This window comes from Staurois parvus, unplaced genomic scaffold (genome assembly GCF_062004578.1).
Source record: "Staurois parvus isolate SC_StPar_1 unplaced genomic scaffold, SC_StPar_1.0 ptg000282l, whole genome shotgun sequence".
NCBI lineage: Eukaryota > Metazoa > Chordata > Amphibia > Anura > Ranidae > Staurois > Staurois parvus.
In genome coordinates, this window is record NW_028318078.1 from 12,511,309 (window position 1) to 12,583,397 (window position 72,089).

At 40.2% G+C, this 72,089-nt stretch overlaps 1 protein-coding gene across 1 annotated transcript; it reads left to right on the forward strand.

The window, feature by feature from the left end:
* Positions 1-1,335: 1,335 nt before the first annotated feature.
* On the forward strand, positions 1,336-57,089 carry PVALB (parvalbumin). Its single transcript, XM_089681951.1, has 5 exons — positions 1,336-1,483; positions 32,189-32,262; positions 38,964-39,096; positions 46,501-46,610; positions 56,900-57,089. The coding sequence occupies exons 2-5, from the start codon at positions 32,202-32,204 to the stop codon at positions 56,926-56,928; spliced, it is 333 nt and encodes a 110-aa protein (XP_089538077.1). The 5' UTR covers positions 1,336-1,483; positions 32,189-32,201; the 3' UTR covers positions 56,929-57,089.
* The last annotated feature ends 15,000 nt before the right edge of the window (positions 57,090-72,089 follow it).

Sequence of the window (72,089 nt, forward strand, 5' to 3'; positions counted from 1 at the left end):
TCTAAACTATGAACACCCATCTATTATATATCACTTTGTCCAAATTCTATTAGCATACCAAAGAACGAGAAAGAGAGATGTCCCATTAACCCAACTTTATGTAAAATCTATCCTTTAGCACAGTTATTATCTCACCTCTACCCAGCACAGAAGAAGAGCACGGATTAATCACTGAATGACTCATTCCACAAGATTCTTCAATTATAATTAAATTATTGACCTATAATTGTCACATTCTACTAGACGTGCCCAAGGGCAGGTTTGAGAACCTCTGTAGATCTTGCTGCCTTCTTGTAGCTAATATGAATGGCAAGTTCCTATTTGTATCTCAGTGTTTAGTAACCTCTAGCTGAGTTCATGTGTACAAAAGACATATACAGGATTCCATAGACTGTTGGCTGTGTATTTCATACCTGCAGCTACAACAAGTTATGTGCCTGTGTCCAAGCTTATTCATTCAGTAGTCCTGGCACACTGAAAATACCAGGAGGGGGATGGAATGACTGGTGGCTAATCCATGGCATTTCCATTCCAAGAGTTCTTCATCATCTACAGCCACAGGCTTGCTTCAAACTGCAGTACAGATAGCAACGAATTCTTGGAGCACAACCCACCGATAACACAGACTGAGACAAGGACGTTCCATAGATAAAGTCTGCAAAAACCTCCAGTTTCAAAATTAGCAACTTCATTCTGCACTCTGATTTCTTGATTTGCTGTTGATGGCTAAATATGACAAATATCAGAGCACATGAATCCATCTCCTGTTTGTCAAGGTAGAAAATCACCAAACAATTCATGGTGTGCCTGTTTCTTCATTCCTCCTTTCAGAGCCCATTGATATTGTACAGTAAATTCAGAACATAATCATCCAGAACAACTCTTAAAAAAAACAAATCCAATAACTTTGTGCTTATACATTCCACAGCCCTTTTTCCAGGCCCAGTTCTTTTTCTCCACTTGTGTTGGATCCTGTAGACTTGTGACCTATTCTCTGGCACACTCACCAGCCATCTAGATTTTACTTGGATAGGAGCCCGCAGTCCTCTGACTTTTTAAAGACTAGAAGATCAGACGTGTAAATGTAGATGACGTCGCAGTAGCAGGATGCCAGCTTATGCGTTCAGTCTTGGGGTGCACATACGCAGCTAGTTGGGTCTCCCCACCCCCACCCTTTACATTTCAGGCAGATTGCCTCTTTACCCGTTCTCCTTCCTCCTTTGGCTTCAGAGCCCAAGTCTAGGATCTGAGCTCCTGCCAGACATATTAATAGAGTTTCTTGATGAGTTACTTGTCAATAAACCTGATCCCTTTCCTGCTGTCTCAGGGTATCTGACACCAAGGGACCTTGATGCTGAGGAGGATGGGATGAACCTTCTCAAAATAGAACAGATGGAGAAAGTATTTAAGAGGGAATTCCTTCTTGGGCCACCTCACCGTTGCCTTGTCTCAGCCCTTCCCACGGATCCTGATCCATCCCCAAGTGAGTACAAGGGGAGGAGGGTATTACTCTGCACGTACAGAGGAAGACAATATGCAGAAACATTTGAAGAAGTGAAATGATGCTGCTGGGTGAAAGTTGGGTAGTACACAGGGACAATCTTAGAGAAAACATGTTAAGGGAAGTAATTGGAATGTAGAAACAAGGGAGCTGAATAGAGGGATGGTTTCTGGGATTTTTTACTTTTAGAATACTGTAGCATGCTTGATGTTTGCTATAAGTAGTTGGAAATGTAAAATTATATAATATTTGAAATTTAGGTATTGAGGAGATGCTTTATTTCAAATTAATCTGTCACATGTCAGGAAAGATCAGGGTGTTGTATAGAAAACTGTAACAAGCATTATTTTATAATAACTCCAGCACTGGCAAACTACAAAAACACATTGGGGTTGATTTACTAACGGCAATTAGACTCTGAGCACTTTGCAAAGTGCAATTGAGCTCTGTAAGAGCAGTTGCTCCAGAGTTTAGTAATTGAGCAGAAGTTCTGCTGATTTCCATCATCCAATCATGTGCTTCTTTTTTTTATTTTCCTTGCATTTGATTGGGTATTCTTGTCAAAGGGAAGCTTTACCTCATTTACTAAGCTCTGGAACAACTGCACTTGCAGAGTGCAATTGCACTTTGCAAAGTACAGTCTAATTGCCTTTAGTAAGTTAGCCCCATTAAGTTATGCAAGTAGAAAAAAATGGTACAACACTCTTTTATTGATTAATGGTTCCTTTTCATAACAATATACATGTAACAATATCACATGAGAAATTCTATAAGAGATTTTATATCAAGAAAATACTTTAACCATTGGTTGCTTGACATATCAGGTTTTAACAGCTTTTACGTACAATAAGTGGGTTGTCAATTTTATGTAGTTTGTAAGTAATTGTACAAATACAGGGAATTTGCAGCCTGATAAAATAATACATCTGATGTATGCTCTTTTTCTCTTTGTAATAAACACAAGGTAAAAAGTAAAACATTCCAATCAACTCAAAATTTTCCAAATGCATAGATTTAAAAATGTACCTGATATTCTGTGGATAATTTGTTGCATAACGTTAACATTCAGGAGAATGCAGTCTTTTGTTACTGCCAAACAACTCAACAATTACAAAATGATTACAATTCAGCTAAATGTCACTCATACAGTTTCAGTGATCTTCAGTGCTGAAGGATGTTGGTGCTTAAGAGTATTTGTTTCCAGTAGATTGAGAAGTAGATTGTCCTACCATGTAATCAATCAATGTCAAAAGTCTGGAGATTAAGGGATATGCCTTTTTGGCTATGTTTAGTTCATAAAGATGCTAATTTTCAGTGCACTCATTTTATTTGCCAAACATTATACCACATTTCAAATCCATTTTTAATAAATTAAGTTGGCCAATAAAGGGTATATCTCATAAGACAGAAAAAAAGTGTTTGTAGGCTTGTAATTTGTATTTGATGTGCCTCATCTGCAGAGGACCTTCACAATTTGTATCTACAGGCCTGCCATGCAATAAAGTGCATGTAAAGGTATATGTGAATACTGCTGATGAATAATGAATATATATATATATATATATATATATATATATATATATATATATATATATATACTGTGTGTGTGTGTGTGTGTGTGTGTGTATATATATATATATATATATACAGGGCTTTTTTAAATCAGATAATAGGTGCAGGTACTCTCCCCTTCTGAGCTGCCCATTGTCTCTGCCCCCTACCCACCTTTGAACACCTTTCTTTGTTTTCCCCAACCCTCACCTCACAGTACTGCCCCTTTTACAGAACCAAGTATCATTTTTTAGTGCTAATTAATTTGCATGGAATTTGTTAATGATAAGAAGGAAAGCAATAAAGCAGAAATCAAAATCCCCTGCAAACAGCAACAATAGACCCTCTCCAGCAACAATAGCTCTCCCAGCAGCCTGCAACAATAAACACTCCAGCAACCAGCAGCAATAGATTCCCCCAGCAACATATTACCCCCTCCCCAGCAACAATAGATTTTTATCAGCAACTATAGACCCCCCAGTGACAATAGATCCCTACCAGCAACAATAGAGCACCGCCATCAACCATAGACCCTGCAGTGACAATAGATCCACCAGCAGCCAGCATGAACAGACCCTCAAGCACACCACAGAACCCCTTGGCATTACATTCAGTACTGGAGGTATGTTTCTCCACTTTCCTGCTGAATAAAGCTATATATATATATATATATATATATATATATATGACTGCATATAGAATAATGAGCGCATGGATGAGCTGAAACAGTGTATTTCACACATACAGCCTCGTTCAAACTCTAGCAGAGGCAATTGCAACCATTTCACAGCTTTATGACCTGTTTTTCTAGCTCCCCCACCTATATCATGCTGAGATCAGTTTAGGCTTATGTTATTTTAAGAGTTGGTCAACCAAAAATTGGTATTTAATTTGTTATTGAATATTGGTTAGTAACAAGACCAGTAGAGATGGAATATCTGTGCTTATGTTCCCAAGTCATTAGCAGAATTTTACTCAACATGTTGAATGTTTGAGTTACTTTGTAGAACTGAGAATGCAGCAAGAGGAGTTAAACTACCATTCTATTAGCAGTATAAGAATTACTCCATCAAGGTACTCTGCACATTACATAAGATAATGTAGTATGTATCATTACATGTTCCTATACCCAATCAAAATTAGAGTGGTACCACATCCCAAAACCTACTAGAATCTCAGAAGGAAAAGGGGGAACATGGAACTTTAAGGTACCCAACGATGAAAATATTAAACCTATATTAAATATAATAAAAAATTACAAGTTTTTTATTTTACATCAAAACACTAAAACATATGCCAATGAGGCTATATCAGTTATATAAATACACTTGCAATTACATCTTAAAATCCTAGAAAATTGCTCATAATTCAAAGATGAAAACATGTAGTCAATGTTTCACAAAGAAACTATCAGATATACAGATATGGAATCCCAGACTGTCTTCATCAGGGAGTTTAATCTCAAGGATGATTTATGAAACAGTTGTTGAATCCAAGGTGCAGATTTTCTGGCAAACAAAAGCCAATTGGCTCATGCCAAAGAGAGATGAATGCACGAAAATCCAAAATCCACATACACAGGGAAGGCTTCCTCCCAGGGAAGGCTCCCTCTCAGGCTGGTGAGTGACAGGCACTCCAACCACTCTGAAATCCCCTCTGGAGACACCCAATCTCATACGCTTCTACTTTGATGTACAATATTTCATAAATCATCATTGAGATTAAACTCCCTGTGCAAGCTGAAAGACGTTGGAGTTCCATATCTGTACATCGGATAGTCTCTCTGTGAAAATTTACTATATATTTTCATCTTTGAACTATGAGCAATTTTTTAGGCTTTTATGATGTCATTGCAGTTGTATGCATATAGCTAATACAGCCTCATTGGATTATTTGTTAGTGTTTTGATGCAAAATAAAATGTGTAACTTATTATTATATTTAAAATAGATTTATTACTTTTGTCTTTGGGTACCTTGAAGTCCCATGTTCCCCCTTTTCCTTCTGAGAATCCAATGTAATATATTTAAAAAAAAAAAAAAAATATATATATATATATATATATATATATATATATATATATATACACACAGCAAGAAAAGAAAGAGAGAGGACATTCATGTTCAGTTTAATAAATGTCAACATTTTATTCCAGTTTGTAATGGTCAGTTTATTAGTTCTCTATGGGGGCAGAAATATAGACAATCAGCAATTGTGTTACAATTAATGACTGCAAGCTCTAACTAGCTTTCACAAATCGTTCATAATAAGATTATGTCTCCAACAGTTTTGCTTGAGTCAAAATGATAACAAGGACAGACTGAGATGATCAGTGATAACATGATAACAGGGGGTTTATGAAGTTATGACAATTACAGATATGGATGAGTGAAGGCTCAGTGTCAACACGGACCAAAAAAAGACTTGATCCAAAAGCCTGGCCTAAGTAGGGGAAAAATAAATTGGGCCTCACAGCTGGCAACTTAGGAGTTTTTGAAATTCAAGAAGATTTGGGACAGTCTATAAGGGGTACAGCTGAAGACAACTGACAGAAGAGGGGAGGGCAGCTAGATTGGATTTCCTTTTAACATAGTCAGCTGGCACCCAGTGAAAGATCTGAAGAGTAGCAGGCTTTTAACTCAAACCCACAGAATTAGATCAGGAGGCGAAAATTATACATTTTGCAAGATGCAGGCTTAATCAGCCCACTATTGGGACTGCTTTATACAAACTGTAGGTTAGAAAAATAGAAGTATTATCTATAGCAGCCAATCAGGCCTCATAAGGCCTGCTAGTTTTAATTCCTTTAAGGAATTAAAACTAACACCTGATTGAGTACTATAGGCATCAGCCATCCTTTACTTTACCCTAGTTCTTAAAAAGCATCCATCCAGCTTTGATGATAGGGTAGCTTTGCACATGATTTCTTTCAGCTTATAAGGATTATGACCATTCAACTTGAAAGGGGGTTTGAAAATGCTACCTCATCCGGAGGCTCAGATATGAGATATTTTATTGCTACACTGGTAGTATGTATGACAGTGAACCACTTGCCATTTATGCTCCTAAAAACTGATTTCTATGTACTAACAGAATCAGAATGCTTTATGCAGTAATTATACTGGCTGGCTACCCATTTGCATTTTGTTTCTTTTTTTAAATATTTATTTTAGTTACATAGCTAGTCAGGATGAAAAAAGACACAAGTCCATGAATTCAAACAATGGAAAAAAAATTAATAAATAAGGAGATTGAAAACCTCCAGATATATGGAACCTTATATCCACAATTGAACCAGAGGAAAAACAACCTTAAAGCATATTTCCACTTTTGCAGTCAAATTTGAGAAAACCTTACTATGTTTGTTATGTGTTCCCATTCACACAGCATACCTAAAAAAAAAAATGTAAACATTTCTTATGTTTTTGATATTTCTCAGGAGGAGGTATCATGGCTGACTGCAAATTTTTTTTTAACACTGTTAGACTGGCCATATACTATACAATTCTCTTGAGATTTTTGCTTTAGATTTACCAAAAACCATATAATATGAGGTCCAACCCCAACAACACTTTCAGTTATATCCCATTAGGCAGGCCCTTGCATTACACAGTTGAAGGTAAATCTAAAGGAAATTGGGCAGAAATTGGACAGAAAATTTTATAGTGTATGGCCAGCCTTAGAGTGAGCCTGCCCTAAGTTTGTCCTAGTTAACATACAATGCCCAGCCTCTTCACCTTTAAATCTTTTGTTACTCAGACAGTGCTCAAATCTAGTTACAACTAATAACAGAGATCTGCCTGAATATAACAGACAGTGTTAATTATGGCAAAAACAGCTGCCCAGCTCCTTCATAAATGAAGAGAAGTACCTTGATTTTTCCTTGCTGGAGGGTCCAGAATAGAGCATCTAATAAAAGTAAGTTGCAATTTTTAAATATCTTTTTAAGTTATGCTATGTGAATGGGCACATGTTACAAATATAAAGTAGGTGTTTTCCCAATTTGTCTGCAAAATAAAGCATAGTCTAATTTGCTCCACTAGGGAAAAAAAAATCCTTCCTGATCCCCTAAGGCAATTGGATATTCCCCGGAATATTTCTAGTAGCCCCAGAAAGCAGCTTATACATAATTGGTCAATATGTAGAGGGAATTAAGTTGGATTTATTTTTCATACCAGATGTCAGTCATATAAATCAGTTGCAGAGCTACAGTTGTTGCAGGCTGCAGAGAGTGGATGGGACATTCTGCAACTCCTGCCCCCACCTCTCATGATGTACATACATAGAGAAGTGCGACGTCCATGTAGACATGATCTGACTGCTCTAGATCACCTGTAAGACCCAAGCACCACAGGAACTCTGATTTACAATGGAGACAGTGGATAACATTGAAGTGTATGTAATGCCAAAACATTTTTCCTTAGTTTTGGACACAGTAGAGAATGGTTAAGTTCCATGTTTTTGTTTTCTGTCTGTGTCCCTTCCCTTCACTTAGAGTCACAAAGACACATCAGGAAGTAAGATTTCTCCAAAGCGAAGGGTTATCCCCTATTATACACTTGTCATCAGAATAGGTTTCCCCATTGAAAGACTTTCTCTAATCTCCTGTCCCTGTGACAGCTCCCAAATGTTGGATTTCCCAATACTTTCTGTAGTGGAGACAATGGTTACCTGGAAATCTGGCCAATGTGTTTTGGGGGGGGGGGGGGCCACACAGTTTGTTGGGGATAAACCAACTTCTGAACATGAGTCCCCCGTAGCATCTTAGTACTCTTTTATCAACATTCCTAAAGCACTGATGAAGGGGGAGCTGCGTGGCCCCTGAAATGTGTTGGTCCATTTATTCAACATTTGGAATAAAATCCCTCTTTTTGGACTTCTGTTTTTTGGACACCTATAATTTTAGGTGGCACTTCGGAAGTAAATGCAATGTTTAAGGTCTACAAAATCAGAGGTTTCTGTATAAGTTCTTCAGTATATGGAAGCAGCCCACATACCACTTGGTTGCCCAGGTGGCTCACCACCAGTACAGCTATGATGAAATCAAATTCTCATACATAAGTTCTCCTTAGCCTAAGGTTCCACAACTTTTAACCACTCCATGTTTTTATAGAAAGGGACTGAGTTATCTATTCCTTAAAATGTTTGGCTCTTGTAGTTCATCTGCCCAGGGGCAAAGGCTATGCATTGCATTATAGGTTTTTCCCATTTTTGATTATTATTATTATTATTATACAGGATTTATATAGTGCCAACAGTTTGCTCAGAGCTTTACAATATAAATTGTGAACCTGCAAAGTTTTCAGCCAAATATTTGCTATTTGTTAACCTCGCAAATCCTAGAGGTTTGACGTGAACCAATGGCAGCTTCAAACCAGAACCTCATGCCTAATTATAACTCTTCCCAAAGGTATCCAAATATGTGCCTTTACATACTCTTCACTTTAATGAAAATGCAGAGAGCAAGGAGAGAAGATCAATGACGATGGCGACAATGTATCACATAGGCTTGAACAATAGCAATTGGGGCAGGCCAGCTTTCTAAACTATCTGGTTGATTGTTCTCTCAGTGTGCATATAGTGAACAGGGTTGGCATCTACTATGGACATAAAATGGTTGGCAAACCTTGATAAAAATGTAAAGCCTGGTACACATATACCAAAAGTTCACCGGTTCATCAGGAATTGGCCGACCTTTGGTCTGTGTGTACTGCTGTCTGTTCAACAGATTCGGGTCTAATAACTGGCTTCTGTCAAACAGTCATGCTGGAAAACTGGCATTCGATATGCACTTGCAGCAAATGGCTGCAAGCAATGACCTGTGTATTCTGCAGGGTGGAAGGGGGGTAGTCCCTCCTGCCAAAATGCAATAGCTAAGCGGAAGAGATCCCAGCATCAACATCTTGTGTTGTCACAGGGATCGCTTGTGTTTTTTTTTTTTCTTTCAATCTGCTGGTTGAACAAAAAAACTATACATGTATACTCAGCTTTACTGTTATCTCATATAGATGGCTTCAAGCATGGGAGAGGAAGAGCAGATTGTTGCTCTTTTTCAGGGATTTCTGATGCAACCCTCCACCCTAGACACAAACACATCTTTCCTCCTTATGAGTTGTCACAGAGAGTCTTCCAATGCTCATAAAGCTTTGCAGAGGCTCTGATGTGCATGAATGGTGATGTCTGCCTCGTCAGCATGAGGATTAAATCACACTGTGCCCTCAATTACCCAAAGTAAAAGAACATAAAGGTTAAAACTCAAATAAGATGCCTTGTAATAATCAATTACGTAACAAGGGTACGATTCTAGTACTAAAATTAACAGATGGGATAAAGGGGTTAATAAGTAACTGTCTACCATAAACATAGTGATGCTATTTCATTCAATTACCAGATAATGTTTGTCCTTCTGCTGCTATTATTCATGTATAGTCAAGAATCAGTCATGAGAATACACTATAGTAAAAAGCTGCTATCTCAATAAAGCTGCAATAAAGCCAGTCTGGGGATACATAATGCACAGTAATTCCAGTTACCAGCTACAAAGACCCCCTTTGATGGGTGCTGTTTTAGTAATTGGAGCATCTTGAAAAATTCTAACACTAAGAGATTTATGTGACTCTTACCCCCTTTTTTTCCTGGATACTAAAAAAGAAAAAACCTTTTAAATACATGAACTACTCCAGTACAGCAAAAATGCCGGGATATGTTACATCATGGTTTACCTTATTCAGTTAACAGTGATTGAAACAAAATGCTTATTGCACAATTAAGCCGTTAAGGACCTTAGGAGGTCAAAAGTACTTAGGAGCCAAAACAAGCTTATGCCTCTGGGGACTGTATTAAAGGTGCTCCTGCTCCTCATGGGAGCCCAAAACCACAATAAATGATGTCAGAATTATGAGCAGGATGCAAGTTGTCAGGGCAGCACAGTGGCTAAATGGTTAGCACTTCCGCCTGCCAGTACTAGGGTCGTTGGTTCAAATCCCAACCACAGCTCCACCTGCCTGGAATTTTTATGGTCGCCCTGTGACTGCGTGGAGTTCCTCTGGTTTCCACCCACACTCCAAAGACATGCCAGTAGGATAATTGGAACCTGTCTAAATGAGCCCTAGTATGTATGAATGTAAGTTAGGGACCCTAGACTGTGTCCCCCTTGAGGGTTAGGGACTGGTGTGATGTACTATATATATATATATATATATATATATATATATATATATATATATACAGTGGGGATCAAAAGTTTGGGCACCCCAGCTAAAAATTTGTATTAATGTGCATAAAGAAGCCAAGGAAAGATGGAAAAATCTCCAAAAGGCATCAAATTACAGATTAGACATTCTTACAATATGTCAACAAAAGTTAGATTTTATTTCCATCATTTACACTTTCAAAATAACAGAAAACAAAAAAATGGCGTCTGCAAAAGTTTGGGCACCCTGCAGAGTTAATATCTTGTACTGCCCCCTTTGGCAAGTATCACAGCTTGTAAACGCTTTTCGTAGCCAGCCAAGAGTCTTCAATTCTTGTTTGAGGTATCTTTGCCCATTCTTCCTTATAAAAGTCTTCCAGTTCTTTGAGATTTCTCGGCTGTCTGTCACGCACTGCTCTTTTAAGGTCTATCCATAGATTTTCAATTATGTTGAGGGCAGGAGATTGTGAAGGCCATGGCAAAACCTTCAGTTTACGCCTCTTGATGTAATCCCCCGTGGATTTTGAGGTGTGTTTAGGATCATTATCCATTTGTAGAAGCCATCCTCTCTTTAACTTCAGCTTTTTCACAGATGGCATCAAGTTACCATCCAAAATTTGCTGAAATTTTATTGAATCCATTTTTCCTTCTACTCGTGAGATGTTCCCTGTGCCACTGGCTGCAACACAACCCCAAAGCATGATTGATCCAACCCCATGCTTAACAGTTGGACAGAGGTTCTTTTCATTAAATTCTGTGCCCCTTCTTCTCCAAACGTACCTTTGCTCATTCCGGCCATAAAGTTCAATTTTAACCTCATCGGTTCACAGAACTTGTTTCCAAAATGCATCAGGCTTGTCTATATGTTCATTTGCAAGGTTCAAATGATGATTTTTGTGGTGAGGACGTAGGAGAGGTTTTCTTCTGATGACTCTTCCATGAAGACCATATTTGTACAAGTATCTCTTTATAGTGGAATAGTGTACCACAACTCCAGTGTCTGCCAGATCTTTCTGGAGGGATCGTGCAGTCAAACGTGGGTTTTGAATTGTTTTCTTACAATCCTGTGAGCTGTTCTATCTGATATTTTTCTTGGTCTTCCAGATCTTGCTTTAACTTCCACTGTTCCTCATGACTGCCATTTCTTAATTACATTCCGAACAGAGGATATTGACATCTGAAAACGCTTTGCTATCTTCTTATAGCCTTCTCCAGCTTTGTGAGCGTTAACTATTTTCAGTTTCAGTTTTCTAGACAACTGCTTAGAAGAACCCATGGTGGTGATTGTTGGGGCAAGGTCAGATGAGTCTGGGCATTTAAAACCTTTGAGATTGACATCACCTGGTCTTCCCAGACGATGATTGAGAACAATCCATGACACTGGCAGGTCCCAGCTTGGCAAAGGGGGCAGTGCATGCTATAAATTCTGCAGGGTGCCCAAACTTTTGCAGACGCCATTTGTTTGTTTTCTGTTATTTTGAAAGTGTAAATGATGGAAATAAAATCTAACTTTTGTTGACATATTATAAGAATGTCTAATCTGTAATTTGATGCCTTTTGGAGATTTTTCCATCTTTCTTTGGCTTCTTTATACACATTAATACAAATTTTTAGCTGGGGTGCCCAAACTTTCGATCCCCACTGTGTGTATATATGTATATATATATATATATATATATATATATATATATACATACAGTTGTGTTCAAAATAGCAGTCAGACATCACTAACCTGATCAATCACTGTTTTTGGTAGAAATGATATTTCTACATGGCAAATATACTATCAGGTGTAGTAGAGTAATAGAAATCCAACAGACCCAACAGTCATGACATGCATGCTGCTGATTCTGTGTAATTGAATCACTAATTGAAAGGGGCATGTTCAAGATAATAGCAGTGTGGAGTTCTATTAGTGAGGTCATTCATTCTTTGAAAAACAGGTGGCAATTATTGCCCTTATTTAAGGAAGGAAGGCAGCAAATGTTGTACATGCTGGCTACAGTGCATTTCTCTCTGAAATTCTGAGGAAAATGGGTCGTTCCAGACATTGTTCAGAAGAACAGCGTACCTTGGCTAAAAAGTTGATTGGAGAGGGGAAAACATATAAAGAAGTGCAGAAAAGCCTATGAAAAAGGTACCAGGGGCATCTTATGGGGCCCCCTACTGACCCCAGGCCCTCTGGTAGTGCCCGAGTTTCCAAATGGTCAGTCCGCCCCTGTACTGTGTTAGTATTGCACTTGAACATTAATCTGTAGATGGTCAACTTGAAGAAAGACTGCATCATTAACAAACTAGGAACTGGAACTGGAACTAAACCTTCCTAATCCTTTACTTCAAAAAAGGCGCCATCTTAGCCTCTGTTTAATCTGCAGTTGCCATGGCTTGGCACATATGATCAATTATAACACCAGTCATTTGATGACTTGACATTTCGGTTGAGAGGACAAGCAACTGTGACAATTATCATTCATGACATTTTTTTTTAGGAAACAGTTAGATCAATGGGTTTAGTTCTGCTTTAATGGAATCTCTATATGTCCATGGGTTATCTTTTGTAGCAGAATATCTTTACATATGCTTAACACAACACAAAAAACCAAGCACAGGATAAGAAGAACATTGGCCCACAATGGGACTGCAATTGAAAGATAGACAGCTGCTAAAGTGCCATAACTGTCAAAGAAGCCTATTCATCTATAGAATTGATGACTGTCATATTGCACATGATATTTCAGTGCTCGCTCCTGCCAAATGCTTGAACAGATACAAACCCTGGAGCCAACAAATAATGTGACATATACATCTATGTGAGTGATTTGATGTAATTAAAAAGCAGCTGCAAAAGAAAGAATAAGGCTGAAACACAAACTAAGGGGAATAAGTAAATCAGGTGACTAAGAAAAAAGCATTGGAAAAGAAAGCATTAAAATAAAAATTGAAAAATAACCAAGCTTGAAAAAAATCAAATAACCATGGTGAGGTTCATATCAGTTTACCTGTTCATGTCAGTGGTACAGTATACAAAAACACAATCATGCTCACTTTTTACTTCTCAAAGTATACCTGTTACAAACCAGGACAATTCCAAATGAGTGGATGATCATAATACACAGGCAAAGGTTACATTCTTTGAAATAATCAGCAGATCCAGAGATACAAGGGACTGAAATCATATGCAAATCTTGACTTTTCCTGTAAAAGTCAAACTTAAAGCCTTAGATTGTATGCCCCTAGAGGGTTAAGGACTGATGTGAATGTACAATATACAGTTGTGGCCAAAATTATTCAACCCCCAATGCTGTAAAGGGGTTTAGGGACTATAGTGTACATTTGGAATTGTATTCAGAATCAAATCCTACAAGGACGTTGTAACTACCCAAATGCAACTAAAATGACATCAATTGTTTATGTAATACAGTAGTAAATGGTTCTTATGTGGTTTCTTCATTGCCACAATTATTCAACCCCTTAAAGACTACCACTCTGAAGAACAGAGGTTCATACAGGTGCTTTCCATCAGGTATTGAAAACACCTGTGGATGTCACCGAGCAGCAATCAAGCATAATAAGCACCAATTAGGCAGCTTTAAAATGACTGTGATACTCAGCTCCTTCTAGACATTTACTGGTGTGGTTACAAACATGGTGAAGGCAAGAGAATGGTCCAGGAAGACAAGAGAAGAGGTGATTTCTCTTCACAGGAAGGGCAATGGCTATAAGAAGATTGCAAAGATGTTAAACATACCAAGAGACACCTTAGGAAGCATCATTCGCAAATTCAAGGCAAAGGGCACTGTTGAAACGCTACCTGGTCGTGGCAGAAAGAAGATGCTGACTTCGACTGCTGTGCGCTACCTGAAGCGTAGAGTGGAGAGAAGTCCCCGTGTGACTGCTGAGGAACTGAGAAAAGATTTGTCAGATGTGGGTACAGAAGTTTCAGCCCAGACAATAAGACGCACACTGCGTAATGAAGGCCTCCGTGCCAGAACTCCCAGGCGTACCCCCTTGCTGTCTCCAAAGAATAAGAAGAGTCGACTGCAGTATGCCAAAAGCCATGTGGACAAACCACAAAAGTTGTGGGATAGTGTTCTGTGGACTGATGAAACAAAATTAGAACTGTTTGGGCCCATGGATCAACGCTATGTTTGGAGGAGGAAGAACAAGGCCTATGATGAAAAGAACACCTTGCCTACTGTGAAGCATGGTGGAGGGTCAATCATGCTTTGGGGCTGTTTTGCTTCTGCAGGTACAGGGAAGCTTCAGCGTGTGCAAGGTACCATGAATTCTCTTCAGTACCAGGAGATATTGGATGGAAACGTGATGCAGTCCGTCACACACCTGAGGCTTGGGAGACGTTGGACCTTTCAACAGGACAATGATCCCAAGCATACCTCCAAGTCCACTAGAGCATGGTTGCAGAGGAAAGGCTGGAACATTTTGGAGTGGCCATCGCAGTCACCAGACTTAAATCCGATTGAGAACCTCTGGTGGGACTTAAAGAAAGCAGTTGCAGTGCGCAAGCCTAAGAATGTGACTGAACTGGAGGCCTTTGCCCATGAAGAATGGGCGAAGATACCCGTAGATCGCTGCAAGACACTTGTGTCAAGCTATGCTTCACGTTTAAAAGCTGTTATAACTGTAAAAGGATGCTGTACTAAGTACTAAGATTGAATGTCACTTGGGGGTTGAATAAAACTGATAATGCTGTGAGCACAGAAAAGACATTTGTGGTTATTTCATTATAACTGTTATGTTATATTTGTCTGACCTACAAGTGCCTCTTTAATGTAAATGTAAGCAAGATGACTGAATGATCAAAAGCAATGTCAAACTGGCCAAAACACTCAATTTCAGTGGGGGTTGAATAATTTTGGCCACAACTGTATATGTAAAGCGCTGCGTAAAACTGACAGCGCTATATAAGTACCTGAAATAAAAATAAATAAAATAAAGCAGAACTAAACCCATCGATTTAACTTTTCCAAAACAGTTACAGTACTTTCAAGACATGCTGTGAATGATGACTGCTTTTGCTCTCAACTGAGCTGTCAATCTATCAAATGACTGGGGTCACAATCGATCAAATGTGCAGCACCTGCAGAAACAAAGGCTAAAAAGGCAGCACCTTTGGCTGTACAGAATAGAAGAGCTTAGTTTCACTTCAACTCCTTCCATCTTCAGTTTGGCCAATGAGGCCTCCTATTATTTGAAAACTTGAACTTGATTTGATCTGTATGTGGGGGAACACTTTTCATAATGTGCAGGTATGCTTAAAGGAGAACTAGGGGCAAAACTTTTCTGGAAATCACAGGAGTGCACATAGTTTTGCACTCCGTTAACCAATTTTTAGCTGACATCGGGATAAATCTACTGTTAGCTGACGTCATTGAGCCAGTCCAGGCTGTGGAGAGATCCTGACTTTAAAGGATAAATTCGCCTTTCATAACATGTTACATGTTACACCCATATTCATGGTGTAACATGTTATGAATGCGCTGGTCCCTGCTCCCCTGCTTTGACAGCTAGGATGGGATCTTCTCCCCCCTTCGTTAGCTGTCAAATCTTTTAAAAACTGTGCTCTGTGAATGAGAAACTACAAGTCCCGACAGCCTTTGTTGCTGTCGGCTTTTAGTTTTTAATGAACTACCATGGAGCTGTGGAGTGTCGTGGTAGTTCATTGAGTCTTCTTGTCAGCGTATCTGCTATCCCATACATCCCGTACTGGCAAGCAGATATACTGACAGATCTGCAGGAGACCCGCATGGCACTTGCGATCTGCTGATTGCTGGTGCAATGCTTCAGAGGCTCCTGCAGCAAAAAATAATAAATACACATTTTTCCTTTTTTTTTTTACCTGAAAAAAAATGTGCATTTATTATTTTTTGTATAAAGGTGAACTTACCCTTTCATGTTCGGATCCACCCAGATGACTGGACCGGCAGCTTTCTCAGCCTCTAAGCGTGTTGCTGAGATACTTAGCCAGCTGATTCAGCTCCCTCCACAGCCCAGCACTTCAGGAGGGGCAAACCAGAAAGTTTGTGACTGACAGTCATTAGCTTTCTGCTCACTGAAGACCAAGAACTGAGTGATCTGGAGGCCTACTAGAGTGCCTTGCCTCAATGTAACCAAGTCCATGCTTTCTGTAGCCATTATGCTCCCTGCACTGCTCATTTCTTGGACATTGCATGACCATTGATGCACACAGAAGTTACATGAAAAGTAGAGATTTGCATATAAATTCACTTGTCAATATCTCTGTATCTATGTATTACTTTGACAGATGTTTCTCACTTTTCCTGATCTGTGTTCTATTGGGGAGATTTCCTTGAACTTCCTGAAAGTGAGTGTAAATATTCCCAAATGAGGTGCAATTCTTTTTTAATTTCCTATTGCCTTCAAATCCTGAAAAAGGTTCAATGCCTCATGTACTCTATACAAAACTATAAAGAAAAAAAGTACATGCTTATTTGATAGCTAGCCATGAAAAAAGCCTCAGGGTTGTTAGATTGTGCCTGCACATTTCTCCATCCTCACTAGTAGGTCTTTGACCAGCTATAAGTGCAACAGTGCTCAGTGAAAATATTATTAAAGCTGAAGTATGGGCGGTACACATCATTAGTTCTTATAATGTGTGCCCCATCTCCAGCCACTGCAGCATTTGTTACATAACTCACTTTTTCTCAGGGAGATGTCTCCTGTTGACCTTGAACATCTGGTGCTGAGGCTTGTAGTTCCAGCTGCAGTACACCCAGTACACTGACCACTATAAATCGCTCTCCCAGCACCTCCTCCATTCATAAAAAGCCTTGGAAGAGGTGAGAACATCATGGTCTCCTTTCCTCCATTCACAGAACACCTTTCATACATTGAAAAAATGTTAAGGCTTTTTATTAATGAATGTGGTGCTGAGTGAGCAACCCACAGTGATCAGTGTCCTGAGTTTACTGCATCTGGAACTACAAGTCTTGGGACCAAACATCTGGTGCTGACAGGAGACAGCTGCCTGAATATAAGCAAAATATATAACAAACGCTACAGCAGCCAGAAATGGAGCCCATTACACATCATTAAATCTAACTTATTTTTACTGTGCGAATGGCCAAAAAAAATTTTTTGGCCATAAAATAAACCTGTTGCTTTCTCACTTCATGGGGGCAAAAGAACAGGCCTTGATTAAGCAGATTATGATACCATCCAAGTGTCCCAACTTACACATACAGAAACAGAGGTGAAGCAAAGTAACATCTTTCAAGTAAATTTAAAGACCATTTTAAAAACCTACCAAACACACAAAATTCTCCCCCAAGATAATCCTGTTAATCATATTTTAAGATACTTCAGTTGGTATTTCCAATGATTCTTGTAATATTTCTAAATAGGAGTAAGCAGAAGGTTAGTGTCTCGCTCAGTGCTTTTTTCCCCTGCTCTCACCAATGATAGGAGCAGGTTTTTTGATAGTCATCAGCTACTAGGATCGACAGCAACTCCAAAAAGAAAAAGAGAGGCGCTCACTGTAAAAAACACCTCGTATCCATTTATTCATCAAAATAACCAGTCCACCTTAGGTACAAAGCTCAACACATTTCACTCTGCAAGGAGCTTACACATAGGGCAAGCTCCTTGCAGAGTGAAATGCGTTGGAGTTTGTACCTTAGGTGGACTGGTTATTTTGATGAATACATGAATTTTATTTATTTTTTCCAGGTACTTCTATAGCGCCATCAATTTATGCAGCGCTTTACATATATATTGTACATTCACATCAGTCCCTAACCCTCAAGGGGTGTACAATCTAAGGTCCCTAATTTAGAACATGCAAACTCCAGGCAGGTGGAACTGGGGCTGGGATTCAAACCAACGACCCTAGTATTGCCAAGCGGAAGTGCTAACCATTTAGCCTGAGGTGTTCTATACAGTGAGTGGCTCTGTTTTTCTGTTTAGAGTTAATATCTTCTAAATAGTCTACTACTACCATTGTTATGCCATTGAGGTGCAATGCCCCTTCCCATCTACACATATACATTGCCACCCAAGATTACAAAAAGTTGCACTTGGGGGGATTCTAGAGCTCAATTCACTATGCTAGTGATGGTATGGGTCATGTTTTCTTACTTATAAGTTCTGCTTTAATGGCGAAGTACAGCCAAAGTTTGTTCTGCACTCTTGTGACCCAATTTTAGCTGACAGTGAGCTAAAGCCTGCTATCGGCCAGGGGGGAGGGGGCAGAGCAGACGGCGGTGACTGACAGTCCCTGCACAGAGCACCTGGGAGAACTAAGCCATCACCGGTGCTTGATCGCTCAGTTCTCAACAGGGACGAACTGACAACTCATGGGGCCCCCGGGCAATAGGGGATCATGGGGCCCCTGTGTCCTTGCCCAAACTCAATAAAGCCTATGAAAAAGGTACTAGGGGCATCTCATGGGGCCCCCTACTGACCCCAGGCCCTCGGGCAGTGCCTGAGTTTCCAAATGGTTAGTCCACCCCTGTTTCTCACCCTTGGAGCCAGAGGAGAAGAATGCAGTGTCAGATCGATGCTGCATTCACCTAGGTAAGTATGATTTAAAAAAAAACAAAAAACTTCTCTTTTAAGGAACATATCTGGCAAGGTATCAGTCCCGGCCCATTTACAGTGTTGTCTTTTAATGCACTTGTTCTGCCATGTTAAAACACATGTGTCGTGGTTCCCCATAGTAAATTTAGTGTCTGTTCCTAGTGCTGCAGTGCAGGGCGTTTTTTAAAATACTAGATGTCTAATATTTCTGTGTTTTAGTGCATTGGGTGGTCCATAGAAGTCAAAAGCAACACTTCAAAACACATATAACATATGTGTTTATTATGCATTTAAATGCATTAGAGACAGCTAAGCTTCGGTCAATGGCTGCTAACCCTATCGACCCCAAATTCTAAATTTAAAACACTTTAAAAAAGCATGTCAATGTACAAAGGGAATGTTAATGCATGATAATGCACCTGCCTAACATTATGAAAAAAGCAAAAAAGCACACACAGAGATCTAAAAGGGTCCCCAAGCTTTTGATAATTAGTATATATGTGATTATAAATACAGACTATGTAAAGAGCACAAAACAAACCGTGGATGTTACCGCAAAGCCACTGCAAGGTTTAATGCTTTAATGTGAGCATTTTGCTGGGAGCAGCATGTTCTAGTGATAGGGCTCCTAGCATTAACACTGTGACATTAACACTTATTAAAATATCACTGGTGCAGTGTGTACTAATGAATTAGTTACAGACTGTGTTTTCCTTGATCCTTTTATCTTAGCTCTGATGTTAAAGGGCAACAAACATTTATGTATGGTTTGAAAACTTCTATGATTAAAGCACCATAGGAACAATATTGAAAATTTCAGATTTTAAATTTGGACAGGATTGCTAAAATAATTCTTTATTTATCTTAATACAATCCCCAAATTACAATGAAATTTGATCAGTGGTTGTGTGCACTTACCTGGAACATTTTCCAAAAAACTGGTACATCTGGAACAGACGGTATCCTCACTCTCCACAGTAGTAGATAAAAGTGTGCTGCAGTATATCTACAGCCAAAACTTTGGGAGTGGGGAAGAGTTACAACCCCGTTCAGGGGTTGAAGTGATGGAAAAATCTAAATTTTAGAGTCAACTGAACAGGAGGTGAAGGTAAAACTTCTAATGGGGATACCTGTTTTAATTATATACTTTGGGGTTGATTTACTAGAAATGGAGAATACAAATCTGGTGCAGCTTTGCATGGCAGCCAATCAGCTTCTAACTTCAGCTTGGTCAATTAAGCTTTGACGATATAACCTGAAAGCTGATTTGTTTCTATGCAGAGCTGCACCAGATTTTCCACACTCCAATTTTAGTAAATCAGCCTCTGTGTGTCTATAAGGGCATTTAACCTTGTTTTGCATATATGTCAGCTCAATGCAAAGAGAAATCTCTCTAATGGGGACACAAACAGCAATAAAAGTCTGTCCAAGGTTTTAATATTTCCCTACTCCATCCAAAACTGAAATAAAACATTTAGGAATTGTATATACTTTATTTTAATGAGTTTTTTCTTTACTTTTATTTTAATTTTGTTAGTTTCTTGTTTTAGTTTTAGGTAGTATTACCCCTTGTAAGGTCACATTTTGAATATGAAGCCTTGACAGTGTAAGAAGGGCAAGGAGATTTGAAGAAGGTGCAATGTAGGCAACTAGATTAATAAAATAGATGGGTGGTCTTACTTAAACCTTAAAAGGTTAGAAAACCTGAGTATGTTCATTTTGAAAAAAAAATACATAATAAGATAATCTAATTAATATGATTCAACATAACTAATGTCCCCACAATGATTTTGCAGATGAAGGGTCTTCCTAAAAACTGATATAATTTCTCCTAAGCCCCCAGTCGGCTGCAGATCAGTCCAGAAAATGATTTGTGTTTGTGAAGCATAAATCCAGATCTTAAAGAACAATACATAAGGTCCAAAGAGTTTATGCCAAGGACAGTACAAAGAGAAGGGGACATACATTTATTATATATATTATCATATACAGGTATGGTTATATACGGAGGCAAAAAGAGCTCACCGCTAGTGCACAAAAGCTTTTATGGCAAGAATGCTTAAACTATGGCAGTAATTTGCCCATGAATGACAATACAATAGGTGCACCTTAATTAAGACTTATCTTCCTTTACCTCTTGCAAGTGAAAGGAAAGCCCTGTGTAGGATACAAGTTACTGGAGTCATACCTTACAAAGGGGTATGGGCTCCCCTTTTGACAGGGCCAATTGGCCCAGAACTATCACATGCTCCTGGAAATATCACATGCACCTGGAAATACTGAGCATTTCCTTTAGCTCTCAGCACTGGGGAGGAAGAAAGTTAAGCAAATCTATTGTTTTGCCTCACCAGGAAAAGTACAGGTTTGCTTAAAGCCATGGAACGTCTTATTGAATAAGGGATGATGGTAAAATCAATAATCAATAACAGAATTTAAATAAAAAGTGTGTGATTTTTCTACAACTAATTTTACACTCAATTACAATTTGCAGTTGCTATGAAAGGCAATATTTTGATCGAGGAAATTATTCGCACTGCCATGTGTAGTCAATCGTTTGCCACTAGTCATGCAAAATTGTTCCTAGTTGCTTGGTGGTGTTTATTTTTCCCTCCCCTGGACCAAAACTGCTGGAGTTTGTGAAGGATTGAACATTTGGCTTTTTTAGGCGTCTTTCATAAGTTACAAAGATGAGAAGTTGAACTGCATGTCAGCATCTTATTTCTTTTTAAGAATCCAATGGTGAAATTTCTGTTCTTGAGTTTTCAGCTCCCCTTACCGTCATGCCATTATGATGGGACTTCTCTATTCCTGCTGGAGATTTATTGATTTTACAGTATTTTAAAAAAAAAGGAATAGGAAGACTCCATGATGGACAGGTGAGCAGAGGACTCCCAAGAGATATTAGAAGCCAATGGGTAATTCAGGCCACCAGTATGTCTAAACATATGGCATAGTTAGGGAGGAAAGAGTGAGATCCTGCACCTGGCATAACAAACATCCATAAGAATTGTTCCACTGCCTTCAATCTTGTTCGGATGTTCCATTCCAAGCTGCTTTTGTTCGATCTACCATAAGGTGATTTTTCCTTCAAATAAGCAGATCTGTGTTTGAAATATAACATAAGTGGACCTTGTTATGGTCCTAGGCTGCTACCTCTCTGATAGCGACAAAGGAAGTGCTTGGATGTCTAATGAGGAGCGCCTAGTACAAGAGTTCATCTCACTTGTAGAACTTTTTTGGAACATTTAATGGTTAAGAGCCTCAAATATAACCAACATATTTTGAGGTTAAAGCCTCCTCTTCTTCAGGGCACTCGATGTTTGTGTGATAAAGACAAAAGGAGACCCGTGTTAAGACTTGATGAAGACTAACATCTTCTGTTGGATCTAAAGGTAGCCAACTTTAGATATAAACTGCTCACACCCTAAAGAAGGGGGATTCTTGGTTGTATTTGATTCTTTTAACCATTAAATGTTCCAAGTGAGTTGAACTCTTGTACCAGGCTCTCCTCAGTACACATATAGGAAGCTGTTATTTCTTAGGGCAGGTTTGAATTTGATTGGTGACCTTCAGACTGTTCTTCACACTAACATTCTGGAACATGAAACCCATCAAAATTTTGTTATTGAATATTAACAAATACTAACTTTAAATGGGTTTCCAGCTAAATGATTTTAAAGAAGTAGGGCCAAAGCTCTTTTGGTCCTACTTCTCCTGTGGGTTACAGAAGTGTACTTCGTTCTGCACTCCTGTGACCCATATTCAGCTGACAGCAGGCTAAATTCCACTGTTCAACAGTAAAAACCCTTGCACTGAATGCATGCTCAAATGTAACCTAAGAATAAAATACTATCACCCTTTTGTGATAATTAACAATGATAAGCGACTATCAATCACTGCTGCTACTTTAAGTAAAATGACTAAAAATACAAAAAACAACTTATATAGTGGTGCTGTGAACAAATAATACACAAAACACCCTCTACAGTGATGTTGTGAACAGTGAATCAGAAATACAACTTATTAACAATCATTCATAATATAGTATAAATCCATCCACTACTGTGAAACAAAAAAGTCCATCAAATAATGTGAATGTCACTTTCAGTGCTTCAATCTTCCTATAACTTGGTATCCCAAAACAAAATCACCACGTGCTTGTGAGACAACATTCCCTTTTCGGTGTACACTCACCAGACAAACATGCCTCCCACTCTTATGGTTGGCAGGTATCGCTTGTTAGATCTCCAAATGCCGTACCGCTGTGTAAACTTCTTACACTTCATAAACTTTCTTGCTCCTCTCCATCAGGTATCATTGTCATGAAAAAGTAAAAAATACACTCCAATTCTCTATGTTTTATTCAATAAGTTTAAAAATCCGCTCACAAAATGTAAGTATAAAAACGCTTACCATATTCCAATGAATTGACATCAGATGTAAGTGTCGTGCTCTCACCACTGCTGGACTCCTCAAAATGGTGCTCCCACGTCACTTCCAGTTCTGGCTCCTGGTGTCACTTCCGGTCATCGCACAGCTGTACCCTGACACTTTTCATCACTTCCGCCTTTATTATAGGGATGGCTGTACGGCGCGGTGACTATCTCTATATACCTTCTTCATTGCCACTATTGGTCAATCATTATCACTGGGTGGAAAGCTCTCATAACCCACCCATTTCAATTGATATCTCACTGCATACTGCTGGAACCGAATCCAGTTAATATATTTAACCCCTCTTTACCCAGGAATCAACCTTTAAAGGAAACTCCTATGATGGGGTAAATAGATACTAAATAACATATATCACTACGCTATGTTTTTACTTAGCAGCAATAAGGGAACGTATACAGTGATTAAGATCACTAAAAGACTTGGCAGTGTATCCACTAACAGTAGAACATCTCAGCATAAATTAAATACATATAAGATCAAAAAATATATATGATAATGATCATGAATAAAATTCAGCTAATAAAATGAATAAAATTAAAATCAAATACATACACCACCCCTTAAAAAACCCAACCTACGACCAAGTTCCCATAATATTATCATTAAAGGTCACTAATATAACAGTTAATATCCAGCTCAATATTTAAGCCACCAGGTGCTAAAGAATGCAGCATATAGATCCATTTTGTTTCTCTCTAGGGTCCATAACCCTATTGAACTCCCTCCAAGAGGGAACAACTCGTTCTATCACCCAAAAAAGAAGTTTGGATGGGTCCCTCGCATGATAATGTGAAAAATGATCAGATACACTATAACTGTATCCTTTCCTAATATTCTTCATATGTTATGCTATTCTAACTTTCAAAGGGCGTTTTGTATGTCCAACATAAATTAACCCACATGGGCATTGAAGAGCATAAACCACATGGGTTGTATCACAAGTTATAAACTCAGGGATGTCATATTCACATCCTATATTTTTGGAGAAAAAAGATTTACATTTACTCAAATTATTAGTTACCATACAACAGACTTTACATTTTTTACATGCTATAAAACCTTTCATTTGAGGGAACATTAAACCTTTCCCTGGAGAATCAAATATCTTCTTTACAACCTTCTCCCCAAAATTACATGCTCTCCTACATACAAATCTAGGAGAGCTCGGTAACACTGGCCCAAGCACTCTATCCATCAAAAGTATGTGCCATTGTTTATAAAAAATGGCTTCTACTTCGTTATATTGACAATAGTAATCCAAAATAAATTTCCATTGTTGTTTACCATCTTCACATTTAATTTTATCCTGTAAACAAAATTCTCTAGGTATAGTTAGAACATCATAAATAACCTTATCTATCCCATTCGGAGCATATGATTTTTGTATAAATCTCTCTTTAATAATTTTAGACTGTATGATGTAATCGCTCTCATGAGTACAGTTTCTTTTGATACGCATAAACTGGCCTCGGGGAATGTTCTTCAGCCACAAACGATGGTGTCCATTCCTGATTGATAAGTAGCTATTTCTATCAGTAGGTTTAAAAAATACTTTAGTAGTTAAACAAATCACCTTGCCTCTCAATAGTGACATCGAGAAAATTGACAGAATGATTGTTCCACTGATAGTCCAATTTAATATTAGTGTTATTATTAAGTTCAGCCATAAATTGATGTAAACTATCTTCTGATCCCCCCATATAAACATGAGATCATCTATAAATCTCCTGTAGAATAATAAATTCTGGTTTCTGTTGGTTAAATATGTCTCTATCCTCCAATTCATCCATACAAATTTTGGCAAGGGTGGACGCAAACTTAGCACCCAGTGCTATGCCACTTTGTTGGTTATAAAACACATCCCTGTACCAAAAATAATTATGTTTAAGGCAGAAATCCAGATATCTATGTATCTATCCTCCTATTCAGCCATAAAATATTGGCCAGCATCAACATCAACTTGACAACATGTCATCGGACGAGAGGACATATTGTAAGTTGAAAAATGATCCCACCAATATGTAAGTTGAAATCTTTGGTGGATTTCGGTTATAGAACCCATGTTCTAATAAAGAGGGAAAAGAGATACTTAATATCGAGCATCAGCAGAATACCAGTTATTTACACTTTACCAAAAATTCATAAGGACTCCCAATTACCCCCAAGCAGTCCAATTGTTAATGGTATTGGTTTAGTAACGGCCAGATTGGGGGAGTATTTGGATAAATTTCTCCAATCCAGTATGCTGCAGACGAGGGCCTACCTTAAAGACACCAAAAATCTCCATTTGTTAGGAGAGATTAAGTTACATAGGAATAAGGAAGTATTTTTAGTAATAGCTGATGCAGCATCGCTTTACACTATAATACATACATAAAAAAGGAGGACATTCCCCAAACCCAAAAATACTTTTTAGGTAGATCTCTGGATTTCTACCTTAAACCTAATTATTTTTGGTGCAGGGATGCGTTTTATAACCAACGAAGTGGCGTAGCAATGGGCGCTAAGTTTACGCCCACCGTGGCCCATTACGCCCATTATGGCTGAATTGGAGGATATATACATATTTAACCAGCAGAAACCAGAATGTATTATTCCACAGGTGATTTATAGACGATCACATGTTTATATGGGGAGGATCGGAAGATAGTTTATATCAATTTATGGTTGAACTTAATAATAACACTAATCATATTAAATTGAGCTATCAGTGGAACAATCATTCTGTCAATTTTCTCAATGTCACTATTGAGAAGCAGGGTGTTGCTTAACTACTAAAGTATTTTTTAAACCTACCAATAGAAATAGCTATACTTATCAGTCAGGAGTGGACACCATCATTTGTAGCTGAGAACCATCCCCAAGGCGCATTTTATGCATATCAAAAGAAACTGTACTCATGAAAGCAATTACATCATACAGTCTAAAATTATAAGGAGAGATTTGTACACAAAAGATATGCTCAGAATGGGATAGATAAGGTTTTTCAGGATGTTCTAACTATACCTAGAGAATTTTGTGTACAGGCTAAAATTAAATGTGAAGATGATAAACAACAATGGCATTTTATTTCGGATTACTATTGTCAATATAAGGAGGTATTAGCCATTTCTTATAAACACTGGCACATACTTTTGATGGATAGAGTGCTTAGACCAGTGTTACCGAGCTCGCCTAAATTTGTTTATAGGAGAGCATGTAATTTTGGGGAGAAGGTTGTAAAGAAGATATTGGATCCTCCAGGGAAAGCTTTAATGTTCCCTCAGATAAAGGGTTTTATAGTATGTAAAATGTAAAGTTTGTTGTACGGCAACTAATAATTTGAGTAAATGTAAATCTTTTTTCTCCAAAAATGTAGGATGTGAATATGACATCCCTGAGTTTATAACTTGTGATACAACCCACGTGGCTTATGCTCTTCAATGCCCATGTGGGTTAAGTTATGTTGGACGTACAAAGTGCCTTTTGATAGTTAGAATAGCATAACACGTGAAGAATATTAGGAAAGGATACAGTTATCATAGTGTATCTGATCATTTTTCATGTTATGTGAGGGAACCATCCACACTGCTTTTTTGGGGGATAGAACGAGTTGTTCCCTCTTGGAGGGGGTCCAATAGGGTTATGGACCCTAGAGAGAAACAAAATGGATCTATATGCTGCATTCTTTAGCACCTGGTGGCTTAAATATTGAGCTGGATATTAACTGTTATATTAGTGACCTTTAATGATAATATTATGGGAACTTGGTCATAGGTTGGGTTTTTAAGGGGTGGTGTATGTATTTGATTTTAATTTTATTCATTCTAGTAGCTGAATTTTATTCATGATCATTATCATGTATATTTTTTGATCTTATATGTATTTAATTTATGCTGAGATGTTCTGTTGTTAGTGGATAGACTGCTAAGTCTTTTAGTGTCTTTAATGACTGTATACATTCCCTTATTGCCGCTAAGTAAGAACATAGGGTAATGATATATGTTATTTAGTATCTATTTACCCCATCATAGAAGTTTACCTTTAAAGGTTGATTCCTGTGTAAAGAGGGGTTAAATATATTAACTGGATTCGGTTCCAGCAGTATACGGTGAGATATCCATAGAAATGGGTGGGTTATGAGAGCTTTCCACCCAGTGATAATGATTGACTAATAGTGGCAATGAGGAAGGTATATAGAGATAGTCGCTGCGCCATACAGCCATCCCTATGACTAAGTCGGAAGTGATGAAATGCGTCATCGCGAGGCTGTGCAGCAACCAGAACTGATATCGGGATCCGGAAGTAACGCAGAAGTGCCATTTTGAAGGGTCTGGCAGTGGTGAGAGCACACTTACATCTGATGTCAATGCATTGGAATATGATAAGCATTTTTAAACTTACGCTTTCTGAGTGGCTTATTAAACTTATTGAATAAAATGTAGAGCATTGGTTACTGTACCATTGAAGTGTATTTTTTACTTTTTCATGACAATGATACCTGATGGAGAGGAGTAAGAAGGTCTATGAAGTCTATGAAGTTTACACAGCGGTACTGCAATTGGAGATCTAACAAGCAATACATGCCAACCATGAGAGTGGGAGGTATGTTGGTCTCACAAGCACGTAGTGATTTTGGTTTGGGATACCAAGTTATAGGAAGATTGAAGCACTGAAAGTGACTTTCACATTATTTGATGGACTTTTTTGTTTCACAGTAGTGGATGGATTTATATTATATTATGAATGATTGTTTATAAGTTGTATTTCTGATTCACTGTTCACAGCATCACTGTAGAGGGTGTTTTGTGTATTATTTGTTCACAGCGCCACTCTATAAGTTGTTTTTTGTAAATTCCTCTGTTGGCTGGCATCACTCAGTCACTCCAGAGTCTGGAGGGACTTCGACTTTAATGTTGGGATCCATCCAGATTCCTGACCAGCAGTTTGCTCCGCCTCTCGGTGAGCTGCTGAGATCCTGGGCCAGCCGCTTCTGCCCCCTCCACAGCCCTGGGCTCTAGCAAGTGCTGGTGGGGCAGAGCAGAGAGATGGTGACTGACAGTCACCAGTTGTCTGCTCACTGAAGATCGAAAAACCAAGCAATCTGCGGTCTTTGATCACTTGGTTCTTGGTCTTGAAGACAGCAGGTGACAGATGCAGCATCTGATTGATGCTGCATCCACCTATATGAGCAGACATGTTTATTTTGAAATCCTGCACTTCTCTTTTAAGCACATAGACAGACAGAATGGATAGATTGCACACACGTATTAGAATATCATTAGTAGCTTTTATATAAAGCACCTCGCACATTAAGTTTTCTGTTCTTTAAATGCTAGCAGATGTTACTTGTTAATTCTTGGTGGATATACAGCAAGGCTCTCAAGTTCCAGAGCATGGAAGGATAAAAAATGTATGATGGAACAAGCTGTGGGTCTATATTGCTGCTAGCCCTCCATAAATATACTGCTTATGTCCCAGATGCCAGTTTCCTGTGCCAGAAGAGTGAGTGATGCCAGCACTGAATATGGGAGGGGTAGACAGGATACAATTACCAAGTAACGCAGAAAGGTTGAAGAGGTGCAGAACACCCTGTGTCTTGCAATGTCAGCAAGTTCCTATAGGAGAAAACTCTGCTTGGCAGATCCATTGAGACCCTGAGCATCCCTCCCTCCTGTGAGTCACACTTTACAACGGAGAAAAATTAGTCTTTGCTCATTCTGCATTAAATGGACAATCCTGACACAAAACTGATGCATCAGGCCAATTCTCACTATGTGCGTCACACTTAGTTTGGAATTTCAATAATGTACGTAGTAGTCATAGAAATGTTTCTGACACAATAATGAGCTGTTTTTCTCAAATGCAATCACTCCATCACATATTTCCCATGGTTTCATCCAAAAAAGCACATCCTGTCACAGTTACAGAAATTGCTTTCCCTTAGAAACAAACTGCATAAAACATCATCAAGCAGATATTTAATAATCGGGCTAATGTCACATTGCAGTTTTTGACAAAGGGGAGGGTTACAGAAGAGCTTTTTCTACCAGTGGCTTTTCAAATTGAAAATCATTGCATGCAAATTTCCCATTGTGCTGATGATTGCTGCATCTTCTCATTGTGAAAGTCAATAGAAAATACTGAGATTCTATTACAGACACAGAATTTATGGAAAAGGACCCACCTCTCTGAACAAGCATACAAAGATTTCATGTGATCTCAGTCTATAATTATTACATATACTAATGTAAATTAAAGTGACACTAAACAATATCCTCAGTCTCAAAAAACAAGCAAACAAATCCACTACTTATTGGCCCTGTAACCCATTTTTCATTAATTTGTTTCTTACTGTGCTTTTCTGCCTCCTTGTAATATCTTCCATGAGCACCTGAACCTCTCCTTTTCCCTCTTACCTCTGTTACTTTGGAACAAGTTAGTTGCCATCATGTGCATTGCTCCATGCACAATACACATCCAATTGTCTCTAGCCCATCTAGGGAGTAAGCAAGAGAGAGTGGCTACATTCCTACAAACAGTGGGCCCATAAAGAAGTTGGATCACAGCAGCAAAATAAAAAGATAGGCACTATTTTTACTTAGAAATATATACCTGAATAGAATGTTTTTCAAACCAGAATTTAGTGTCATTTTAATTGATGTCATTCATATTACTGTAATATGGCTGTATGTGAAAAGTGGATAATATTAAGGGAACCTATAAGTACAGACATATGTAGGGGTAGTTGATCCAGGCAATATCTGAAGCAATTTCCTCTTGGGGATAGGAAGGAATTTTTTTTACCCCCCGCTGGAGCAAATTGGATCATGATTTACTGGGGGTTTTTTTGGCTTTCCTCTGGATCAACTTTGGGTATAGGATTGTGTGTATGAAGGATTTCGATTTTTCTGTTTTTTTTCCTTTATTGGTGGAGAACTAGATGGACTTGTGTCTTCTTCCAACCTGTCAAACTACGTAAACTGCAGCTGCTGACTTACTTTTGAAAAATCACTGACTTGCTTTTGGAGCAAGCATACAGGTTGGGTGTCTCATACTTCTCTGTCTATAAGCTTGTCGCAGGTTTGTGATTCATTAGCATTAGCATAGCGAGGAAACAATAAGGATGACATCCTAGAGCCTACATGCACCCTCAAAAAAAGTCAGAAATAGTATTGCCTAGGTTTCAGTCCAGACAGGTTCTCTTTAAATATGTATTATGGGTAAGGCTTATGGAGATGGTGGCTATAAAATGCTCGGATCAGCAAAGAATTTTAAACTCCCAGTGGGCATTCTGAATCTGATATTTTGATTTAATTTATATGCCAGCAGATTGAATCACCCACCCTTTAATCACCCACCCTTCTTATGGCTTTTGTTTAATTTGGATGTTAAGCTGGCTATAGATGGAACACATTTTTTGTTCAGCCAGTGGCCTGAATGAAAAAAAAAAAGAATGGATTTCTCCATCTACACAATCAAGGAGGATAGAAGAATCCTCCTCGTTGATTCCCTGAGACATTGGGATTGATTTACAACAACTAGAGAGTGCAAAATCTAGTGCAGTTGTACAAGGTAGCCAATTAGCTTCTAACTTCAGCTTGTTCAATTAATCTTTGACAATAAAACCTGGACGATGATTGGTTTCCATGCAGAGCTGCCCCAGATTTTGGACTGTCAAGTTTTAGTAAACCAACCCCATTGCATCCTGACAGCAGGGACTCTCTGCTGATCAAGAAATTGTTTTCCAACATACGCTTCTGTCGAATGGGAGTGACCACACTTGGATCTCATTTTAGGCCGGTTTCTGCTGAACCGGACAAATTTTGTGCCATGTATGGCCAAATTAAGATTCCAATCTCCACCCAACTGACACAGCCAGCTCCCTTTGGATTTTTAATATTCTGTACTTTAGTATGACTTTATTGTGAATAGTCTATGAATCTATGAGGGAGATTTACTAAAACTGGTGCACTTAGAATGTGGAGCAGCTGTGCATGGTGGTCAATCAGCTTCTAACTTCAGCTTGTTCAATTAAGCTTTGACAAATCCTGGATGCTGATTAGTTTCTATGCAGAGCTGCACCAGATTTTGCATTCTCCAATTTTAGTAAACCCTCCCCTAATTTGTCTCATATTGCAGCAAAAGAAATGAGACTCCATTGTATGCAGCGATGGATGTCTATAAGAGGACAGTAGGGAATATAGCTCATAAGTATAATGCCATAGCTAAAAAATGCAATTGTTAGATTGAATGCCCCTTTAAGATAGAGGCATAAGGAGGACTTGCATGCAGTAACAGCCTGCAGTGTTGGCTGCACAGATCTTCAGGCAGTCCTAAAAATGTCTTTCCCCGGTTAAGGATTTCTCTTTGAGGGTCAATGCTGATTCTGTGTGTGGTGATGTCCCCAAGTGATGCACATAATGCAGTATGTGATTAAGCTCGGCCTAACTAGTAAAGCCTTTGCTGCAGAATTAAGCACTAAGAAAGACTAATCAATGGGAACAGAATCCTGTGCTGTGCTTTTATGTAATGCAGGAAGAAAATGATTTATGCTAAAAGCATACAGAGCTTACCAGCGAGGTGATAGGAGAATTAAATCATATTTAACCCTTGCACTCCCAACACCACTGGTAACAAAGTGATCCAAAGTATTACAGATATATTTGGTGGAGATTTCATCCTATAACATCCCTGTTAAACCCCTATCCAAAGTGATTTTATCCCAAACACAAAGGATAAAGTGACATTGCTAAATACTCAGGTGACTGGCACGCTGCCCCATGGCTTTCAGCCAGCGGTTTCACCCTCTGCCGTTGAGTCCCCCCCCCCCCTTACCACACTGTCACGGGAAGTTGCTGCCTGCAAGCAGCCGCAGTCAGGTCGGCTGCCCCTTGGAAGTGATGAGTCCAGCAGAACATACCCTGCCTCTCAGTCTGTCCCATTCTCTTGCAGATCCAGAGCCGCAATGCATATGACTGATGTTCTCGCTGCTGGTGACATCTCAAAGGCTGTGTCGGCCTTTGCAGGTAAGAGAAGTTATGCTGTGTGCATGCTTGAGTGGCATTAAAGCTCTTTTGCCAATTATTGCATCCTTTGAAGCAGAATTGAGTGAATTAAAATGTGAAATGTGCCACTACCACTGCACTGCAGAAAAGTTAAAGAACTCCTTGTACACTTGCTAATGCTTACAAATTTCTTTAGTGGACTTGTAAGTCTTTAGGTTTATATTTTAGAGATTCTATAACATAGTTGATGCTTCTGTAGCAGTATAGTTGCAGTCATTTTACAATAACTCCCAAGGACACTTAGGGGGTGATCACAGGTACCTAAGCTAGTTGCACTTGATATTGTCTCAACGAACTACAAATCACAAGGTAGCAGACTATAAATAGAAGATTGATTGTTTTTGCATCTTGATTTAAATTATTTTAATAGAGGGTATTGATTAAAAGACTAAAATCTGAAATATAGAAAAAAAAGATTTATGGTTAAATTGATGAGCCCTGGAGTGTTTTTTTTTATTGTCAAAACTAGTCAAGAACAAATTTTTAAACTTTGGAAATGTCCCTAAAAATTATATACTACTGGCAAGTTTTACTAACAAGATTTAGGGATTTTGAGAAAAAAGGTAGGGTTTCCAAAAAGCAAAAGCTCACTTTTTATTGAATGAGAGTCCTTAAGAGACCCTTGCCATATTTTATGACCCTAATTGTGGATCTCCCTGCCCAAGATCCCCTCCCATCCTTACAAAATTGTCTTGTAACTTATCTCTGCTTTGCTGTAAGCTTCTTCCTGCTGACTTGTGCATCTTAGCCACCCTCTCCTCCCAACTGCCTTCTTCTATTGTCAAGATCTCGCCATCTGTCCTTCACAACTGGTTACGTCGGTATAAATCTGCAAAAGAAAAAGTGAGTGTTAGAGCGTGTTCACTCTAAAGGAACATCTGATTAACATCTTTATATCACAGAGAATTGCTGCCTAAGGGACACCAAGCTTTATTGTTCCCTGAAAGCAATTAAAGATGAAATGATGCTGGAGAAATATCCAGCTCGGATAATGATAGGCTGTAAATTGTGTCATATAAAAAAAAGGGAGATCAGCCTTCTATTGTAATCTAGAGCATGACATTTAAAGGAACATCTTATTTTAGAACATGTGCATACACAGAATTTCACAAGTCAGAGTCCTGCCAAGTCATTTATATGCAGTATATGTATTGCATTAAAGGGTTATTCAACTGAAAAATGGTATGGGTGCATTTTGCATCACCATCTAGATTTGTATCTCTCTCAAGGATTCTGATGGTTAGATCTTTGCAGCTCCTGATGCTGCCTATTTGTCACAGTCTTTACCAAAGGAACAATTCTAATGATTGCTTTTACTTGGTTTTCATTAAGAATGGGGCAGCAGAATGAGTGATACCTTAAAAAGGCCATAAATTGGACACATTTTGGTAGGGAGATATACACACTGGAATGGAGCCATACTGTAATTATGTGAGATGGAACACCTTACCAAAAGCATCTAGGGCCCCCTTGTCTCAATAATATCTGCAGTATGAAAACTAGTTAAGGGCTCCCTGTCTCCTGAATCTCTCCACTATCAAAACTACTAACGGTCTCCTTAATCTGCCCAGTATCAAAATTATTATGGGCTCTTTCTAATATCCCCAATATCAGAAGCATTATGGGGTTCCCCTGCCTATCCAATATTAAAACCATTAAGGGACCCAGTAACTTCCTACCTTACTGAATACCAATCTTACATCCTTGCCTCCCCAATATCTTAACCATTAGAAAGTCACCTTGTATTCCTAATCTCTTCAAAATAAAAGGTTTTTTTTTTGGGGGGGGGGTATAAGAGATGACCCTCTCCAAACAGGATAGTGTGTAAAACCTGTAGGTTGTAGGAAGTACCTGTCTGTATACAACTAACTCTGTGGTAGTGTGGTAGACAATAAAGCAAAAGCAATAAGCATTAATAAGAAGAAAATATATCCAAATACACACCATTTTGTCCTCCCCCTATCTCCCTAATCTGCCCAGTATCAAAACTATTGAAGCACAACTCCAGGATTCCCTCACCACAGCACTGTATATTTAGTCTCTGTTCTGCCACCATAGCTGTACTCTTCATTTTGTACATGTTACATTCTAACACTGCATACAACTCTTTTCATCATCTATGACACCACTCCTCCTCTCAGTTGCTGTTGGCAACTCCAGGGCACCTGTAGGAAGTTCCTTCTTGCTGCCTATGTAATATTTCCAGACCACATCCCATGAGTCTTTGAGAGTTTTAGAGTAGTTCTGGGTGTTACTATAGGCAGGGCTGGAGCTACCATTAGGCGAACTAGTCAGCCGCCTAGGGCACGCCGCCGCCTAGGGCGCAGCCACAACTGCTGGTTCCCCTATTCTCCGCCATGGCCAGATTTAGGGGGGTGATGGGAAGGGTTACACCTCACTCCAGATTTCAGTTGTGAGTCCACATGCTGGTCTTTCCATGGACGCTGTGCCTGGCCACTGAGTGCCTTCCCCAGCCTACAGCAGTGAAGCCTGCATAGAAGAAATAACAGGAGAGAGCTGGTATGTGCAGTTTGTGCTCTCCTCTCCTGTCAGTGGAGCGATCCTCTATAAAGCATATGACACAGGATCGCTCTTATATCGGCATGTTTAATGTTTGATTCATCTCCTGGCTCCCTGCTGAGATGAGTGGTCACTGCAGGAGGGGGGGGGGATAATCGAACTGGTACAGCCTGATCTAAGAGGGAACCTGTGTCATCTGCTGTATAGAGAATCGCTCCACTGACAGGAGTGAGGGCACAGCACAACCCCCACCTCTACCTGGTTTCTCACCTGTAATTTGGGGGGGGAGCTTACAGGCCAGGGAACTGTAGACAATGAAAAGGGGGGGGGGGGAGGGGAACAATAATTTGTGCTGAGATGAGAGGTTTGTGCAGGAGGGGGGATGGGGGCTATTTGTGCTGGGAAGGATAATGGTGATGATTGGGGGTATTTGTTCTAGGAGTAGGAGATGGGGAGATATGTGCCAGGAAGAAGGTTTGCAGGGGAGGAGGGTTGGGGGGATTTATACTAAAGGGGGGGGGTGGAGTATAGTGAGAGCATTTTATGCTGGGAAATGTAGCTAGAGGACGGATTTGGGGGAATTTGTCCTAGGTGTGGGGCTTGAAGGAACAGGATTGGTGTTGGGAGGGGGGATTCGTGCTAGGAGGGGGGAATTTGTGGCTAGGAGAGGGGATTGGGAGGATTTGTGTTAGGAGGGGGGATTTGTGTTAGGAAGGGGGATTGTACTTGGAGGTAGGATTGGGGGGAATTTGTGCTAGGAGAGGGGATTGAGGGGGTGCTAGGAGAGAGGATTGGGGGAGAGATTTGTGCTAGGAGGGGGGAATTTGTGCTAGGAGATGGGATTGGGGAGATGTGTGCTAGGAGAGGGGATTTGGGGGGAATTTGTGCTAGGAGAGGGGGATTGGGGGGGTTGTGTTAGTAAGGAGGATTGGGGGGGTTGTGTTAGTAAGGAGGATGGGGGGGGGGAATTGTGCTGGGGGGGATTGGGAGGGTTTGTGCTAGAAAGGTGATTTAGGGGAATTTGTGCTAGGAGGAGGGATTATAGTGATTTACTCTAGAATGGGGATATTTGGGGGAGAGGGTTTGTGCTAGGTTGGAAAATATGAGGTAAAGAGGATGTGTGCTAGGAGGGGTGAAGTAGAACTACAGGTGATTTTTTTTTTTTTTTTTTTAGGATGGGGGGTACAAGAAGCTGGTCTTGCCTAGGGCACAAAATATACTAGCATCGGCCCTGACTATAGGTGGTGAACGGGGAATAAAGAGCTCTATTATTACCACACACAGCCCAAAGCTCCCTATCTACTGTTTGGGAAGGCAAGGTTGGGGAAATAGGCATGGGTGGATGGGACTGCATTCTAATTACAATCCATTCAATCCCACCCAGCATCTGTGTTGGGAGTGTATTGCATCACTGCTATAGTCTGAAAGACTACAAAGTAGAGTCTAAATGCAATGGCTCCTGCAGGAAGTGGCTGTGCGATACTCACTGTCGCAGAGCTGGAAATAGGGCAGTCAGGCAATTAAAAAAGTTGTATTTGTTTTAGAATTACAGAGTCTGGCAACATCAGCAGAAAATGTACTACTAGAAAGATTAAGGAGGTATTTATTAAATTATTCATATTGTGTTGAAAAGTTCTGCTTTAAGGGGGTCCCTCACCTCACAAGTTTGCTTAATAATAAATAATTTAAGGAGCCCCACTTTCACTCCCCAATATTAAAATCATACTGCCATATTCAGCCTGTCCACCTAATTTCAATCTAAAAGGTTATTTCTCTAGTGATACCGAATACTAATTGCTATCATACAAAGGTTCCCAAACTGTATCTATAGTATATTTAGTTTATTCGCATGTAGTCCCTAAGATTGGTAAGAAACTAGTGCAAAATTCCACCCAGGGATGTGCACACAAAAGGGATTAACCAATTTAGGGAAGAACGACAATTTCAAGAAAACCCGTGCAAAAATTGTGCTGCCATTGCTCATATGAAAAAGCTAGTTGCCGAGCTGTTTCTGGATGAGATATTGAGCGATACAAATCACAAGTATACATATCGGGAAAGTCAGAGTGAAATTGGCTCCCTAATTTGCTTATCCGTTCCAGGTCAGTGACTCAGAAAGCACAGTATGCATTGGAGCACTTTGATATCCATCACTACAGGTTCCCTTTAATGGTACTTCTGTTTTGCAGAACTAAATTCTAATGTTCGTTCATTGGCTGCAGCACTGATTGAACAAAAATATTCCAACAAGCCTAATTAACTTCTCATGAATGGGAATGGTCATAGATAGATCAAAATTCAGTCTATCCCTGCTGAACTGGCTGATTTCGATCCATCTATGGCCAGCTCAGGACATCACAGAACGCAATCTCTAGTCAACTTCCTCAAAGGCTCATTTACACTTGCCACAAAGACTTCCCTGAAAAGCGACTGGCTCAGTGTACACCTACAGAAATAGTGCTGACACACAAATAAAAGCATCTATAACAGAAGACATGTACTCAGTCTCTTCTGGTGTTGAAAAACTGGTCAGCATTTAAAAAGACTTAAGTTCTGCTTTAGGTATGAGTGCTACCCCCATAGGAACTGCAAGCACTTTGCTCAGGCTTTCCCATAAATCTTCACCTGCAGCCAAGGACACAGTATTTCCTATAGCCAGGTGCACACAACCTCTACTCATTACCCCAATGATCAGCCTAGGGGTTTTAGTTTTTGGTTTTTTTTTTATTTTGTTTTAGAACTGGGATAGGGAAGGGATATAGTGGGATACTTCAAATTTAACTGTTCACAGTTGAGGACAGCTTTCTCTTAATGGATCTGTGGGTTTTCTTAGTAGAACTGTGTAGCAGACTGTACAAAGAATGTTTCTTCTGTAGCAATGCAGAGACTGAATGGACAGTTGTTCTTCGGGACACCAGCCAGCGTCCCCTCTACCTTACACCCAGCAGCTGACTATATAGGTCTGGGAGGGTTACCAGCACACATCCCAGGAGCCCTTTTGGATAGTCGGTACTCACAACACCCTTGCTGCAGGTCACCTTCCTCCATGATACCAGACAGGATCTGTATACATCCCCCTCAGTCAGCTTTAAGAAGCACCCTGGGTTTCAGCATTCTGGCCCTTGGGTCACCCACCCGAGGCCTCCTGGCAGCATGAGCCAGGGAAGACAGCCGCCTCCCTGGCTGGAACTCCTCTGTCAGGAGAAGGAGAAGAACCCAAATCCGATGTGCTCACTGACTATAAATACTAGTACCCAGCATGCTCAGAGGCACCAATCCTTGTAACTGGCTGGAACTGCATCCATATTCATACTGCTCATCTGCATGGTTCATACTATCCACCCAGAACCTTCCTTGGTTACCTGGATACAGATGAATCTTCACCCAGATATATCGGCACTGTGAGTCACACAAGATGAGCTAGCTAAACAATTGTAGCTCTTCTGTTAAGCAGAGAGAGAGCCACTACATCTTCCTACCGATCTCCTGTTAAGCAAAAGACCATAATATGCTATAGTCAACTATCTACATCCTAGCACCTATCTAGGAGGGTGCTACAGGTACATAACCCACACCTACCCACCACACTCAGTCACTTATTGTACAAAAGAAGACCAGGACAGAGATGGAAGTATTTCAAATAGCATCTAGCCAGACTACAATAACAAACATACTTTTATAGTTTATCAATCTTGGTGGATTTGGCTTGGGGAGAATTTTGGCTTGCAAGGGGAATATATGCTTAGGGGGTTAGCGTGCATGATTTTTTTTTTTTGGGCGCGTGGGGATTTTTGCTGACACATAACACTCATACATCTTGAGGGGGCATAGTTTGGCATCTTTGCCGTAGGCACTAGGTAACTTTGTCCCAGCACTGGCAAGGATTCTACTCTACAGCTACTGGCAGGGGACAGGTTTCTCTACTCAGGCTGTGGCTCACCTTATGTTTTAATAGACCGGGAATGTATAGTATTTAGCTGATTTAAACTAAAAGCCCAGTTGGGCTTTAATGTAAATGATTAAAACAGATTGGTCCTTAGGCTGTACATTTATTCCAATGCCCTGTGCTTCAGTTTTTTATACATTAATGAGCTTTTATTTTCTTGAATTCTTCTACCTACTGCTTGTTCTATGTTCCCTAGCTGCTGACTCATTTAACCACAAGAAATTTTTTGAGTTGTGTGGCCTTAAGAGCAAAAGCAAAGATGACATGAAAAAGGTTTTCCACATCTTGGACAAGGACCAGAGTGGTTACATTGAGAAGGAGGAGCTTTGGTAAGTCAATGGACACACTTATAATTTGTAGTCAAGGGGGCCTATGTATAAAGCATTTATTAGATCAATGTCACAAACATTCGCCCACTCTGGATGAATTCTCACCGTTTTTTCTCTAATATGATTATTTGATATGATTGTCAGTGCCATCCAGTGACCATACTGCAGTATTTTATCTGAAATACCTCAATCAAGAATATACTGCATTTTGGCCACTAGATGGAGCTGGTGATAATAAGAAACTACAGGGAAATTTTGAGCAAGAAGGGCGAATATTTGTGAAATTCGTCCAATGATTGAAAAAAGAAAAAAAACAGACCCCATAGACATTATCTAAGTTCTTTGATGAATGCTTGAGCTTTTTATAGAAAATACCAGCCTGCGAAATATTTTCATTTCCATAAACCCTGACTTCCATGGAGATACCATCACAAAGATCCTATAATAAGGCCCCCGAGGACTCTGAATATGAATGAAACAGAACATAGAATTATCCAATATTTGCAGGCAATTGAACAACCTGTATAGGACAATTCATGTGCACTGGGATGCCTTTATAAATCCATGTGCAAAATCAGCGTTTATTTTCAAGTTTTGCACAAAAGCTCATCATGAGGTGCTTGCTTGTACTATAAGTAAATGACAAAGCTACAAATGGTAAATTAGAACATTATTCAAGCTCTGCACTGTGTTGTACATAAATAAAGCCTATTATAAAATAATGAAGCTTTGAATTGCAGAGGGCTTTCCATGTAAGAGTACACTGCTCAAAAATTAAAGGAACACTTTGAAATCACATCAGATCTCAATGGGGAAAAATATCATGCTGGATATCTATACTGATATGGACTGGGTAATGTGTTCGGAATGTAAAGATGCCTCATCGTTTGATGAAAATGAAAATTATCAACCTACAGAGGACTGAATTCAAAGACACCCCAAAAATCAAAGTGAAAAAATGATGCAGCAGGCTAGTCCATTTTGGTGAAATTTCATTGAAGTAACTCAAAATGGTACTCAGTAGTTTGTATTCCCCCACGTGCTTGTATGCATGCCTGACAACGTTGGGGCATGATCCTTATGAGACAACGGATGGTGTTCTGGGGCATTTCCTCCCAGATCTGGACCAGGGCATCACTGAGCTCCTGGACAGTCTGAGGTGCAACCTGTCGGATGGACTGAAACATGCTATCCCAGAGTTGTTTATTTTGGATTTAGGGGAGGTGAGCGTGGGGGCCATTCAATGGTTTCAATTCCTTTTTCCTCCAGGAACTGCCTGAATACTCTCGCCACATGAGGCCGGGCATTGTCGCACACCAGGAGGAACTCAGGACCCACTGAACCAGCATAGGATCTGACAATGGGTCCAAGGATTTCATCCCGATACCTAATGGCAGTCAGGGTGTCATTGTCTAGCCTGTAGCGGTCTGTGCGTCCCTCCATGGATATGCCTCCCCAGACTATCACTGACCCACTACCAAAACAGTCATGCTAAACCATGTTACAGGCAGCATAACATTCCCCACGGCTTCTCCAGACCCTTTCACATCTGTCACATGTGCTCAGGGGGAACCTGCTCTCACCTATGAAAAGCACAGGGTGCCAGTGGCAGACCTGCCAATTCTGGTGGTCAATGGCAAATGCCTATCTAGCTCTATGGTGCCGGGCAGTGAGCACAGGGTCCACTAGAGGATGTCGGGCCCTCAGGCCACCCTCATGAAGTCTGTTTCTGATTGTTTGCCCAGAGACATTCACACCAGTGGCCTGCTGGACATCATTTTGTAGAGCTCTGGCAGTGCTCATCCTGTTCCTCCTTGCACAAAGGAGCAGATACCGGTCCTGCTGATTGGTTAAGGACTTTCTATGGACCTGTGCAGCTCTCCTAGAGTAACTGCCTGTCTCCTGGAATCTGCTCTATGCTCTTGAGACTGAGCTGAGAAACACAGCATATCTTCTGGCAATGGCATGTATTGATGTGCCATCCTGGAGGATTTGGACTGCCTGTGCAACCTCTGTAGGGTCCAGGTATGGCCTCATGCTACCAGTAGTGACACTGACCCTAGCCAAATGCAAAACTAGTGAAAAACAGTCAAAAAAGAGTAGGGAAAAAAATGTCAGTGGCCTCCACCTGTAAAATTATTCCTGTTTTGGGGGTCCTCTCATTGTTGCCCATCTAGTGCACCTGTTGTTAATTTCATTAACACCAAAGCAGATAAAACTGATTAACAACCCCCTCTGCTACTTAACTGACCAGATCAATATCCCAGGAGTTTAATTGACTTGATGCTATACTCCGATAAAAAGTGTTCCTTTAATTCTTTTGAGCAGTGTATATTCTCTGTGGCTGCTGAAGAGATGACCTGCACAACAAACAAACATATTTTACAAAATAAAAATAAAGCATGTATTGCACAATGTGGTGTAATTATTATACAACTGGATGGCAACATTTTCAGTCCCCCCACAATTATTACATCTGGTAGAGGTGAACTTCAGTCAGTAAAATTACCTATTGATATATACCGTATTTTTTGCTCCATAAGACGCACCTGACCATAAGACACACCTAGGTTTAAGAGGAGAAAAACAAGAAAAAAAATACTCTGAACCAATGGACTATAGACATAGTACAGGAAATGACCAGAGACTGCAGACATAGTACAGGAGATGACCAGAGACTGCGGACGACCAGAGACTGCGGACACAGTACAGGAGATGACCAGAGACTGTGGACACAGTACAGATGACCAGAGACTGCGGACATAATATAGGAGATGACCAGAGACTGCGGACACAGTACAGGAGATGACCAGAGACTGCGGACATACTACAGGAGATGACCAGAGACTGCGGACACAGTACAGGAGATGACCAGAGACTGCGGACACAGTACAGGAGATGACCAGAGACTGCGGACGACCAGAGACTGCGGACACAGTACAGGAGATGACCAGAGACTGTGGACACAGTACAGATGACCAGAGACTGCGGACATAATATAGGAGATGACCAGAGACTGCGGACACAGTACAGGAGATGACCAGAGACTGCGGACATACTACAGGAGATGACCAGAGACTGCGGACACAGTACAGGAGATGACCAGAGACTGCGGACACAGTACAGGAGATTACAAGAGACTGCGGATATAGTACAGGAGATGACCGGAGACTGCGGACATAGTACAGGAGATTACCAGAGACCGCGGACATAGTACAGGAGATGACCAGAGACTGCGGACATAGTACAGGAGGACATGACCAGAGACTGCGGACACAGTACAAGAGATGACCAGAGACTGCGGACACTGTACAGGAGATGACCGGAGACTGCGGACCTAGTACAGGAGATGACCGGAGACTGCGGACATAGTACAGGAGATGACCAGAGACTGTGGACATAGTACAGGAGGACATGGCCAGAGGCTGCGGACACAGTACAGGAGGACATGACCAGAGACTGCGGACACAGTACAAGAGATGACCAGAGACTGTGGACATAGTACAGGAGGACATGGCCAGAGGCTGCGGACACAGTACAGGAGGACATGACCAGAGACTGCGGACACAGTACAGGAGATGACCAGAGACTGCGGACATAGTACAGGAGATGACCGGAGACTGCGGACATAGTACAGGAGATGACCAGAGACTGCAAACCTAGTACAGGAGATGACCAGAGACTGCAGACACAGTACAGAAGATGACCAGAGACTGCAGACAGTACAGGGGATGACCAAGAGACTGCAGACCTTTGGGAAGGGAGGGGGAGCGGGTACCTGAATTTGACAGTGCGCATGCGTGAGAAGCGCTGGGCTTTGTGAATGGTCTGGTGTCTTCTGGGACCTGTCATGTCATGTGTCCCAAAAGATGCTGGACCATTCACAAAGTGCAGCGCTTCTCGCTTCTGTCACAGCTGGGTGCCCACAATAAAGATGTCAGCACCAGAAGACTGTACAGCGCTGGACCGAGGAACAGGTAAGGTTCTGCTGCAGAGAAGAGCCGAGCGGCTGGCCCAGTATTGTGACACAGCGGCAGGAATACTGGACCGGCCGCTCCATATTCGCTCTGTAAGACGCACTGACATTTTCCCCCCTTTTTTTGAGGGGAAAAAGTGCGTCTCATGGAGCAAAAAATACGGTAGATCTTAGGACCCCCAAAAACAAAATCTCACTGTCTAAAGCTGACCATACACAACAATCTGATTGTACAATCATTAGAATTAGCAAAACTTTGTAATTCAAGGACCTACCCTAAAATGTATTTTAAAGAATAATTTGAGGAATGTGTATTTTATACATAGTTACATTGATCCAGCATGGACCAATGTAACTATGTATATACCATACCTGGCCAATGCCCCTGGAAGCTGCTCTGAAGCTACACCACTACTCCAGTAATCTTCACTTACTTTCAAGTCCCATGCTGAGCAACCAGTCTGATACATTGTGAATACAGGAGGTCGGCCGCTTGGCACATACACCATTCAGAGAATGCAAAAAGTTCCCTGATTGACGAGGTGGAAAGAGTGACATCATCGCACTGCCTATCCAGATCATCCAATCAGTGAATGCTAAAACAAAACATTCTCTGAATGGTGCCCGTGCTGAGAAGCTGACCTCCTGTGTTCAGTAAGCAGAGGTACAGCTAGGAGTGCCACCTTTTCAGGATTCACCCAGACAGTCTGGGTTTTGAATTATGTGTCTGGTTTTCAGTCCAACCAGACACATTATTCAGACTGGACCATGGATCCCTAAGATAGCTGGAGAAAGGATTAAGCATTTTCCTCCTTCCAGCCTACAGGGGGTGATAGAAATCCAGCACTGAGACTGAGAGCTCACCTCAGTCTCAGCACTACACTGCTGCGGAAAGAAGACAGACTGTCCTTCTTCCTTTCTCCTTGTAAGTGAATTATCACATAACTGGAGGAGCTGACGTCTTTGCAGAGTGTGATCTGTGAGTACAGGGGGGAAGGATGGTTTGAAATTTCTGATGTGTGCAGGGACACCTGATGTAAGGGGGCACTCTACTGGGGGCACCTGATATAAGGAGGAATTCTGATGCGGACACCTAATGTAAGGGGGCACTCTACTGGGGGCATCTGATGTAAAGAGGGACTCTTATGGGGACACCTGATGTAAGGGGGCACTCTACTGGTGACACCTGATGTAAGGAGGGTCTCTGATGGGAACCTGTGATGTAAGGGGACACTCTACTGGGGGCACCTGATGTAAGGAGGAAGCCGATGTGGACACCAGATGTAAGGAGGCACACTACTGGTGACACTTGATGTAACGGGGGGGTCCTCTTATGAGGACACCTGATGTAAGGGGGCACACTGATGGGGACACCTGTTGTAAGGAGGGACTCTGATGAGGACACCAGATGTAAGGATAAGGGGGCACACTACTGGGGACACCTGATATAAGGGGGCACTCTAATGGGAACATATGATGTAAGGGGGCACTCTGATGGGAACATATGATGTAAGGGGGCACTCTACTGGAGATACCAGATGTAAAGAGGCCATCTGATGGGGACATTTGATGCAGTGTTAATTTTGTTAAAAAAAATATTTTCGGCATAGTTTTCGTCAGCTGCATGTTTTTAGTGCCAAAAACTAAACAAAATTAAAATTCAGCTAGAATTCCGATGACTAAAGTACAACTAAAACTAAAATGGCATGTTAAGACTATAACCAAAACTAAATTTGACATAAAAACTAAAAGTGGTCAAAAAGCAATATTGTTTGTTTACAAAACTTGGTTTTATTTATAAAGATGTTACTTTACTGCTTCCGCACCACCCTATAGCAGAAATACTGCTAAAGGGCGTCACGGGTGCGCAAAATCATGTGTGTATATATATATATGTGCTTTCGCAGTTCCGGGTAGGGGGCCATTCACAGCCTTGGCTGTCAATCACCGGGTCCCGGCCGGTGATTCCCCGCCAGTACCCAGCGATCACAGAGGATTTCCGACGGGGGAAAGACCTGTATGTAAACAATACAGATCTCTCCCTTATCAGCTCCTGCACACTGCTTTGTATGGCTCTGCATAGCGGAGGCATACAAAGCAGCGTGCTTACAGTGAAACACAGCACACAGCCCACATAGTAAAACACACACAGTTAACCCTTTGATCGCCCCACCCATTAATACTTCTTTTCATTGTTAACAGTGAACTGTTAAAGTTTTTAAAGTTGCACTTCTGTTTGTCAAAATGCAATATTTTTGTTTGTTTATGAAACTGGAGATTTTAGTTAACTAAAATACAACTAAAACAATTCAGATGACTAACATATGACTAAAACTAAAATGGCAATTTAGTTAAAAAGACTATGACTAAAACTAAATTGAAATTTGATGTCAAGATTAACCATGACCTGATGCAAGGATGCACTCTGATTGGGACTCCTGATATAAGAGGGATGTCACGTGCACTGTCTTGAGCCACACAGGGGATTAGTCCATAGCCCAGTGCCTGGATCACATAAAGTTTTGGCAGATTTATAAAAAGATTCACGTACATCAAGAATTTAAAATAACCAGCATTGAATAGGACAATGTCTTCCTGATGATGAAATGTGTTGGGTGGAGCTTCGGCATGTGGCGTCACCACATTCTGGAGGGACGGCGGCCATATTTTTGGTTTGAAACAATTCCTATTCAATGCTGGTTATTTAAAATTCTTGATGTACGTGGATATTTTAATAAATCTGCCAAAACTTTATTGAATTACTTCACTATGAGTTGCCTTTGTTCTTTATTCCCTATCTGAATATCGGATGGGTAAGGGGCTCATTTTTTCGGGTGTATGGTGACTGCCTATAACATCAGAATCTTCTTCTGCAACTTGTTATATTCACTTGAGGACTTATATTGATTTTTACTTTTGACATTTCTATGTAATATAATTAGCGCTGCATTTCTTTTGTTCATAGAAGGAGAAATATCCCGTGCTGGCTATTGTATCCAGGCAGTCGCAGCACCTGCCCGAATACCCCAGTGTTGATGCAGTCACTGTTTGGCTGATAATTTTCCACCCAGTACAGTTGAATGTTAAATCAACATTTGTCAAGCCCAGGTGGTGCCACAGGGCCACCCACTGCTCAAAGTTAGCTGATTTAGCAGGAATTGGCTGGAAGGCAAAGCATCCATGGCCAACTTTAGAGTTTAAATACACTATTACACCCTATTTACTTTGTATCCTCTCCGGTGGACAGTTGTTGACAGACCAAAGCATTTGGTCCATTTTAAGCTCTAGGGGCATAAAATGAAATCTAGATTGTGTAATATAATGACAGTCCTGATAGGAGTTAGGCTCTGGAAAATATCTAGACACAGTTAGTGTACTGCTTGGTTCAGGAGCAATATACATCTTCCATCTTTTCTTCCATTCTGCAGCCTTATATTGAAATGCTTCACTCCAGAAGGCAGAGATCTGTCTGACAAGGAAACTACAGTCCTCCTCGCCGCTGGTGACAAAGATGGAGATGGCAAGATCGGCGTGGATGGTATATTGTTTTTCTTTTTTTTTTGTTTGATAAACAATTATCAGGATAAATGTATAATGAGTTATTGGCTTCAGATCCATAATGTATAAATTGCATACTATAAGGCATATGTATAAAGCAGTAAATGTGACTTTCACAAAACATTCACTGCTGGTGAATCAATCACTAACATTTAAAAACCTATGCATCAGTAAGATTCACCTGCAATGAATGTTTTGTAAATGTCACATCCACCTGCAGCAAATGTTTGGTAAATGTCACATTCCCTCCTTTATAGACAGTCACATACCCCTAGCAGCTTGTGAAATAGGGACCCATTCCTGAAACTTTTTTATACTTCTGCTTTTAGGAATCACTTTTTTTAAGTATAATTCAGTGCATTTTGCCAATTATTCAACAGATTTATAGGCTCAGAAAAATATTCATAAATGTATGTGCTATCCTTAAAGTTGAAGTCAAGGGTTGTAGGGTTAAAGCAACACTGAATGATATCTTTAGTCTCCAAAATAATCCATACACATCCACTACGTAATGGTCCTGTAATTTAATTTTCATGAAATGCTTTTTTTCCTCCTTGTAATGTTCTTCGTGAACTCACGAACATCTCCCTTTCCCCCACACTTCGGTTTGTTTGGAGCGAGCAATACACGTACCTTGCGGTTATGTGCACTGCTCTATGCACACTACAAATTCCATGGTCCATCCCAGGAGCAAGGAAGAGAGGGTGGCTATGTCCCTACCTACAGCAGGACCATGGTGAACGAAGGTAGCAACTTTCTAATAAGCCACAGCAGAAAAAAAAAAGGGATTTGATGGAGGCTGAGAGCAATGGAAGGGACTTTTTTGAGCTAATACATACTTGAATGGAATATATATTTTTTTTTAAACCAGAAATTAGTGGCACATTAAATGCTTGTTTTGTCCAGGAGATGTTGAATAAAATGATGTACGCACCATATTCACTGGTAGCAAAGAGATAAAGAGATATGATACACAGGGTGCCATCATCCCTAAATAATACAAAGGGGGGAGTCTTCTTGAGAATTTAACGGCACAATTCTCTGGTATGATAAACTTAAACAGTTCAAAAAAATTTTTTTAAAGATATGCATTTTTATTTTTACAATCTTAAAAAACAAACATAAAGCTACAATACAGATTATGGTGGTGTCATCAAAGATGGTGTTTTGAATATAGAAATGGGTCATACATAAATCGCACTTGACACGTTTCGAGACCAACAGCAATCTTTTCCTCAGAAGTGCTCAAGAAGTCATGACGCCTACAACAAACACACACATATCAATATACATAAAAAAAGTTTTGTTGGTGTTAACAATGTGGTAATCTACAATGTGGTTATACACTTACATGATCCCATGTGGGGTGAGAACCGCCAAGGAATTAAAATCTTATTTTGCATGAACACAGCCAAGGACTCCTCATATATCTCAGGCAGGAATAATAGAACAAGAAATAAAAGAAAAAAGAAAAACCAGCAGAGAATGAATGCCACCCAAACACCTCCTGAAGGGGCCCCGTCCAAATGCACCAGTAACAAGACCACTTGCTCGCTGACGCGGATAGGGTAGTGCTGCAAAATGGACAATAAAACAATTGGTATTAATATTAGTTCACTGGCAGCCAGCATTCTCTGAGGGCTCCCGCAATGTGGATAGGCCTTCACTTACAATGCATTGTAAATGATGACATGGCCATGGAAGAGCTGTGATTGGTCAGGCAGCAAAGATTTCACCTTATTCCCATTCCCCTAGACAAAAGAAACATTTAACCCTTGCAGTGTGGAGGGGGGGCAGCCCACTACAAGGAAAGTGTTTCTCCAGCCCTGGATTCAGTTTGTGAAGTGCTCCATAGCAACCAGAATCCATGATGTACTATATGACTACAGCAGAATAAGTCTCGATATCTTGTTTTAATAAAAAACTTTTTAATAAATAAGGCCGATTACTGAATAAGGTCCTTAATGTCTGCATCAAATACATCATGTGATAGGCATTGCCAGAAGTAATCTACCACACTGGGACTCAGGTAAAGAACATTGAGCTTCCTTTATTTAGGTGTCTGCAAACTATAATATGTCAGCATGGGTTTGAATCTGATCGGTTGTTTCAGGCACTTTGATAAATGTGGCCCATTACCTTCAATGACTGAGCAAATGAGCTCTGAGTCCTAAAATGTTTGCAGATCTAGTAAGCTGAATTATTTTGTAGTGTTATAAGTCCATTGCAATGAACCTTTACCCTCTCATATCTTTAGTGAAGGGTCCTAATGGAAACTGGTTAAGGTAAAAAAAAAGGCTGCCATTCTTTACCTCTCCTGCAAAAACTAGTTCCGAAGGCATTGAAGACAGCTGGTATCTCTGATTCTCGTTTTGAATTAATCTATTTAATTATGAAGTGCATGCCCCAAATTCTATAAATAGTGACCTGGCTGGATATGGCTCTTTCCTTGTGTGCTGTGTAGCTACATTATGTTATCGGCTTTGTTAAATGGATGCTGTTGCTTTCCAAAACAAAAAACAAAAATTTGATTCTGCAATAAAGACACTTAAATACTTACCTTTTCAGCAGTGGCCATTCTAAACTCCACTGTGTTACCCTATGAGTAAGCTCCCAATGAAGTAAAACGCGTTAGTAAGTAGAGGTACCAGATAGAGTGGTCTGTGTGTTGGAGGGATCAATAAACTGTACTTGAGGCTTTTAAAGGGTGAGCAGTTCCCCTATTTTCTTCTTGGAAACTGTGTTAAAACAGCATCTCCTGCCATGTGTGGTGGTTTCTCTTGCCAGCACCTACTTCACTACAGGACTCACTAACGATGAAAGAGAGTAACCAAAGTGCACAGCGGGGGATGCAGGCATTCGATATTCTCGGAAATCTCAAATGGTGAAGACTTTGTCACAGGCTGCACTTTTGAATACATAGGAGTTTGGCCTCACCACCTCCCCCAGAGAGGTAAGTATTTAGTGTTGCAGGAGCCAATCTTTGTGTATTTTTTGGAAAATGACAGTCACTTTTAGAGTTTTGTCTGCCTTTATATTACTACTGTCTTGTCACTTCTTGTGTTTAGTCTGTGTCCCATCCTCTTCTCTTCTGCGTTTTGTAAGTCTATTAAATATCCTCAGTGATGTGGATAGTAGGAACAATACATTTAGGGCCGGTTCACACTAATGCATTGCAGGATTTGCAGGGATTCCTGTGCATTTCCCACACCACATCACAATCACATTCCATTCATGCGAACCACTGCAGGTGTCAATGTTAAACTGATGACACCCAAAAAATGGTTAGCAAAATGCAGTGTGTTTGGCTGAATTGGATTGCATGGGTGTTCACACCCATCCAATCCAACTCAAAAAAAAGAAAGAAAAAAAGGGTGCTGCACCTTTCCTGAGGGTGTGTTGAGGGATTTGAGCCTTACATAATACATGGCTCAAATCGCACTGCAAAGATATGGCATGTTATTTGAACAGAAATGCAGTGCGATTCCTGTCCAAATCCCATGCGCTTTCCCACACCACATCAGTGTGAACTGGCCCTGAAAGATAAGATCAAAGTATGGCAATTTTAACCTTGCTATATTGGTCCAGCTTCAATAAAGCAAAACATTTTAGACCAGACTATGAAAGACTCTGGCTTAACCCTTGCCACCGATGCCCCCTGGCCCTTTAAGAGGATTTAAATGCTGGGAGGCGGAGGTGAGCTTTCCCATTGTGTCACAGCGGTCACATGATCAGAAACTCCCAATTGCAAGTATGCACCAGGAAAGGGTTGATAGTCCAAGCCTGATGTCCTAGATGTGAGGAAGTTTCTGCTAATATTTTACACATTTTGGTCCTGTCCTAGATTATCTTCCTTTTGGGCTGAATTGTTTGATATGTACGTAGGGTTAGGGACTGATGTGCATGTAGAATATATATGTAAAGTGCTGCGTAAATTGACAGTGCTATATAGGTGCCTGAAATAAATAAATCTAGGTTTGCAAGCTCCCAGCACTTCAGAGGTTGGCCTGCTGGGTGTACTTGATAAGTATGTCCCTCTCACTTGTAACCAAATTATATTTAGCTTGATCTAGTGTCCAGCTAAAAAATTTTTTGTTGCACTGGAAAGGTCCATCTCCACCCACATTGCCATATGTCTCCTGCCTGATCAATCAGGTATTACCTCTACATAAACTTATCTACAAAGGCTGTGCTTGTCCAAAAAAAATGTACTAAAGTATGGCAACCCTGGTTGGATATTTAAACCTCTTAAATGGCTAATTTGGCTCTTTCACAATCCCCCCCTTTAAAAAAGGGTCGAAAGTATTTCTTTTTTCTGAGCCTAGAGAGTGCACTGGGTGTGTCGGTGTGTGTATGTGTGAGCGAGTGTTGGTGGTTGCACTTCTGTGTGTATCTTCCTTACTGTTGGCTGCAATGATCCATCATTGTATGTGGTATTACTGCATCCAATTAGTTCTGCTAAAGGCTGTACCATTCTATGGATGGTCTAAGCCTGATTGTCATGTTAACTTTGTTGTTGGACGCTGCGCAGTCGACCTTCACGCCATCACTCTGGTTTAGATGGCCTCTGTTTTGTAAACTTTATGAAAAACCAGAAATCATAAATAAATGCCTTTAAAAAAAGGTTTGCTGCGGGAGCTGCCCTTGACAGCAAAGTTACAGTATTGTGCTGTGAGCATGCAGTGAGTGCATTCTCAGCACAGAAAAGCTGTTCCACATGCATATATGTGACAGACGGGCACTAAAGACCACCCACTGAATATATATGTATGGCCAGAGGGAATGGGTTAAGTGCATTTGTCTTTAAATTAAAGAAACTCTTGGAAAAGAAGGGCATGTATTTTAGCATCTCAAGTTTGAAAAATATTTGGAGGAGAAATAAATTCCATTTACACATTCTGATCTTCCCAAATCTTAAAAACATTATTCTGGACATGAAAACAGCATGGGAGGCTAACTTACAAAAATGCTCCATTTCCATGATGGAAATATTGAGTGACTATAATAAGGAAAAAATGGAATTAGACAAAGAGATTAAAACACTGTACAATCAGAATACCACTCTGTGTCCCCCATTCTTTTACCAGTCATGTGAGGGATTTGAGGGAATACATAGAGGTGTATATTAAGGACATTAAAATTAAAAAATGAAAATAGGTTCCTACAGGACAAACTAGCCTACTCTGTGAGTGACATTTTCATTGCTTGCATAGATTACATTATTATTATTATTACTATTACACAGTATTTATATAGCGCCAACAGTGGGCCCTGCTCCTTGGAGCTTACAATCTAGGAGGGAGGGGAGCGTGGTACAGGAGGAAATAGCTGTGGGGGATGGAGTGGTGGGGAGAGCGGAAGAGATCAGCAGTTAGGTGAGGGCGGGGTAGGCTTCTCTGAAGAGATGGGTTTTCAGGGTGCTCCTAAAGGTGAGGAGTATGGGTGACAGGCTGATGGATTGGGGTAGTGAGTTTCAGAGGATGGGGGAAGCCCTGGAGAAGTCCTTGAGACGGGCATGGGAGGAGGAGACCAGGGAACTGGAGAGTAGGTGGTCTTGTGAGGAGCGGAGAGTGCGTTTTGGGTGGTAGATGGACATCAGGTCGGTGATGTAGTTTAGGGCAGTGTTATGAACAGCTTTGTATGTCAATGTTAGTTTTTTTAATTTTATGCATTGGGCAATCGGAAGCCAGTGGAGGGATTGGCAGAGGGGGGTGGCGGATACGGAGTGGTTGGTAAGGTGGATGAGTCTGACCGCAGAATTCAGGATAGACTGAAGCGGGGATAGCTTGTGTTGGGGTAAGCCAGCGAGGAGGGAGTTACAGTAGTCAAGTCGTGATATGATAAAGGAGTGAATGAGTTGCTTTGTAGTTTCTGGAGTTAGGAATGTGCGTATTTTGGAGATGTTGCGGAGATGGAGTCTGCATGAATTTGTCAGCAATTGGATCTGGGGCTGGAAAGACAGATTGGAGTCTAGAATGACACCTAGTACTCTGGCTTGCGGGGTGGGGCTGATGGTGGCGTTGTTAGTCGTGATGGAGAGGTCGGGGGGGGGCGCAGGCTGGGGGGAAAACTAGGAGCTCCGTTTTGGGAAGGTTAAATTTAAGGAAGTGGAGTGACATCCAATCTGATATGTCGTTCAGAAGGCTAGTGATTCGGGCGGAGACTGAAGGGGTGAGGTGAGGGGTAGAGAGATAGATTTGCATGTCATCGGCATAGAGATGGTAGTTGAAGCTGTGGGAGTGTATCAGTTGACCCAGGGTCATGATTTACATGATTTTTTCATGTTTTTTTACATGAAAAATTCAATACAGGATTTGCAGGATTTAATTATTCTGCATCTATTATTCTTGGCATCTTAAAAATCCCACAGGCAAAACAAATATTTTTGCTTCCACCTAATCTTTTTTTGTTTTCCACTGATATAAGGGATGTCATGCCTGGGGCGCCCATGAGTCCAATGGTGGTATGTGTCTAAAACTGATAATTTCATCATAAGAATTCCTAAAGCAGTCCAAATCACAATGCAACAAAAACATGAAAAAATACATTGATAAATGAGAAATTGACAGTTTTCACTCAAAATAAACATTGTAATGTAAGAGTAAACCAATAACCAGTTACAAATCCAGGAGCTGAACATTTTTCAGCATTAGCCAGAGACATTCCCTCCTATGGATTTCAAATCACTCCAAGTCCAATAATAATCTGAAATGTATCTTTATGCATCATATGCCTTAATCAGTCAACAATCATTAGGAATGCAATTATCCAGCCATGGAGCCTCAATGGAAGACATACAGAAATTATTCCTGACGTAGCGTCACATTGTTTAACATAGCAATCATATATACTTTCAATCTTTTGAAATGTTTACAAGACTAGCAACTATAGCAACTGAAGCTTGCGTCACTGTATAGTAAAGAGAGCAAAGTCTTGGCAAGGTTACATTATGCTAATTAAGAGTGGTTGCTGTCACATTTAGGGTTTTAGATTGGTTCTTTCTTTCATCTTGAAAAACATTTCTAAAAGCAGTCATTTGACAAGCAGAGTGGCTTATCTCCTAAATCATGAATTCTATAAATCAGTAGAGAAGCTACAAGGGTAACAGAGGTAACAACTGTCCTGAACCCCAGAGACCTCGGCTCTGACACCAATCCTACATTCTTGTGTATTATACTGTATAGAACCGGCTTTCATGAGATAAGTTATATTCCTTAGGCAATTGTGTGTATGATGGCTGTTAATAATAAAGAGATATCCTGGGGCCCTGTCAGTTTGCATTAGGCCTAGAGGAGTTTAGCTACGTCAGACCCTAAGTGCTACGATTATCTAAAATAACCATGCTAACACATCTCTAGTGCAATTCGGCAATAAGCTACAGCCACCTATTGGAGAAGATGTTTACTGTTAAAGGATAACTTTAATATAGTTATCCTTTAAATGCTATCCATTTTAGTTTGGGATAGAGGAAGGAAGGCCATAGATGATGTGATTTTCTTTCCTGCAACCAGGGTTGCAGGAAAGAAAATCGCTCAATTCCCCCATCAACACATTCAGTGTTGATGAGGGAATCCTTGCTGCTGGCAATAATTGCATCCTAAAATTCCAACATGCTGGATGTACCTAAATCAATCAATGTATTGACTTAGCTACAATCAGCCTGCACATACATGGATCAAATCTAAGCTGGTCCCTGCTGAACTGGCTGAGATTCGAACAATCTACGAATGACTTAAGGAAGGATTACAGCCTCTGTCAACCTTTTATTGCTTTCTTAATCCCTGTTGGGGAAATTCACTCTATTTGTCATGGTGACTAATGAGACCATTGCAGTGCATTAAAGGAAATCCAAAATTTCTAAAGTTGTCACCAAAACTGTGGGCAAGGAAAAATCTTAAAGTGGTGATAGGCAATTTCCCCCCATGTTGGAGAGATTTCATCTCTCTTCCTGTTGTGACTCTGGAACAGGAAATTAAGAGAAATTTCACCAATGTGACATAGACAAAAATAAAATCTGAAAGAGGTTCCAACCATTTCCTACTCTATCCAAAACTTTAAAAAAAGAAATTGTTTTACTATATACTCTACCACCACCTCTACACTGTTTAAATGCCTTTTTAAAAAATCTGTGATAAAAGTGATATGTTTTCCTTTTATTTACAACTGAACCCAGTTTAGACAAATTCATCGGTGTGTTGGCACATTCCAAAGGGAGTCTTAGCTCACCTTTTCAACACTCCACGTCACCCCAATCTACCACTGCAGCCCCCAACATTTCCTATGAAGACATCCTTCCAAGCTCTTTTAATAAAAATGCAGGTGTGAATAGAAAAAATCTTGTGTACACAGGCCCTTAAAGTGTTACTAATCCCACAACAGTAAAATCAGTATATGCAGTAAAACATGTTTGTTATACTCACTGTGGAACCTAAGGGGTTAATCCTCTGCATTGTGTAAGAAGGCTGTTTGATCCTGTATTCTCTGATCCTCCTCTTCCACTGTCCCCAATCCATCTTCTGATAGTACAGAGCCCTAGGAGACACTCTGCACATGCTCAGTTTGGTGTGTATTGCTAGAGAGCGTTTTTTTTTGGGGGGGGAGGGTGCATGTGATCAGCACAGAGCCAATCAGCACTCTTCAAGACATAGGGTCAAGGGTCATACAGCCTCATAAGACAGTCAGGAAAATGAAAACTCCTCCTACAAGATTAACCAGTGCTCAGCTGGACACTGATAAAAGTCACAAGACTGCTATATATTGCTGATGAGAAAAGGTATTTAGAAGTTTATATTTACTAAAACAATTGCATTTCCATGTTCTGTGTACTGTGGGAGACCAGATATAGTGAATGCAGGATTTTGGGTTTAGTAACACTTTAAAGTTCATTAACATTTGTAGCATCCTTTGCTAAACCACTGAAAAGCAAACTGCGAAGGGTGGCTGACAAGCAGCTGCAAGGCGATGTGTTACCTTTTCAGTGGTTCAAGGCCTGCACCACCGTGCCGAAACATCATGTATTGTGCATGGTTGTAGTGCAGCCCCATTCCCTTGAATCCATTGCATCCAGAGCTGGTACTGCCTGCCAAACGCACCTGGGGTTTAATTTTTTTCTTTGTGACAGAACTTGGGCTTGGTGACTGGCACTGAAAACTGCATTGCTGCAAGCACGTAGTAAAGTCACATGCTTCTTCAAAGCAGGAAGTACCAGATTTTTTTCAAGCTGCACTGTGGCCTCCTGTAGAGCCAAACAGTTTCTTTGCCTACAAAGGCTCTAAAAAAATGATAGAGGGACTACTCATATTGAAAGCCTTGGAACAATTTATTGAGTCATTCAACACACAGACTATTCCATCTGATGTACAAGGCCACTAATGCTTTTCACTTGATCAGGAGCTTACTCATAGGGGTCATTAGCCTACGAGTAAGCTCTTGATTGAGTGAACCAATGACTCAATAAGTTGTTCCAAGGCTGCCAACATGGGGAGCCATTCTTCTTTCCTTTTCTGGAACCTTTGTAGAGACTGTGTTAGTGACAGACAATTATAAGTATATCTGTGATCAGTGGCAGGTCGGGGGCGTAGTACCTGTAGTGGAATATTTGCCCCTCATGAACTGTTCTTTACCTAGATTGGTTGGATGTACTGTTCTTTTTCATATGTACAGGAAGGGTTGCTATTAACCTATATGAATCACCTTTTTCACAGCTCCAATGCCTAGGCTATGGCCATGTTGACATTTTCAGCTTCTGTAGCTTTACTGATGATCAATATAAGATTTGCACATTCAGCATCAGTGACTACCTTAGTGATTAGTACAGTGTAATAAACAGTGACCATGCAATTTTATCTTATCTAAACATATGCAGCATGAAAGAAATCCCTATATCTGCTACTGTAAACCAAAATAGGCCATAAAACCATTTTCTCCTCATGAGTTCACACAGTGTTCAGTACTTTAAAAAGGACTGTGTATCCATTGTAGATGTATAAGCCACAGAAGCTACAAACAGTGAAAGTCATCAAAGTGCTAAGTGCAGTGAGCTCTATAGCAGCCAATCAGAATTCACTTTTATGAATCTAATACATGATGGATTTTAACTGGTCACTGAAGGCACTACAGTCTGTACCGAGTGTTTTGCTCCTTCCACTAAAAAATAAACCCAATAACACTGTATTTCCAGAAAAAGGGCTACAAAATGCTTAATATACTTTGGTCTACTCTCTGTGCAGAATGTATTTTTCTCATGTGACCACTGTTGTTTCTTCACAGAGTTCGTAACCCTGGTTTCTGAAAGCTAAGCCGTTCAAGCACCATTCTTATTTGTGCACAGCGTTCCCCTCCTTGGACACCACTTTATTTATTGCTCCCGTTTTATACTCCATCTCTGGTCCCTGCCTCCTGGATCTCCGTGCTGGAACTAAGCATAAAACAACGCAATAAAGGGCAAAAACACCTCGGACACATGCATTTTGTCTTTTTTTTTACTAATTGCACTTATATATTTATGCATATTCATATATTTCTATAAAAATAGAACACATTTGCTTCAACTAAGCAATCACTAGTTTACTTACAGTTTTCTAATACACATTCAAGTAGTCATGCTGAAATTTCATATCTCATTTCTTGGTACTTATTTGGCTGTGGCACTATGACTTAAAGCAAACCTCCAGCTGAACATAGAAACCCACTCCTTAACCCCTTACCGCCAGTGCCTCCTGGTCCTTTAAAGCGTTTCTGATCCCGGGAAGTGGGGTGGGGTTTATAATTAGACATGTGCAGTACGTTTTATTCTGAATTTTCTGTAATTCGGAGATTCGGATGTATCCCAATTATGATAGTAAGTAATTTAAATGAATCTGAAATAACAAAACGAAATTTGGGCGAAATTCGAAATTCAAAAACAAATTTGAATTTGAAAACAAGAATAGGACAAAAAACAACAGCAAATAAAGAAATAAAAAAGAATAGAATAGAAAATAGGAGAATAGAAAAGAATAGCGGAAAAAGAACAGAATAGAACAGAATACAGTACAAAATAAAGTAAATTGGAACAAAATAGAATAGAAAATACAGAAATAGAAAAGAATAGAATCCATTAGAATAGACAAATAAAGATTAGAATAGAAAATCAAAGAATAGAATAGAAAATAATACAAAAGATTAGATAGAAAGATATATAGGAGTTAACCCAGCTAATTATTTCTTCAATGTTTACTACTATAATTGCCTAAAATCTGTCCAATAATTAAACTGGACTTTCACCCTAAAGGTCGTGTTGTGCTGCCCTGCCTCTTCCTTTTCCCTCTTTTTACAAATCAACATTATTCTTTTTTTTTACAAAGTAATGCATTTGTGCTGCAAAGTGGAACTTCTCCATTTCTCACCTAGGTGAGAATTATATTTGATTCTCCCACCTCCTTCACGTACAGCAGATTTGCCACAGGGCTTCAGGTCCATGTGCCAGTTTCCACTACCATCTGCACACATGCAGGCTGTCCTGCACATGAGTAAAGACTGCTTCCAGGGGAATCCAAAACCATCCAGGTCTTTGTGCTAGCACCCTATGTGCGCAGATATGCTGATGGATTCGGCCAGGATCAGAAGGCCAGGAAGAGCCTGTTGGCACATTTGCACATGGATCATATTGTTGGCACCCAAGGGGTAGTTGAGTCATCTGGGAGGTGGACTAAAGATCCTCTTTAAATTTTCATAATCCAGAAATCAAGCTATGTATTGGAATGTCACCTCTAGTAATCAGTCAGGCTCCATTATTGCACTGCACTATGCTGTCATTAAATATGTTTTAGGGATTGTGATTGGACAGGGAGATGTTGAAACAGATTTACAGAAGAGAGACTGCACATAGAAGACCTTACTGTTTTTTGTCATGGTCGTTGGAGAGGCTGCAGGTAAGAAGGTGACACAGGAAGCTGCAGACTTTCCAGAGAAGCATCACCCTTTTAGCTATACAGTTTGTTGGGGCTACATGAATCACAATGGTTTAACAAAATTATAAATAACTGACAGGTAAAACAGTTCACATATACACATTTAGTGATATGTTTAGTTGGGAGTTTCTTACTTGTACTATATAGAATTCAATATTCTTTTCTTCAAATAAAAAATGTAACACTGAAACACATACAATGTTTATAGTATATGCTGGAATGAAATTTGCTCTTGACTCAAGCATGCTTAAATCCTCCAACCAACTTTAAAGATCTGCTAGAGTTTAGAACAAGGTTCTCTAAAGTGGGTAATAATGAACCTTAAAGGTAGATGGGACTATTCAAGAGGTCAATAAAATGGTTGGGGGTCAAAGGGGATCAGTAAATGATTGGAGGTCAATAAATGGTCAACAGATAATGGAAGGTCAACTGGGAGTCAATTCTTCTTTGAGGTCTCCACACCAGTCTCTAGTCCTGAAGGTGAGGTGACCAGTGGTGAGGCAGTGTTAAATGGCCAGCCTTCAGCGAGAGTGGCCTTGAATTGCTTTTTGCAGCTGAGCATTGTACTATCTTTGTGTAGTGTGTCTATGGCTCACCACTATCCCTCTTTTTGGCAGGAAATACATACACATTCACTTGCAGTACTGAGGTAGTACCTCAAACTCTGCTGAAGAGCCACAGAGTACACCCATAGCAATAGCAGTTGTGAAAAAAAGAACTGATTGCTGTACATTCGCTAAATGTAGTGAAGTATCAATACTTTTCACAAGAATTATTATTATTAGTACTACTACGTCACTACTATTTAAAGTAGAATGTATGAAAATGTTTTCATATAATAAATGTCAATGAACAATCTGAAAAATCATGAAGGGGTTCATGAGCTGAAACTTTTAGGACCCCATTGCCTAGTAGATTACCTAAAATTACCTCCAGAGATAAAGTTTTGATCTAGGAACACCCAAATCTCTCTGCAGTCTAATTATTCACAATAGTCATCTTTCATTAGGTTCAAATCCCAACCAGAGGAACAATGAAAGCTCTAGACCATTGGAGGAACAGCAGCACTTGACTAAACATCAAATGGTGATTATCCTCTATTGCATTGACATGAAACAGCTGCAAAATGGCCAATGTATTTTGGCCGTCAGGCCTGAACCATGGCCATTATTAAGGCCTCATGGCTGAATCACGTTGGCTATTTTACAGCTGTTTCATGTAATTACAATAAAGGATCATTGCTATTTGATGTTTAGTCAAGTGCCAACTGTTCCTCCAGTGGTCTATGGTTCATAGCGGCATGGGCAGCTTTATAGTCTGAGCACCAGGAAGCTGGGGATTTAAGAAAGGTAGCAGCGCCACTACACCTGTTTGCACAATGAAAGCTCTTCTAGTCCTGAGTTTAAGAGTTTACAAGAAATATATGACATATTAGGGAAAAGAAAAATAGCTTATGTCATTGTAGGACTATACAAGCACAGGATAAGAGATTATAGCAAAACTTTCTAAAAAAATTTTTTTATTGTACAAATCCATATAAAAGCATCTTAAAACCACAGAAAGGTCCCCATATACCCTGGGGGCAAATACTCCTTTACTTTTGTCAGATACTATATTATTATAATTGATACATTTTTTTTTTCAAAAGGGAGAAGTAACAACAAAGCTTTTCTCTTCTTTTTGACGATTTCTCTACTTTGAATTTTTGAGTAGTGCTAATCAGCTAATTATGAAATGTAAATGAGGTGTAATAAAAATGAGGCAAAAAGGAAAACTTTAATGTGTCTCCAGATACCTATGTAGTTACTAATAAAATAAGTATTAAATAATGCAAATTCCAGGAATTTCTTCAGCCCTGATAGTTACCCCCCCCCGGCAATTCACAATACAAGGGTCACTTGAAAAGCAAAAAGGTAATTTAGTAAGCATGGTGTATATTTAAAGATGAACTGAAACCATCTATAAAACAGCATGGAATGAAACTTGACTACTACTTAATAATGTTACCCGCTGCTAATTCTTTGCTTTATTCTGCCTCAAAGAAATGGGGCAACGGGAGCGGTATCCGGTAGAGGGAGTGGGCTATCAAGTAAACCTTTGACTTTCACATGTATGGTCAAAGTACAAGTTCACTTTAAGACTAAGACCCCCATTCTTTGAACCTACAATTATTTTTTTATTAGCTCTAGCTACATAAAAAAACAGGAAAGTATGGAGATGCTTATGAGAGTCTGCATCCATAATTTGTGTCAATCATTTTTTCTCTGCTACGTCTTTCACATTTCAGCAGCCAATAAAGGCAATCTCATTGTCAGCCTGATCTAGAGTCTGTTAATGCATAGGGAAAATCAAGTGTTGACTGTAGAATATAAAGAAATATTACTTTAACTTACATATAACACAGTACCTACAGCAATTGTTCAGTGTACGTAGTAAAAATAAAAACAAAAAAAAATTGGGTTATAGCAAGAAGACTAAAAATGAAGCAAAAATCTGGGACTGGCACCTTTTTGGCATGTTGGCCTTGTTTTTGCATGTTCCTAGGTGTTGACCACCTCTGGACCAAGGGGTCAGGACCTGGCTGTCTAGCAGATCACGATGGTTTATTGTCCTGTATTATCCTGTCCTGTCCTGGGAAATCCACCAGCCATCTGGTACACACTGAGAGAATTTGGAAGCTGCCATTTCTGACTTCTCTTTTTGAAAATGTTGGTTGTCTGGCTGCCATTCTGATCTTCAATAGTTTCTGAGCCACAGGCCTGAAACAAATATCCAAGAGTTCTGACGCTACTCTGATTTTCTAAACTCTATGCTTGTTTAGGGTCATTAACGCAAGGTATTAAATCCAGCCAGCTGGAATTGCCCAATCAGTTCTAGAATGACATCACAAATCACATGATCAAGTTCAATAGGTTGTTTAAACCTCCTTTGCTTTAGTGTATCCTAGGTCCATGTTTGGCATGGTGTTTTGCATTCATAACGTAGAGATACACATAAGGGACAATATACAACCAGATATCTCATGGGGCATGGAGTCTTTTTGTAAAACCATTATTAAAATTGCCATATCTGTTCAGTAGGTTAATATCTCTCAGGATAACAGTTTTAATTAGGCAAGGTCTTAAGTTGGCTACACATGTATTGATTGATTGTTCAATGTGACTAAAATGTTTAGTGAGATTACCATTTTACTTGCCAGTCAGTCGTCCACGGAATAATTTTATCATTCGCCTCTGAATAACTGAATGAATGTTTGCATGTGTCAGACAACCGATCATAATACGGATTGATTTACTTTTTTGAATAGATTGTATCTAATAGATTAAATATTCAGTTGATACTGTATATGTTGCATTGTTCAACATTTTAATCAATGATCAATCTCTTATTGGTGATCACTCATACTTAGATCAATGACAATTCAATACATGTAAGTCCACCTTTAGAGAACGTGGTTATCAACACTACATTGTGTGCAACATTACTAACATGGTAGTATCTCTCACAGGTAGTGCTACTAAAATGGTAGCATTACTAGTAGAGCAGTGTTTATAAATACTGTATGTGCTGTGTTCATGAATAATAGTATATCACATTGAAAAAATAAATATTTATGAATCAATTAATCCAAAAATCAGCATACAGTATGTTCTCCAGAGTCCTACAGTCCTAAACACAATGTAAAATCCCAACCAATATGTGAAACAATTTCCAAAAGAGATAGAAATCTTTGTGATGTAACACCTCCACCAGCCCCTTTCAGGTGTACTCTCACCTTAATTGTGTGACCTTCACTACAAAGATCATAAAATGTATTCTTTTCAAACACAGTCAATTGAAGAAACTCAACATCCAGTGTCTCATAAAATCCTCAGAAATGGACCACTGAGTTCAAAGGATCACCACATAAATCTGCTTTTCTCAAGTTTTTCAGGCTGGTATCAATCCAACGGGGAAGCAAGAAGATTGCATAGTGCTCATCACATATTTTACTATATCAGTTAGCAGAATGGAAACTAAATGAACAAAAGAGAAATCCAAATCAAATCAATATTTGGCGTGACCACCCTTTGCCTTCAAAACAGCACCAATTCTCCTAGGTACACTTGCATACAATTTTTTAAGGAACTCGGCAGGAAGGTTGTTCCAAACATCTTGGAGAACTAACCACAGGTCTGTAGATGTAGGTGGCTCAAATCCTTCTATCTCTTCATGTAATTTCAGAAAGACTTGATTATGCTGAAATCAGGGCTCTGTGGGGGCCAAACCATCATTTCCAAGACTCCTTGTTCTTCTTTACACTGAAGATAGTTCTTAATGACATTGGCTGTATGTTTTGGGTAATTGTCCTGCTGCAGAATACATTTCTTGATGAGCCAACCCCCTACAATGTAGATTGAGTGAGGGGTTATGTGAACCCACCCCTCAATACCTACAGCCTTCAGACGGGACAATCTCACTCCCTCTGGCCATTGGTGGGAGGCTCCTTTGTCAAATTTCTATGATATTGTAAGTTTTCTAGACATGTGCTCTTGCTAACTAATGTTCTTTGATTCTTGAACTTTAACACACACTGTCTGTTTGAAAATGTTACTCCTTTATGGGGTCCAAAGAGATTTAGCGCGGGGAGTATGCAACCAGGTATGCTGTTACTGAGTTATGCAGGACATTCATAGACTATAAAATAGAATTAAAATTAAAAAGTCATGCAATTCTTTTTGGGCACAAGATGGCGGCATTGAGATGCTGACCTTTTCCTCAACCGCTTGGGAAGCAAAGAACAGTGGGAAGTGTAGTACTTCAACAGCATTCAGAACATTGTGCTAACGGGGATTCAAACTACAATTCCCCAGAAGCCTGAGAGGCAGGAGATGCTAGAAGGGGTCAGACAAATGTAAAAAGCCTGGGAAGGAGCTGGGCAGCTTGGTAACGTGCCAACCGGAGAGAGAATGGGAGAAGGAGCGCTGTGATATGCCAAGCCGTGTGGCGTTTTGCTGGACAATGCTGTATCCTGAACCAGGTGGCTGGACCGAGCTGAGTACGCTGTGCCATTGGCTGCTCTGTTGCCTACTCTGAAATGCCAGTCCCATTGGGGAAAAGTAAGAGTGAACTGCCAAGGTACTTGCCATCTCGCCTGCCATCAGTAACAGTACAAGAAAGGAGGCCCCCAATCAGTTTATCCAACCAACTGCCACAAGAAAATTACAGAGAGAGTGAGAATGGTGAGAAGGACACAGACCCACTGTTAAGCTGAATCATTATTGATGCTGTTAGTTCTCACTGGCAAGAAGCTGAAGGTATAAACCCTGCACCCACAGTTGTACTGCAACTGTGCATACCCTAACATCTAACTGCAGCAACTGTGTACACCTTAATATCTTGCTTACGGTAATTGTGCACAACTTAACATCTTACTGCGTCAATTGGGTCTGCCTTTCTCAAAAGTATGTGAATGCAGATTCCATTCCCTTGCTAACTCAACTTCTCAGGTGCAATTCCATAACACTCAGCCTATGGACAAACCCTTATTTTCCTGCATGCCAACATCTCTAAAGGGCCCCAACTTAGCCAGCAGAAGATTCACTTTAAAGACTATACTGATATTACTTTATCCTGATGGCAGATTTGTGTTTATTTTGAAATCAATATCTCTTAGGCCCAAAGAGCCTAGCCCCTTTGTGTGAGAGCTCTCAAGTGGCATAGCTGCATGTTGTTATTTAGTTGGTTACTTGGTGAGATTCATCTCGTGGAGAGTTACTGTTTATGCCCTTGGGGTCACAGTAAATGTTGGAATCTGAAGCCCCTGTAAGGGATTTGGTGAAGCCAGTTGTGCATTCATTATTATGTTCATGCTGGTTCACTGATAATACAGTCTGTTATTCTTTTATAGATTTGTGAGTCTAATTCTTGTGTGCTTACTGAGGTTTACAGAAAGGTACAATGGTGGTGTCAGTGGGGTTGATGCCTCACATAGGGCTGGACAAGAGCAGAGAACCTAAATCTACCAGTGAATCTTGTGGGGGCAGTGCTATATATATGTGTGAAGTGTTTCACCTTCCAAAAGGTAATTTTCTTCAGCTAGGCTTGTAATTTATACACTGTTGTCAGACTGCAGAGTAGTGCAGGTTTAGCTTTGCTGCTTCTTGAATCATCTCCCTTTTCATTGGACCTTAGTGATAATGCTGTTCCATTGGCCTGTAAACAGACTGAAGACATAGCTGAAGTCAAAGACTATGTACAATTTCCTCCGCCCTCAGTTAACAGCACTTAGGCCTCCTGGTTGGCCACTCAGGCACCTTATTGTGGTGGACCGTCCTGCATTTCCTATAACCAGAGTATTTCTCAGGACTCTGACAATAGATCAGAGCAAATGAGAACTCCAGGGAATATAAGTATAGAAAATTGATTATGCCTTTGTAGCCCCACTGCTTTTTTTCCAGGGGTAAATTATTAATATTTAGCTAGGCTTGGCTGTGGCTAGTCTGAGCCTGATTGACAGTTGACCTTTCTGTGGGTCTCTCTTAAGCCATGGTTGTTGTTTGCTGCTGCTGGGGAGAAACCTTAACCATTGTGTGGGAAGCTACAAAAACCTGAGTTATGAATATTTATTACTCCCTGGATAACCACTAAGAGGTTTATTACCAGCCTAGAAGGGGCGACTATGTGTTTGGAAAGCGGCCTGCATTTGAGTCCTAAGAGGCCTAGTAAGGGGATTGAAGCTCCACAGAGAGACTTCAGCTTAAGTGGGAATCTGGAGAAGTGGGATAGAAGCTTGGCATTGACTGAACTATGGGTACTTCTCCCTAGTGACTTTGCAGCCAGGGGTTTAATTTATAGGATGCCTTATGGCTTCAAGGTTTTCCACTTGTGAATGGTGTAAGTACTTTTTGTCCCTCTCCTGGAGTCTGTTGATCTCATGGGTGTCCTGTGCCCTGACCCTCTCCCCTAAGAGTTAAAAAATAGATAGTAAACTACATGATTACTGTAAACTTTGACTAGTACACATCTGTACAAATCACTCCACTATCACTAAGGATATAGCCCTGAAGAAATATGCCACCCAACCAACAGGGATTCCAGTCTGCTCCTAAGGGGTAGGAGGTTGTTGACACAAAACTAATTTTTTACATCAATCATTCTAAAATATCAAGTATACTACAGCTCTGTTTTTTTTTTTTTGGTAAGTCTCTTATACTTGTTTTCAGGCTTTTTCCTATCCTGCACTGATGCACCTCACTGCTACTAGTGTAAAACGAGCAGTGCCGTTATTTCCGGTCACATGCTCTGCTCTATGTGTACTACATTTCCCAGAGTGCTGAATGGGTCTGCATGTAGATGTGTAGTCCATCTCAGGGGCAAACAGGAAATGATGGCTACATTCACTTATACAAGGAAGGCATGCAGAATGAATATAGCCCACCTAGAACTAGAAGTCAGAGAATAGCAGAAAAAAAGATGACATTTGATAGATAAAATAAAGGAAAAAAGAGATAGAGGATACATTTTACCTATATTTAAATATATTGCATTTATTTTATTTCTATTAAGAATAAATAGATAGCGACAATCACCATTCCCAGTTGTACATGCCAAGTATGTCACTCAAGCAAGTGCGAATTTATACAGAAGACTGACAGGCCAGCCCAAGCTTGGCAAATATCATTCCATCATTGTATGTCAAGGACTCAGTGAGCTGCAGCATTGCTATGTGTCTCCTCTGGCTTGACCCTTGTTAGCAACCTGGGAAATTACCTAATGTCCCTGGGCTTTTATCGCTCATCCAAACAGACGCAGCCTGCAGCTTTGCTCCAGGCTCTCCTCTGTTCTACACACATAACTTTATATCCATACGATCAGGAGGATGATCACTTTCCCTGCCTTAAAAGTGATTCATGCCAGCATTTCTGCCATTGCTATGCTTTGCTAATTAAGAATTGTCTGTGGCTATGAAAAGAACGCATACAGTAATTCTAAATTTAAGAACATTTGGAAGGCTGGCTGTGGATGGTATATAAATATAACAGAACTCAATTCCTTAGACTTTTGTAATTAATAGACATTATGAGGTATGTGGGAGTTGGTATTCAGTTATGCAGAAAAATGTATCACACAAATCTTACAGCACACAGTGCCATTTGTAGAAATCATACAGTTCTAGTGATACCACAAGCTTTACCCCTTTGGTCAGCAACCATATTCCATGACTACAGATGCAAATAGAAAACCTACGGGAGGAAGGATGCTTTGTGAATTATATGCTAAGCTTAGCGACAACTGAACAAAAAGTTCTAATTCAAGACCCTGCACAAAAACAGTAGAGAGTTTTGTGACTCCTCTTACCTTATACTCCTTCCCCACAATTATAGAATCCAGCCACATATGATGTGAACAGAACAAGGTGATTTGGAAAAGAACCAAATTTATTCAACATCTGCATTCTCTCCCTCAAGGTAAATAAAAACATCCCACTACCTGTTCTACCCCTCTGTAAACACTTATTTGACCCTTCTCACTGCTCCAGCACTGTTCCAGCACTACACCTCTCACTACCTGGTGCTACAGGAGACACTGAGAGCAGCAGGAGCCATAGGCTGAGGAGCACACGCACAGGGTTCCCCCATAGCACACGGCTTGCTAACAGGGTACCCACATAAGAGAGAAAATGACAGCACCAGCAGGGGACTTCCAAAAGAGAAGGTAAGCGACTTCTCTGTGCAATGTCACTGCACAGAACAGGTATATAAAAAAAAAATTTTAAATACCATTTCATACCACTTTGTGGAAAATGTAGCATTTCTAATGTTTCTTTTTAAGCTCCCCACCAAACAAAATGTTTAAACATTTTTTTTTTGCTTTGGTATATGTTCCCCAGGGCAGTGCCCAGCCACCGATGCCATTTTATTTTACAATCCCTTGCCTATTGGCCTGAAAAAAGGCCATTACTGATTTCTAAGGTTCGGCTCTACAATTGCAAGAAAAAGTATGTGAACCCCTTGGGATTACGTGGAGTTTTGCATGAATTGAGCATAAAATGTGCTCTGAACGTCATCTAAGTCACAACAATAGAAGAACACAGTCTGCTGAACATAATACTACATAAACATTAGATGTTGCCATGGTTTAATTGCACATAACATGTAAACATTCACTGTGCAGGGAGGAAAAAGTATGTAAGGCACTAGCTTAATGACTTCTCCCAAAGCTAATTGGAGCCAGGAGTGAGCCAACCTTGACTCCAATCAGTGTGATGATATTGGATGTGTTGCTGACAGCTGTCCTGCCCTTAAAAAACACACACCTGTTTTGGGTTTACTGGTTTCAAGAAGCACTGTCTGATGTGAACCATGCCTCACAGAAAAGAGCTCTCAGAAGACCTACGATCAAGAATTGTTGACTTGCATGAAGCTGGAAAGGGTTACAAAAGTATCTCCAAAAGCCTTGATGTTCATGTGTCCACGGTAAGACAGACTGTCTACAAATGGAGAAAGTTTAGCACTGCTGCTACTCTCCCTAGGCGTTGTCATCCTGTAAAAATGACTGCAAGAGCACAGCGCAGAATGCTGCATGAGGTAAAGAAGAATCCCAGAGTGTCAGCTAAAGACCTACAGAAATCTCTGGCACATGCTAACATTTTTGTTGACACATCTACAATAAGGAAAACATTAAACAAGAATGGAGTACATGGGAGGACACCACGGAGGAAGCCATTGCTGTCTAAAAAGAATATTGCAGCACGTTTGAAGTTTGCAAAAGAGCACCTGGATGTTCCACAGCACTACTGGCAGAATATACTGTGGACAGATGAAAGCAAGATTGAGTTGTTTGGGAAGAACACACAACACTATGTGTGGAGAAAAAAAGGCACAGCACACCAACATCAAAACCTCATCCCCACTGTAAAACATGGTGGAGGGAGCATCATGGTTTGGGGCTGCTTTGCTGCCTCAGGGCCTGGATGGATTGTTGTCATTGATGGGAAAATGAATTCCAGAGTTTATCAACACATTTTGCAGGAAAATGTACGACCATCTGTCTGCCAACTGAAGCTCCGCAGAGGATGGGTGATGCAACAGGACAATGACCCAAAGCATACATGTAATTCAACAAAACAATGGCTGCAACAGCACAGAATACGCCTTCTGGAGTGGCCCAGTCAGAGTCCTGACCTCAAGCCGATTGAAATTCTGTGGCATGACCTTAAGAGAGCGATTCACACCAGACATCCAAAGAATATTGCTACACTGAAACAGTTTTGTGAAGAGGAGTGGTCCAAAATTACTCCAGATCGTTGTGCAGGTCTGATCTGCAACTACAGGAAATGTTTGGTTGAGGTTATTGCTGCCAAAGGAGGGTCAACCAGTTATAAGTCCAAAGGTTCGCATACTTTTTCCTCCCTACACTGTGAATGTTATGTTATGTTCTGTGCAATTAAACCATGGCAACATCTAATGTTTGTGTAGTATTATGTTCAGCAGACTGTGTTCTTCTATTGTTGTGACTTAGATATCGTTCAGAGCACATTTTATGCCCAATTCATGCAAAACTCCACGTAATCCCAAGGGGTTCACATACTTTTTCTTGCAACTGTAAGTGACTACAATAGGGCTCCAGATTTGGCATCTGAACTTTAGTAAAGTTTGCTGAGCCTGCCTGAACCAAAGAGAGATACTAAGTTGATGAGTGTGCTGGACCATCAGATAGGCTTCATGTTTGTTCAGCATATTGGAGAAAACTACTATATTTGTGTCATGACTGGTAAGTTTTTGCTTAAGTTCATCTCCCTTGATCCTAGATGTCCAGAAATCACAGCTGACTCTAGTATGTAGTAAAATATAGGGCACTGCTCCTGCTCCACCATGAATGCTGAGGACTCCAACGCATGGCAAATACCCAAGTAGTCTGGGCAGATTGGTGAGTTTAGAGCAAGGAAGTCTGGTTAGGGAATTGGGGAGTTGGGTTCCCATTCTGCGGAAGTACAGGCGTCTTGTGGTACCTGCAAGCAACTGTGTTAGTTTTCAAATTGATCTTTGTGCCCCTGTGGATCCCTTTGGGCCTGGGACCCAAAAAGTACTACAGAAACATTTTAGGTAAGTTGGAGGTCACGCTAAACAATTAACAGTAAAAATCCCAAGTAAGACATCTTCTCTACTCACATCACCAATGGTCTATCTTGTGTATAGCCAATACTGTGAAGTTATTATTATCTAAAACTTTATTGACCTTGCGTACATTTACATCTTTATTTGGTTATTAGATTGCTTTTTACCTCCATGGCCAGATCTGGTCAGCCAGAAATATTGTGCCAAAGTTGTTTAGGAGAACTTGTTCGAAGTAGCAAACATCTTTGCCTGCAGAGAACTGAAACAAAGGTGTAAATTAAATTTAAAAAATAAGATTTTAATTGCTAGTTTCTTGCTAGTTTTTAAAAATGGAAAAATATCTGTGTCTCTTGGTATTATTCAGTGGCAAGACAAGGATTTAAACTGGATTCACATATTACGAATAGGTCAGAGGGTCATTCTCACAATATTTTACTAAGCGACATTTCCAGATGACCTATTAAGAATCAGTAGGAGAAGCAGATTGTATGACTCAAGCCTACTTCTTCAAGTGACAGTCACTTCTCATCAAGATTAACACCATCATATCTATTGATTAAGTGAACTCTATTTCTCTACAAAGCATTTTGCCTGCCCTAAGAAAATGCTCTGTGTGTACACTTTATGGTAAAAGATTGCACAGCAATAGCATAGCCATGTTTACAATGATAATAATATACTTTATACTCTTATAAAATCTATTTCAGTAAATGATCCTGTTCCCATCTTCACATCTATTAATATAAGGAGATGAATTGCAATACGATTAAAGCGACTATCACTTTTCAAAAAACAAATGACGCAGAGCTTCTTAAAGAACAAAGTTAATACTTACCTGTCTCACTGCCTGTGCCCCTGATCTTTAGTCTACCACTGCCAAAGAATCTTCTGGGTGTGTTGGATGCCTGGTTCCCCACTGAACACTGTGGTCCCTTCTGCCAGCAGAAAAGGTGTTTTGGGGCATTTTTTTTAAGTTAAAAAGGTAATAAAATAAAGTGTTTCACATATAAAATATTAATTTTACAAATAAACTTTTTATACAGGGTGCATCCATGATCCTCACTTTGAAAAGCATCTGGGCCTTCCAATGCTTTTTGGCAGTTTGTGTATAATTCACTAACTGGATAGTCCTGTCTTTGTGGGACACTGGGGAAGCTGTTTCCCTCCTCTGCTTCAATCCAAAGTCTGTATAATCTGGTCTCTCATGCTCTTTAACATGTTACTAAACCCACAGCGATAAAATCAGTCTGTATACGCAGTAAAGCATGCTTGTTATACTCTCTGTGGATCCTAAGGGGTTAATCCTCCGCATGCTTGTTATACTCACTGTGGATCCTAAGGGGTAATCCTCGCATTGTGTAAAAAGAATGTTTCCTCCTGTTTTCTCTGATCCGCCCTTTCCTCCACATTCCTCAATCCATCTGCTCATAGAACAGAGCCTTGGAGGCAAGCTGCACATGCTCAGTTTGTTGTGTATTGCTAGAGAGTTTTTTTTTGTCTTGGGAGTGTGCATGTGATCAACACAGGGTCAATGAGCGCTGTCCAGACAGAGGGTCAGGGGTTATGCAGCCTCATAGGACAATCAGGAGAGAACGAAAACTCCTTCAAGCTTTAACCAGTGCTCACCTGGACACTGATAGAAGTCACAAGACTACTAAATACTGCTGATGACAGTAGCAGTTTATTTTTACAAACATAATTGCATTTCCATGTTCTGTGTGCTGTGGGAGCCCAGATATAAAGAATACAGGGTCATTCATACTCCTTTGAAACTTTCCACATTTTCCACATTCTGTCATTGTTACAACCAAAAACGTTAATGTATTTTATTGGGATTTTATGTGATAGACCAACACAAAGTGACACATAATCATGAAGTGTAAGAAAAAAGATAAATGGTTTTCAAAAGTTTTTACAAATAAATATCTGAAAAGTGAGGCATGCATTTGTATTCAGCCCCCCTTAGTCAATACTTTGTAGAATCACCTTTCACTGCAATTACAGCTTCAAGTCTTTTTGAGTATGTCTCTACCAGCTTTGCACATCTAGAGAGTGATATTTTTGTCCATTCTTCTTTGCAAAATAGCTCAAACTCTGTCCGATTGGATGGAGAGCATCTGTGAACAACAATTTTGAAGTCTTGCCACAGATTCTCAGTTGGATTTAGGTCTGGACTTTGACTGGGCCATTCTAACACATGAATATGCTTTGATCTAAGCTATTCCATTGTAGCTCTGGCTGTATGTTTAGGGTTGTTGTCCTGCTGGAAGGTGACCCTCTGCCCCAGTCTTAAGTCTTTTGCAGACTCTAACAGGTTTTCATATAACATTGCCCTGTATTTGGCTCCATCCATCTTCAATACACCACTGACCAGCTTCCCTGTCCCTGCTGAAGAAAAGCATCCCCACA

What these genes read in the sequence shown, in the direction of transcription:
- PVALB (XM_089681951.1), top strand. Translation starts at nt 32,202, where the DNA reads ATGCATATGACTGATGTTCTCGCTGCTGGTGACATCTCAAAGGCTGTG. An exon ending in GGCTGTGTCGGCCTTTGCAG is followed by an intron (nt 32,263 to 38,963) that starts GTAAGAGAAGTT and finishes TATGTTCCCTAG; the next exon opens with CTGCTGACTCATTTAACCAC. An exon ending in TGGCAAGATCGGCGTGGATG is followed by an intron (nt 46,611 to 56,899) that starts GTATATTGTTTT and finishes GTTTCTTCACAG; the next exon opens with AGTTCGTAACCCTGGTTTCT.